The sequence below is a fragment of the Phoenix dactylifera genome, chromosome 14 (assembly GCF_051530095.1).
Source record: "Phoenix dactylifera cultivar Ajwa chromosome 14, Ajwa_hap1_PhDact_Kaust_v1.1, whole genome shotgun sequence".
In the NCBI taxonomy this organism is placed as follows: Eukaryota; Viridiplantae; Streptophyta; class Magnoliopsida; order Arecales; family Arecaceae; genus Phoenix; species Phoenix dactylifera.
Genome location: NC_143203.1, coordinates 860,163 through 932,251, shown reverse-complemented (window position 1 = coordinate 932,251; position 72,089 = coordinate 860,163). Strand labels below are relative to the sequence as shown.

General features: G+C 38.3%; 1 protein-coding gene across 2 annotated transcripts; it reads right to left on the bottom strand.

Annotated features, from left to right (window-relative positions):
• Positions 1-12,970: 12,970 nt before the first annotated feature.
• On the bottom strand, positions 12,971-19,954 carry LOC103697803 (ADP-ribosylation factor). 2 transcript variants are annotated; one of them, XM_008779735.6, is made up of 7 exons: positions 19,815-19,954; positions 18,574-18,729; positions 17,254-17,324; positions 14,758-14,877; positions 13,511-13,629; positions 13,288-13,369; positions 12,971-13,184 (listed from the first exon to the last, which is right to left on the bottom strand). In XM_008779735.6, the coding sequence occupies exons 2-7, from the start codon at positions 18,719-18,721 to the stop codon at positions 13,179-13,181; spliced, it is 546 nt and encodes a 181-aa protein (XP_008777957.1). In that variant the 5' UTR covers positions 18,722-18,729; positions 19,815-19,954; the 3' UTR covers positions 12,971-13,178. The 2 variants fall into 2 exon arrangements, with proteins under 2 accessions (XP_008777957.1, XP_088566671.1); XM_088710545.2 differs by lacking the exons at positions 12,971-13,184; positions 13,288-13,369 and having other exon boundaries at positions 13,507-13,629.
• Positions 19,955-72,089: the final 52,135 nt, after the last annotated feature.

The window sequence follows — 72,089 nt, the reverse complement described above, 5'->3', positions numbered from 1 at the left end:
AATTCAAGAATTAATCACCAATGACACATGCCTCAAATTCTCAACTCTTGAGAATATGTATAGGGAGAAGGCTCACAACTACCTTTGGCAGAGTGTATCACTACACAAGGGTTTCTTTCCTTTTCATCCTAAAACGGGGGTACTCCTCAAGAAAAGATGAAGAAAGAAAAGAGTGAGATTGGATCGATCCAAGTTCATTCGAACTGAGCCCACTCAGTCATTGATTGCAAAGTGGCGGCTTGGCTGAATCTAGGCACACCCACCTATGGAATAAGAAAAGATATATTGACTGACTCTATTGACTATATTCTATTCTATTTCCATCATCTTATTAATTCCTTGGACGATTTATGGACACATAAGAACATGAATGAAAAGAATGCCCATCCTAATAAATTCATTATTAGGTCAAGTATAAATTTATATCCCAGAACAAAATAATGTGTCAGCCAAATTGGCTTCTAAGGCATACTTCTAACAGAAGGCCTGTTTCGACCATAAATACTTCAAGCCTCTAAGATCCAACCCCTCAAGGACCGTAGTCTATCATGTCAGCCTAACAACACTAATAGTGGTAGCGGGCAAAGGACCATAGTCCACCCCCTCAACCTTAAGAAGCCAACCTCAACATCAACTAGACAACCACAAATACTTGAGCCTATTTCTAAATGTGCTACAATTTAACTTAGCCAACCTCAACATCCCCAGTCAGACAACACAAGAAATAAGGTATAAACAAAAATAGTTCATGTCATTAATATTCAAAATGCTTAATTACAAAGTAGGTCAACTTAGAAATTAAACAAATTTCATTACAAAAGAACAAGATCAAACATGTCGAGCAAAAAAAGTCTATTATAAAAGAAGAAGGCCAAACTCATTGAGCTAAAAGGCCTCATTACAAAAGGAGGTCAAACTTACTATTCTAATGGCTGAGCAAAAAAGAAGACCTACACCAAGCCAAAAAAGATCAAGCACAGGAAGAAAAATTACACAGGCCCGAAGGCCCACTTCTTTACTTTTGGATGAGGAAGCTCGATGATGTGCCCTTTCTCCGATGCCTTCCCCTTGCTCCTCGATGATGCCTTCGTCATATCCTCTAGAAATGCTAAAATAGCTGAGATCAACCTTGGAAGAGCTAGTTATGACCATGGTGTGAGCAAGCTCGGCATGATATTCTACTGAAGCCTTACACTCCTCCACGAGGACTTTCCCCTCAACCTTGGTAAAGCACTACTCAACCGCCCATAGCTCTTCCTTGGCTTCAGCAGCTTGGAGATCAGTCATCTCAGCTTGGCTTTCTATGGCCTCTAGCTCGCCTTCCACAGCTTTCAGCTTGGCCTCTATCTCGGCCGCCTTTATGCTGGCCTTGTGCAGCACCAGCTTGAGCTCCCCAACTCAGCACCTAAGAGCTTGATGACTCTCATGCACCAGAGCCACTATATCAGCATTGTGCAAACAAAGACAAGGTTAGCAAAAAAGCCAAACTACCAAAAAAACTTTAGAGGCCATCACAATTACCTAAACAACTAATCCAAACGCCCTGTCAAACAAGACACCTGCTACGTTGCTCGATAGTTTGGCCCTATCATTGGGTTGGAGGATCCCAAAAGAAAACTCTTGGGCAACTTGGGAGTTTGACAACCCAATGTTGATGACCTTCACCAACCAACTAGGGTTATGGACCCAACTATCGGTGTGATGGAGAAGAAGAAGCCTAAGCGAGCCTCTGAGGGAAATTTGAAACAAAGCAACCTAAAAAGACTTTCCAGATGAGGCAAAGATGTTGAGGCTTGTCTCCCTTATATAAAGCCCTAAACAGCTCAGATCAATAGGACCAATCGACTTCCTGCCTAACGAGCTGACACATGTCGCACCAACATTCTTCATCGGACAGTTAACATTGACTTAGGAAATTGAAACGAGGCATTTTGTCCTTCTACAAATTTCTGCCAAAAATTTAATGTTTGTTTCAAAATAGCACAGAATCGCATAATGCAACTACTTCCTTCATCCGAACCAAGAAAAATGGCACAGACTTGAAGTGGGGGGCAAGTGATGTGGTAGAAAAAAAGGCTGATGATGTGGCACAACACTACAGGAAAAAGGACCTTTCCCGACGCTTGTGTGGAGCTTTGCCGACGCTAATTAGCGTCGGCTAAAATACCCCCGACGCAATGCCAAGCGTTGGCAAAGCGTCGGATATACCAGAGTGGCAAAAGTTTTTGCCGACGCTTGAGTAAAGCGTCGGCAAAAACATGGCTTTACCGACGCTTATATAGCGTCGAACGGAGCGGTTTCCCCGACGCTTTTAAGCGTCGGAAATTCTTCGTGCCACGACGTTTTTTACCGACGCTTGTTTGCGTCGGCCATTGCGGATGTACCGACGCTTTTAAGCGTCGGCAATTCCTGATTTTCCCCAGCGTTTTCCCACATTAATTTTCCCCGGGAAATTGCTCAATTGCCGACGCTTTCAAAGCGTCGGCACAAGCATCAGGGACTTCTTTATAAAGCGTCGGCACAAGCATCATGGACCTCTTTAATCCGTGTACAGAGAGCAATTAGAAATTAGTTTCTTTTGGGTGGTATTTAATTGGTACATGAGGCTTTGCTGTAACCAGATCTGTTACTATTCCTTTCTTCTGTACATGTTCAGAAATTAATAATAAATAGAGTTTCATTCCATTCTTCTGTACATGCTCACGCGGTAATGAAGTTGCACAATCAGAAACCTTCACATTTCTCAAAAGTTAAGAGCACATTTATGTTGGTTATTTGTTTTTTGCTGGATGGCAAAGCTGAAGAATATAGAAGGTAAAAACAAGAATAATACAGTCTGCATGGATGACAATCTGAATTTGCTATAAAAGACTTCCAGTTCCCAAGGAAAAGCTATTGAAAACTGTTGGCTATTCGATCTATAATGAGGAGCAGCAGCCATTACAACAAGAAGCCAGAATGAACAATGTAAACTGCGCTGCTTTCATATCTGTGATGAAACTGATAATTCTACATAAAATATCTGAAGAATTATGAAAGCTGAACAGTACTCCAACTATCTTACAACGAGTCAATTTAAAAAAGCACCAAGGGAAAAAAAACTTCAAATGATTCCATCACAACATGACATCTTTGTTAGCCATCTAATCTATAATGCTGTAGCCTGTTTACAAGGTAGAAAAAGAGGAGCTAAACAAAAAATGATCCAGTGAAAACAACCTGCAGGTACGGTGTCATCCGAGACTTTGCCACTCATATGGATTCATATGGCAGAATCCGAATCAACGAGGTAAGGCCTACTGTTTGTTTTGACACTCATATGTGAAAAGCAGCAAAGTAACCTTTCACCAGCAGTAAATGCAAACCTAACAATTTTAAGAGGAACAAATTCGTTAGTTTTAACTAGTATTATTGTCATGAGAACATGCTAGAATGCAGCATAAACAATTCTTGTAGTCATCAGGGAATTGAAGAATAACAGCAGTGGTATGTCCTCAGCTTGTAAAGATAAATGACAGGAGGCTCAAACATTCCACAACAATTTGAAGGACATCAGGTTCATTGCTTACCATTACAACAGATTTTCTGGCGCATGCAAAGCACTCAACTCCTCCAGCATCAAGAAGCACATAAGCAGAGGTTGATACTATACATCCGCAATGTGCTCTCTGCAACATGACATCCCAATGAGTACACAGATCGCTTAAATAGCTACATTATTCGTTTCATATTCACTACATGAGCAATTCCATGCATCCGCATGCTAGATTGATAGGAAGCCGTTGATTTATTAAAAGAGTCACGGGAGATTTCTCCTCTAACCTTTCCACAGGTCTCGCAATTCCTCCAACCAGCAGCATCTGAGTGAAACGTTTCACAGAAGCTTCCTTGCTCATACGCGGAACTAAAGGCAGTTGCGAAGGAATCATCGATCGAGTAAAACAGCAGCACAAGAATATGAACCAATTCACGTCCGCGTTTCATAATACGCGATTCTCCAACACACTAACACATCACGACAGAATCAAGAAAACTAACCAAGAAGAACTCAAAAGGATATCTAATCAACACACCAACACATCACAATAGAATCAAGAAAACTAACCAGTTCACGGAAGGCCACCCTTTTTGGTGATCCAAAACTACATAAAGCCTCAGCAAATAGCTAACTCGTTTTGGATATGATGAGAGGCCATCCTGTCAAAAGGGGACGCAGAAGGGCGTGATAGAGAGGTTAGAGGAGCTTAATTACCAGTACTAGTAGGCACATACATATCAAACTATAATGTACTCATGTATCAGAAAAGCTGCCATACAAATTATAATGTACTCTGAAAAAGCAAATTACAATGTACTCTGAAAAATAAGAAACATATACATATCAAACTCATAAAAGATAATCTAGAATGCATCAAGGATGGGATTCAGCTCCATCATCATCATGTCTAGTAGCGTTTGAAGAATCAGGAATCTACAACAAAAAAGAAAGAGAAAACATAAAAGTTAGGAATAATGTGATACATCAACTCATATATCATAATTGATAATATGTAAAGTATTGATATATAATAAAGTTAATTACCTGAGAAGGTAGAAATCGTTGTAACATGGATGTAATATTCGTAAGCTGAGACTGCAAATTTGCTTGGTTTTGCTTCAGCTCTTCAATAGTTGCTTGAAGATGGCGAACTTCTGCAGTGTTACTACCTTCTCTGGCATTTCTTATATATGTGCCCACTGAAGACAACTGAGTGGGGGTAACTCCAACGCCGTAACCCCGCACTCGACCATAACGCTCTGGGCCCATCAATTCAGTAAGCACTTGAGCTTCAATATGATTGTTCGCGTCGGATGATGATGACCCCCCGACGCGCTCTGAAATAAGATTTGTTGCCCTATCCTATATCTCTCAAAAAAAAAATCAAATTAATATATGCGAATAATAGAACCAAAAAAAAAAAATACAGCACAAGTCAAAGATGAATACATACAACTAAATCTCTTGACTCCTCCCGGACAAAGCTTCCATCTCGGTGGGTGTGAGTCATCCTATAAAACTCCACCCTACCAGGCTCCCTCCCATGATCATCCACCTACAACAAAAAGTATATTTCACGAGTATACATGCTATATGATAGAAAAATTTAAGATAAATTTAAAGAGTTTCATAAAAACTTACGAATTCAGCTCTACGCCTCGCATAACTCATGGAGCCTGAAGTGTGAGGAACAGTCTGCGACGCTCGAGCAGCTCTACCAATATTGGAATATGTCTTCTCCGAAAAACAATAAACAATGTAATTTATACAATGTATAAATTTCTAATCTATAATAATATTAAATACAATCTAAGGTATTGAAAAAATATACACAACCTGAGCTCTCTCGGAAAACCAGTAGTGGACAAGCTCCCTCCACTGATGAGAGATTACATCTGGAGGACAAACACGGGCCACCTCCTCTTCAGTCATGCCCTCGTGCTTCCAATCCGCCTCTTCTAATGATCAGTGCTGTAGAGCTTCATGTTTAAATTGTCAGAAGGGACATTGTAACTGATTAGAACAACTACTCTAAGATGTTTCAGCCATCAAAATAATCAGCAGTCGTCACTCCATTTTGCAAACTTGTCATCACTGTTGCAATGTTAGATACTATGTTTAAGCTTGACACAGTCATCAAGCTTCCATGCATCAACATAGTTTCCCATAGTCACTGTAATTGAATGTTAAAAAAGCAACAGAGCATAATATGAAATGGGTTTGTTGATCCCCCATCAACCAGTAAGTTACATCAATGGCCAGTTATAACCATGCAAATAATAATCGATGCTCCATTGCAGCCCTCCTGTGTTCATTCTCTTACACTCCAAAGGCAAAAAATCATCACCCCCGTGGTGTTCTGTAGCTCTATAGGTGTAGTTAACAGACCAGTCAGCCTATGACAGACTAAAGCTGTCTCACTTACCAAGTTAGCCTTTAATTTTGGCATGTTCAAGTTAGACCACCCTGCGTGAATGAGTATTACTTCCCAAGTTTTCTTATCTAATTCAACCTTGGCGGAACATGCATCGATGAGTGGCAAATTGATCTTCTAAATGTCTGGATGAAATACTTTCCAGTTCTATGAAATTACTGATGACAAGCAATCTATTATTTCTAAAATCATGATCCAATAAACCTATTTCAAATCTTTGCCAAATCTGCAAATGTTAAAAATGTTTATGAAAAATCTTTGCCAATCTTCAAGACTAATTTGTCGAGAAATATAAACAACAATAATGACGCAAATCAGACTGTCAATGAAATAATTAGATAAAATAGACCACCTGACGCTAAGGAATGAAATAGCTCTATAGGTGTAGTTAACAGACCAGTCAGCCTATGACAGACTAAAGCTGTCTCACTTACCAAGTTAGCCTTTAATTTTGGCATGTTCAAGTTAGACCACCCTGCGTGAATGAGTATTACTTCCCAAGTTTTCTTATCTAATTCAACCTTGGCGGAACATGCATCGATGAGTGGCAAATTGATCTTCTAAATGTCTGGATGAAATACTTTCCAGTTCTATGAAATTACTGATGACAAGCAATCTATTATTTCTAAAATCATGATCCAATAAACCTATTTCAAATCTTTGCCAAATCTGCAAATGTTAAAAATGTTTATGAAAAATCTTTGCCAATCTTCAAGACTAATTTGTCGAGAAATATAAACAACAATAATGACGCAAATCAGACTGTCAATGAAATAATTAGATAAAATAGACCACCTGACGCTAAGGAATGAAATAGACTCCATTATTATGACAGAATCATCAGAAATACCATACAAATAGCAATGAATTTCTGCTAGTAACATGAAAACTGGAATTATTTACCCGAAAATTTGCATAGAGAACCAAACATCATTAGTAAAAATGAATCCCTTAAAAATGCACGTTCGATGTTTCGATAGAAAATTGCAATTATAAAACAAACAAGATATTAAGCAACATACACATCAACAATAATAAATTGTGTGCAAGTTATAAACTCATTTTGTACACAAGTCTCTAACCAAACTAATCAACCAAAATGCTTAAGATCATGGACCAAAACCTTGCAGTATTATATTTAGGAAAGAGGACAACCATCCTAGTAATGTATCCGTTACTATCATGATAGCAAACCAAAAAGTGACAGATCAACCAACCCCAAAACTAAAGAACGAAGACTACATAAATTGGGATACTCACAAGAAAGAAGTCCTGAGACTCGTGAAAGATTTGAAGAATCTGCTCACGCTTCTCCTCCAAAGAGAGGCCTCTTTTCTTTGACTAAGAAGCACATATAGAATAATAGGTTAGACTTCTAAATCACAAATGAGAATGCAAAAGATACATATGCATTGCCAAGGGCTGCTGTTCTAAATGGATAATAGGGCATTGAAAGCAGACATTTGTGCAGAGAAAATTACAGAACATATACACATCGTTCTATGCATGCAAATCTAGAATATAAATACAGGCCAACTTAATCTAGCAAACAATCTAGTTCTCATCCTCTGCTCGCATATTAAATTCTTACCCAAAAAGAACTTCAACAGATTATATAATAACAAACACAATCAGACGAGGCAGAGGATGAGGAGATGTCGACGGCGATGTCGACGGCGGCGGAGTAGCTACGGCTCGCTCGGGATGGAGGTGAGATGTCGGCGCTAGGGCATCGACCGGCAGAGGATGAGGAGACGGGGCCGGGCGAGAGTTAAAGACAATAAGAAAACAAAGAGGAGGAGGAGGAGGAGGAGGAGAAGGAAGAGAAGGAGGAGTAGGAGGCTTACCTCAGACGACGGCGGCGGCGGAGTAGCGGAGTCTTCGTTCGCCGATCGGGGCTAGGGATGGAGGTGAGATTAGGGCTCAGAAGGAGAGGGGGCCGATCGAGCTAGGGCTTACCTCAGAAGGAGAGGTCGACGGCAGCGGGGAAGTCGGCGCGCTCGCAGATAGGAAATGAGGAGAGGGGCTAGGGTTCGCAGATAGGAAATGAGGAGAGGGGGCCGATCGGGTTCGCAGATAGGAAATGAGGAGAGGGGGCCGATCGCGCGAGGTGGGGGGTTTTAAGTTTTCTAACGACGCTTATAAGCGTCGTTGTTTCTTGAACTTATAACGACGCATCAGAGCGTCGTTGCAGATACGAAATCAGGAGAGGGGGCCGATCGAGCGAGGTGTTAGGGTTTTTAAGGTTTCTAACGACGCTTTTAAGCGTCGTTGTTTCTTAAACTTATAACGACGCTTTATAGCGTCGTTGTTTGTTTGGCTTTTCCAACACTAACCCAAAGCGTCGGGAAAGGTTGGCTGTGAGCCAACCTTTGCCGACGCTTTCCGCTAGCGTCGGGAAAAGTAAGTCGGCAAAACCCAAATTTGTTGTAGTGCAACCATATTAGTCCAGCTCAAAGCTGATACACTCTGCAACTCCTTGATCTAGTCCGGCTAGGTTGACTCCGACTAAGATAAAAGCCAGGCTAAGCAGACTAAAAGTGGCCAACCTTCGAGGTCACGCATCATCCGATGTACCAAATGTAGTCCTGCAACTCGGCCAAACAACTATTTAGCTCGACAGCAATCTCAAGCCGACCAAAGCCCTCTTACCTCGAGCAATGGCCGTACCACTTCACACAAAAGCAGACTCCTTCTATTACGAGTTAAAGCTTGTAATACTAGATAGTTAGAACACGTATCGGACGGCTACAACACAATTCTAAATGGTTACAGTATGTCTTAGGTAATTACAACATGAGCCTGGATGGTTATAGCATATCGCTCAATAGTTATTATATGACCCAGATTCATTACAACATAAATTTAGCTAGCTGGCACATGACTCTTAGGAGATTCCAAATTTCATGACTATATATAGACCCAAAATTCTTGCATGAAAGGTACGATAACAACGAAACTCATAAAGTTCTCACCCCTCCTTTTCTGCTCCTTATCTTCTGTCACATTATTACAAAGCCTTCTCTGACTTAAGAATCCGAGGGCCAGGCTGGAGCCAACTCTGATAATTTCTCTAACTTGTTATTTTGTAGATCGATAGAGGTGATTAACATCAACAAGCTGAAGATCGGCAGTAATAAGGTCCATATACTCTTTAATCCTAGCTCTGTTTAACACTAAAGATAGTCCTTTTCATAGGCCATTACGGTCCCTTTCTCAATCTTAATGTTTTGTATCCAGTGAAAATAGTGCCGCAAGCTGACTTGAAATAGTAGGAAAGGATCAAAATCATGTCAGACATCAAAGTGACCAGGCTTTTATACTTTTTGTACTGAGTCATATCAAATATGAGAATCTATGCGGGCGTATATTTAGTCCCATATTAGTTATTTGCTAGGTAGATCTTGGGTACTTATACAGGATCAACGAACCCAAATAATACCTTCTAACTAGCCATTTTAGATGGGAATATCCTATATTATTACAAATGGTATCAGAGCGGATTTGGCCCATAATCTATGTGGACTAGGGGACATTGCAGCATGTATCCATTGGAGTTGACCATGGGCCGATCGTGGTGTTTGTGATCAGATTTTAATAGATTTGAACTCTTAGCCTGACGAGGATGTCAGAGATTGAACGGAAGAAGTATGTGAGGACTCGTGCGGGCGTGTGTTTAGTCCCACATCGGTTATTTGCTAGGTAGATCTTGGGTACTTATACAGGATCAAGAAATCTAAATAATACCTTCCAGTTAGTAATTTTGGATGAGATCCTAGATTGTTACATCAAATTCGACAAGACATTTGAATACCTTATTTCCCCTTTAGTTCCATGTCCAATACTCTTGTCTTGTTGGAACCAATTAATAACGTATCTTATGAACCAATGGTCCTACAGCGGAGAAGTATTTTAATGCTAAGTATCAAGTGTTTTTTGTTGTATCTCGGGTGGATGTTCTATGATGCTATATTTTTTAACATTAATCTATAGTGTGGTCCATTTATGTATCCATCTATTGAACTATGGTTCATGGCTTTAGTAGTTTTTCAGTGCTTACCATAACTGAACATAAATTATCTACACTCCAGATATTACATAGCATCTGAAGTTGTTGTTTCTTGTCTTATATAATAGAGTTTATTTGTCACTACTGTAGGAATGGATAGTGAATTTGTATAATGGAGCTGCACCATGGTGGGAAGATAGTGTTTGAGCCAAGAATGCACTATCTAGATAGTTGGGTGGATCTCTATGACAATTATGACCCTAAGAAAATGAACATCCTTGAGCTAGTAGTGTGGTGGATAAGGATGTGAGGAGGTTGATCCAACTATCCATGGTAGATGTTACAGATAAACTGGTTGGTGATGCTAGCTTGGCGGGCAAGGAGCTAGAATCTGAAGATGGTAGTGAGCTGAGGAGTCTTCCTAGTGATTATGACAAAGGATAGAGGGGAGAAGACAAGATATCCAGAGTTTAATGAGAGGGTGGACTTTAAAAGGCCCATTGAACTTGAGCTTGGGATGAAGTTTAGGGATCACAAGGTGTTTAGGAGAGCCCTGAGAGAATATTCAATAGGGTTCTGACTTTAGGTGTGTGAAGAATGATAGATGGAGAATCATTGCTCAGTGTGCAAAGAAGTGTGGATGGAGAATTCATGCATCTCCACTGCAGAGGGAGGAAACATTCCAAATCAAGATCTATGATCCTACACATTGATGTGGCAGGCATTTCTAGAACCGTAATATCAACTCTAGATAGCTAGTTAAGAAATATCTGGAGGATATTAGGTCAAACACCAAATGGAAGCTAGGTGTATACAAGACTAGGGTACAAAGGGATCACAAGTACTTTATGTCCACTAACCAATGCTACAAGGCAAAAAGAAGAGCATCGAAGATAATAGAGGGGTCGCACAGGAAGCACTATAGCAAGCTGTGGAAATATTGTATGGTGTTTAAGGGGACATCCTGGGAACACACTCTTGATGGATGTAGAAGCTCCAATACTTGGCATTCACCCCATCTTCAAAAGCTGTACATCTGCCTTGATGCATGGAAGTGGGGTTCTTAATGGTTGCTGGCCTATCATTGAAATTGATGAATGCCACCTAAAAGGGGTAGTGGAAGGAGAGCTTTTAGCTGATTGATGGATGCCACCTAAAAGGAGCATTGGAAAGAAAGCTTTTAGCTGCAACGAGCAGGGATGGGAATGACAACTGTTCCGCATTGCTTGGACAATTGTGGAGGCTGAGACCAAAGAAGTTTGGACATGGACAAATATATTGGCCGATAATTGGTCCCCTAAAGAAGCATGGGTGGACCTTTGTGTCAGATAGATAAAGGTATCATTTTCATCTATTTTAATTTATCATATCTTTGCTCGAACATCTGCCTAATATTATTAGCTTATGCACTAACTTATATACCCGTCTTTTTCCCCGGGTCAAGTAGAGACATTTGAAAATTTGATGCCTACTGTTGATCATTAGCACTATGGAAGGCATCTACATGCAAATTTCAATGAAAAGTATGAGGGGAAGACATAGAAGGTTGTATTGTCGGCATGTGCAAGAGCTACAATAAAGCATGATTTTGAGCAAACCCCGAGAGAAATGGCTAAGTGGAATGAAGGCATGGCTCGGTGGCTAAAGAATGTGCCCTATGAAATATGGACAAGGCATGTTTTTCCCGAAGGTGCAAGTCAGAAACCTCGCTAAACAATATAAACGAAACTTTCAACAAGTACATCTTGGATGGCAGAGATAGCCCATCATCATACTGCTGGAGACTCTTAGAAGGTATTGATGTAGAAATTCCAAAGCAGGAGGAATGGGATGTCATAGTTTGATGGACTTGTATGCACAAAGATTAAAAAAAAAAAAAAATTGAGTTGGCCAGGATACATGTTATGGATTGCCATTGGGCATAGGAAGGAGTCAAAAGTTTGAGATTGACCACCAAAGCAGTGGATATGTAGTTGACCTGCATGAAAGACTTGTGGATGTAGGTGGGTCTTAGTGGCATTCCTTCCTGCCATGTTGTGGCAGTGTATGTTCAACCGCAAGGACGCTGAAGATTGTGTGCATCCCTACTACTTGAAGCCAACATATCTGAAGGCTTATGAGACCTGTATTCAGCTTGTACTTGGAATGCAATTCTGGACTTCCTCAACACTGCAACTAGTTGCTCCACCATCTCAGAAGACTTCCTGCAAACCCAATAAAGCTAGAAGAAAGGAAGCTGATGAGCTACAACATAGCAATAGATTTAGGAGACATGGTACTTCATTGAGGTGTGGTAATTATTTGAAGTGGGGGCATAACTAAAGGGTGATGGTTGAGACTTGAGAATGTTGTTCCACCTAAAAAAGGAGGACGAGGAAGGAGGTGCAGCAAGCAGCAGCTAGCGGAATATAGACGCAAGAGGCAGCCAAGCTCCCCAACAACCACCTTGGCATGTCATTGCGCCTGCTACCAATTAAGTTTTGCCAATTCTCAGTTTACCATTTTTGTTACCAATTTGGAGATGCAGGAGATAGTAGGAAGGGGATGGGGGATGCAGGATGGTCAAGTAGCAGCATAGAGAGGGAACATGTCTTGGGAAGATGATATTGAAATGGAATGCATCAAATCTTACACCCTTCAAATCCCTGGTAATACAGTTTTTCTTGATTGCTTGACATCGGCAAACATCAATTAGAAGCATGCTTAAGATAGCATGTCACCTGATAGTCAAAACAATTAAAACAGCCTGTTTCTTCCCTGACCTTACATAGTTAGGACTGGCGAGATTGAGCACGATTTAAGTTTGTAAATCACTCTTTTTAAAAAGGAGTTAAGTAGTCTAAAGCATCGAATAGTACCCAAACTATCGGTGCAGAAATACTGGATATGGCATGTAGGTCATATAAGAATCAAGTTCTTTAAGAAATAAAACTATTATATCACCCAAGCAAGGTATTCAAATGACACAATTAGCAGGTAAAGAAAAAAATAAAAAGAAAAGGCAAATATTTAACATCTAGGTAAGGAGAACAAATTTCCAGATCATTGTTGGTCTAGATGAGATGACAAATGCTAAAAGTCCGCGAAGGTAGAAACATATAAGCAAATTGATTCACAGCTCAAGCAAATACAACATTTAGTTAACAGAACATCTTAACAATGGTTTAAGCTCCAGTGAGGTATCCAACCAGAAATGTTTATGCCTGCAGAAAAATGGGGGAGGAATGATCACAAAGTCACAAAGAGCTCCACTTTCAACAGAAATCAAATAAAAAAGCACTTGGCTCATGCATTCATGAGACAGACCTTGTTAGCAATGTTGTTTGAGAGCCAGTCCAGTCCCTCGTAAAGACCCTCCCCAGATGTGGCACATGTGCTCTGGATGTACCTGGAGAAAGACAAATTATAACAAAGTATTACAAAGCAGATAGATTCAGGTACTTATGACTAACCATTGAAATTGTATTTACTAAGAAATGACTTGAAATGTTAAGAACCATGTGAAAAGCATGAAATATTAAATATTTACCAGTGACGTTGGCGGAGGGAATGCAAGCCAAGCTTATCAGTGATCTCTGCAGCATTCATGGCATTAGGAAGATCTTGCTTGTTCGCAAAGACAAGCAGCACCGCATCTCTCAATTCATCCTGCACAGCAAAGAAAAATCTCAGTTTTCCATTTTGCAATAGGTGGTACTGCTAGAGCTCACGGCTTCTTAGGTCTGTGACCCTAGTAGGCCTTGGTTGGCAAACCAATGTTGAAGCCAAGATGAAAACATTATGGGGAAACTAATTTCAAGCCCTTTGTTTGACTGCCATCTAAAGATCAAGGCTTGGCCATGTTTTCGTTTGAATGTGCCATACTTAACACACAACTACGCTTGTTCTACACACACTTAGATCTTGCTTTATAAACAGGGTGTGGCATAAAAATTACCCGGCAATTGAAACTAGAGTCCGGGAATGAAATTTATGGCCAGCATTCCCCAAGTATCAAATGGCAGGCAAACCAGGGATCAGAAGTTGCCAAACATAAATCACTTCTGGTGTTATTATAAGGTTACATCTACTTTTTTGTAGACTGCCATTTGACATGTTTCTTGCAACTGCGCGATCAATTTTTTTCACATTGGTGTCTAATTAGTTTTGAAACAGCATTCCTTATAATAACAATTGTAACAACAACAATGACAATGTTCCTCCTGGTGGCGATGATAATAGAGATAACTATCATCATCATCAATAGGATATTTTTCTGTGCTATTTCAAAGCGCAGTTCTAAAATAAAGATACAGGAGAAATAAAAAGTGACTCAGGCAACCTACAGAAGCAGACTTGTCAAACAAGATGAATGAAACAAAACACATTGTTGACAGAAATTGGCTTTCTTATGAGTGCTTGGAGCAATGCTGTATGGAAATACTGTAGATTTCAGAAAAGTGGGGGGAAAAAGGAACACTACTCCACCAGTGCGGATAGAGTACCCTGACAGCAAGGACACAGCATCATGGAAACAAGGTTGTGAAATAAAATGAAAAATTTAGTTCTTTTGATTGTACAGGCAGCCAAACTTATCCTATTACTTTATTCTATTCAAGAATTGCCAATTAAATAGTATAGGAATCATATATCAAACATTTTTTCTTAAAAAAAGTCGTAACATACAACCTCCCAATTAAAAACTAATAGAGCCTCCATAAAAACACAAAGAAATTTCAATTTTCTGCACAAAATAATCAAATTGAAACTAAAGTGAAAATAATTTATTAAGTCTACCTCATTAAGCATCCTGTGCAATTCATCTCTAGCCTCAACAATACGATCTCTGTCATTACTGTCAACAACGAAGATAAGGCCCTGAGTATTCTGGAAGTAATGTCTCCACAGAGGTCTGATCTGATAATACCACACACACAAAATTATTACCATCACGTATACACAAGCCACTAGAATGTATATAAGATCTTGAAACTCAACTTGCTCAAGCTGTAGAGGATTAAAAGGAAACAAAAGTGACAGACTATACAGAAGCTTTGAACTCTCTCTCTCTCTTTCTCTGAGGTAATACCATCAGATAAAAGATTATTACCATCAAGCATACAAGATATTTTACTTAAGATCCCAAAACACACACTCTCTCTCTCTCTCTCTCTGTGTGTGTGCGCGCGCGCGCATGCACATGTGTGTAGATATATGTATAAAGTATAAACCATTATCTAGAAGTTGTCGAAAATATTTCAACTATGCAGTAAGCATTGGTATATTTTTCCCGCAAACATATATCACATTGTGATGACTAAATGATTCATGTGATCAGGAGGTCTTTATGTACTAACTTTCAATTTATGGATAATACCATTATCGAACAATTTGTTGCCTAGGAAATGACAATGGAAAAGCACAAATGCATATACCATTTATGAAATTTTTGATTAAACTATGGAACATGAATGATCTGTGGCACTGAAGCTTAAACTTAGTTTGTAATTCAAATACTAACAATCTCGGCTGGAAAATACAGAGAAGCTTCTCAGCTTCCATAAGGATTTCCCCAAACTTGGACAGGAAATTAGAGATTGTTGAAAGTCTAGCTAGTCTGCCCTATAACCATCCTGGTTAAGGCCCAAGCTTTCTACAACACCTAGGCATTTTAGGTAAAGTAGATTGGGTTCATAATGTTTTGGTATTAGAACCAGTCCCACATACAGTTTTCAAGTCACAAAAAGATTGGCTTGTGCAAAGGACGAGGTGTAAAAAGAAAAGAATAACAAAGAGCCTAAAGTGAAAGCCACCTGTAGAATGGTTGCATAGCAACCAAACTGCACCCGCAACAAGGTTACATGACTGTCCTAGAGTGAAAGTTGTTATATTGAAAGGACTACCCAGGACAGAGTGAGAGCCATCATAGAGGAGGCAGAGGAGGAGGGCTGCTGAGCGTGGTGGTGTGTTACAAACTTACAATCCTGGTTAAGGCCCCAACACTCCACACCTTTAATGCCTTGGCATTCCAGGCATAAAGGCTTGGATCTTAACATGTCCAAGCATTGCAAATAATCTCAGAACTATGCCATTGGGTAACAATAATTAACACTCTTTTTTTTTTTGAAAAAGGTCGACGCACGGGTCCAGGTAGTATCAAGTCACACTACCTCAAGAGAAATAACACCCAATGTGGCTTTTAGAAGCTGCACACACCGTAAATCTAATATGTAACTGCTTATGCAGATCTGTATCTGAAAAGATATTATAATACAGGCACCCCTACAGACTTTGCTAGAAAATTAATGTGATGATGTTACCAATATGGTGACAGCACCCATTTGAACCTACTCTTGATATACATTCATGGACTTCCCTAGTACTCAATCTCAAAAAAAAAGGTGCGGTGGTAAGTCAGATAAGCAGGAAGAGATTGTATCAATTCCTAGAATGATCTTATGGGTTACACAAAGGAAAGCACATTGAAGATACCAAGCATAACTAGAAATATTGGAGAAACTACTTCAAGGAACTATATTTGTTGTATCTATCCAACATTTCAATTCACATAATGGCAAATATTTATATTATAACAAATCAAACTCTCCCAAATGCATATAAATCCTTCTCAAAAAGGTCCATTTGAAATTAAACTGAAATTGAAACCCTTGGTGAAACTAGGCCAACTTATGGTACAACACCTCTGTAAAAACTAGGTGTTGGTAAAATAGTACGGACATGTCCAAAATGCCTGATTAAACCTCATCATTATTTCCATCCAGGTAATGTGTATCACTAGAATAGTTCTCATAATTATTATCATTAAAATAATATAGTACACCTGTATAAAAACTAGGTCGACCTCGAAATATCAGGGAATCTTGGAAATGGACATCACATTCATTCATGAACTTGATATATCCATCTGTCAGTTAATAAATTGGTTAGACATTGAATGTGGAGTGATGGTACAATATATCTTGGTATTTTTCTAATCTTCCAGTGTATAACTTTTTTATAGGAACAACAAGACAGGTAAACTTCTTCTTTCAGTGTATTTGCTATGCACTCAGTATGCAGTAAAATATACAATCCACATATGTTATCCAACCATCACAGATCCCCTACATTGATGACAAGTTAGATATAGCAAGATATCCATCACTTATTGGAATGCCATTATTTTAATCATTTGTAAAACTCCAAATAGAGATATAACGGACACACAATATCAGAGCTTACCGATTTTACACATATTACTCAATGAACATTATATAGAGAGATAGCACAAACCTTGTCCTGACCACCAACATCCCACACAGTGAAGCTGATGTTCTTGTATTCCACTGTCTCCACATTAAATCCTGATAAACATGCCATCACAAGTCAAAAAATAAAAACAATAAAATAAAGTTGCAGTTAAAAAAAATTGACATAGTAGATTGGGAAAATATGATGAACTCCAAATATACAAGAAGAAAAGAGTGTTCACCATATTCTACGTGCATAAAATACAATTTTGGTGGAAATAGAAGAAAAATGAAGGCTCCAATTGAAATCAATGGTGAGGAGATAGCCCACCATGATAACCACAAAGCAATGACGAGCCATGAAGATAAATTAGCCTCAAACTGAGATGATCAGATGAGGTAGAAAGGTGACTTAGAGACAGTATGTTAGTGACACAGGGCTTTATGAAGCATCAGAAGGAAGGGAGGTTATGGAAGTTATGAGAGAGCAAATAGACCAAGTTCTAGTAAATCTGAGAACACCGGGTCGACAACTGAGTGCATAGAGACATATGCAAGCTGTCAGCAAAAAAGAACCAAGTGATGGATAATCAATTAATAACATACATGCACTGCAAAAAAGATATGAGAAAATCTTAATAGAAGAGAGGCTCAAATTTTCCCCAAATAATCAGATAAATGGAAGGGGAAATGAAGCATATGGAAAGAACATGGGAGAGCAATGCGTCAGTCACTTGATATGACTTCTCACCAAGAATAGATGAGAAAAACATAATATGGTACCACGAATGTTTAATAAGCTCCTGAATCATGTTACAAAATAGTAGTTTGACACCATATCAAAGAAAATAACAAAAACAGTCACAAATAAAGGAAAACATAATCAATCTAGACTAAAAAATCAAATCCATGCTAAATTACTGTTTCTAAGAAACCCAAAGACTGGTTTTAACAAATTTGAGTTCCTATCATTTATTTAAATTAGTTATTCTTAATGGAAACAGAATCTCTTCTTCCCAACAGAAAATGGCATCTGTTTCGTGAAATCAATCAATTGTAATGGTACTTCTATGTTGGAGAACATCATTGTAGGGCCATTTAAACTGCAGCAACTCCCAAGAGGTTGAACCTAATCGTGGAAATAAATGAAATGAGCTAGGGATTTCATATTATCAGGCTTGATGCTCAACTTACTCACTAAACAAAGCTAAAACATTCCCAAAAATGGTAAATCAAAAATACGCTCTTGAACACCCAATCCTTAGCCCTGATTGAAAAATTCAATTTGAAGAAACAAGAGAACATGGCCACCATGAGTAAGTAAAGCACACCAGCTTCAAATTTATCTGTGTTTAGCACTTACCGATGGTAGGAATAGTGGTCACAATCTCTCCCAGCTTCAGCTTGTACAAGATGGTGGTCTTACCAGCAGCATCAAGGCCTACCATGAGAATACGCATCTCTTTCTTCGCAAAAAGCCGACTGAAGAGTTTGGTGAAAGACAGCCCCATCTTGATGTCTGATAGACAGATATAACGATACTTAATAACAAGATAAACAAATCATGCACTTATGACTTCTGGATAAACAATCATGCACTTATGGCTTCGGATAATAACAGATAAACACTTCCATGATGATTTTAAATCAAAAATGAACAAATGATTAAAGCTATAAACTTCTCTTTGGTCAAAATCTATCAATCAACTCTACTCAGATAAATTGGCTTGTAATTAACTACTGATACACATAATTTGACTAGTCAACAGGACCGATCAACAGCAATCAAGTGAATGCATCTGACTCTCATGAGTGAGATCCAAGATCAAAACAAATTGTGTTTTAATTTTTTTTGTTTTCCAATGGAAAAAATTTGACTAACAGATGAAAAAATAAGAGAGAAAAGGAAAGAGTAAACAAAACACTAAGCAACGGCGATCACTAAAACTATATTAAGTGCTAAAGCTTCGATATTATCAGCTGATTCTGCATTCAAAGGACAAAATTTTCGGACAAATGAATAAAAAACACAACCTTTAGTTGACCTTAAAAAAACACTGAAAATCAATTCTCACACAAAGGGAATATGAGTAGATCTATGCATGATTGTGAACGAACATCCAAGAAATAATTCTGCAGAAATCATTGACAGCAAGAAGAATCAAGCAAAATCCAATTTTAATTCTAACACCACAAAAGAGGCATTTGGATCCATCAACAAGATCCCAAAACAAGAGAAAGGCAAAAATAAAAAAGATCGGACGATAGAAATACAAAACAAGGAGAAATCCACGTAACAACGACAAAAATTAAAAATTAATCAAGCAAACCCTAAACATCGTATCAAATAACGAAGTCTGACACCAAGAAGCCTAATTCTACCATATCAATAAATAAAGAAACAGATCCTATTCAAAAATTCCCAACTTCTACACCAATTTTTCACATTCAAATGAAAGAATTCTTCAAAAAATTGAACTGGATCGCCAACAAAATGAGAAAAAAACCATCAGATCTACGCGCGAGACCCGATTAAGAGTTCCAAAAAAGCCTAAAAGATTTGAAAAAATAACGGAGCAAGAAGGAGAGGATCGAATCGCTTACGAGGGGGAAGAGAGGGAAAGGAACGAGAGGGAAATCTCAGGAGGAGCTGTCCACCACCTGATCCCAAAGAGACGAAGGCCCCCTATTTATATGGGACGCTGCATAACGGACGCCTCCTCGCGGTCACGCTGCGGCCTCGCCGGACGCACCCCGATTGGCCGTTTCGTAGTTGCCGTTTACTCGGCCGTTATTTAATTAGATCACCTGCTAACGGTCCATTAGGTGGGGCAAAGATATGATTCTCTGCTGGGGTCCAGTGGACAAAGCTAAGGTACATGTCACCGGGCCGGGTTTTAGTTTAGGTGCAGGAGGGAACTGGTTCCTTGGCTTAGGCCACAAAATTAAATACAATGGGTCATTGATTTAGTGGATGTTATGAAGAGATAGGTGGATGCTTGAATTAGGGCTGCAATCCGGCCATCTCCTCTATCTATATCTATATATCTCGGGAAGAAGAAAGAAAATTTAACCACTCTTCGAAATTTAGAAAAATTAGAAGAATAATCATTAAAAAAATCTGAAATATCTAAAAAAAATTAAAAATGTTAGCTGGATAGATTAAAATTATGTAAGTTTGTTGCTTAAATTATCTAGATGTATTAAAAATATACTTAGAAATATATAAAATTATTTTAGAAGAACGTAATAATAGAAAGGCATCCATTTATAGTCTACCACATAGAAATTATTTTAGAAAAAACTTATTTGACCGTATGTATAAATTATTTTAGGGATGCACAAAAATTTTAGGTCATATTTGGAGCCATCGATTTAGAGTCCTCATGCAAAGTTCTCACATATCGAAAGCAATTGGAAATATCAACATGCACTAGAATCTTCTTAATTTATAAGAAAAAAATTATTTGAAGCCATCAATTTAGAAATTTATTAGAGGAAAAGAATTATTTTAGGAAGCCGCCTTCTTAATTATTTCAAAAATACGTTCCTCGAAATAGAAAATTCTTTATTCTTTTGGAAAATGCAAAATCTCTTACTAATTTGTTACCCAGCTATATAGCCCAAGAGGAGGGATAAATTGATTTTTTCAAACATTTAAATTAAAATATAGCAGAATAAAGATTTAATGTATATGATTAGAAATATGAGCTATAAGCAAGTAAAAATGCAAGAGAATAAAGTATACAAATCAATCACCACAAACGCACAAGAATTTATAGTGGTTCGGTGCCAATTCTGCACCTACATCCACTCTCCAAGATACCATTCTTGAGAATTTTTACTATAATCTCTCTAAGATTACAACACGATTATTTTGATTGAGCTTACAACCAACCTAGTTGATTTTTACAGAAAATCAACCAAAACTACCACCAAGCATTTTCTAGGTTTAATACAATCTAATTCCAGATTTGGATGGATCTTTGCCCCAAGTTTTAATCCTTGAAACTTGTTACAACAGAGTATGAGAAGGATAAGTAACAAAACAAATTATAGCTCCTCAAAGACAAATAGACAAAGAATTAATGGAGCTTTGATAACAGTCGGTTAGCCTTGAATAAACTTGAATACTCTTCACCAGCTCTCTCTAATAGTAAAAGATGTGCTTGTTTGGCTCTCACACAATGCACTTGAAGTTTTCTCTTTCTTTTCTTATCTTTTTTTTTCAAATGCTCAAAAACTTTTCTTGTTTATGTTGTTGTCTTTCTTCTATCGATCCCATTTATATCAACAAAAAGTGGTTGGAGGATGTTTCTAACTATTAAAAGAGCTGAAAGAGCTGTTGGAAGGCAAAAACGACCATTTTGACTTACAGAAAAACTATCTATTACTATTGTCAAGTGCAGACGAGTCAACTCGACTTCTTCAGGGGTCGATTTGTGAAAGCATGTTAAAGTGCTAGATTCGACTCGTGTATTTTCTAGGGCCGACTCTTGAAACTGCCTAAGGTTGTAGTCTTCTATCTTTGCTTGTGGACATTCAGGGGCCGGCTCATAGTCTAATTGAAGTTGACTCCTCTTGTGCAGAACTTCATAACTTTGAGTTTCATTCTTCTACATTGAAAATTATTGTGGAGTGATTGATCATAACCCTATTTGATTTTGATGAGCTCAAAGCATTTGAGTATATCTTTTGCTTACTAATGAATTCAATTGAGTGTTTTAGTGAAAATCTTGTCTAAGTGGTTCTAGACTTGGTTCATAATATTTTGGATAAGTTAAGAAGTCAGTTTGAACCAAAGTCTGAGACTCGAGTCGACTCCAGTATATTACGAGTCGACTCCAAGCGTATCAGGATCACTGGCACAGGCTCGAGTCGACTCCTGATCATTACGAGTCGACTCCGACTAAGAACAGACAGACGAACAGAAGAACACATCTCAAAACCTGTCAGCGAGTCGACTCCTGAAGTGCGCGAGTCGACTCCGATGCTTACCGAGTCGACTCCGGTGTAGTATGAGTCGACTCCAAGGAGTTACACAAAGAAAAAGTCAGAGAGGAGTTTTCGGACTCTGAGATTCGAATCGACTCCCGCAATACACGAGTCGACTCCGAGACAGCGCGACCCCAAAAAGGCAGAAGGCCATATTTCGGAAACTGAGAGCCGAGTCGACTCCCAGACAGCTCGAGTCGACTCCAAGGCAGCGCTACACCAAAAAGGCAGAAGGCTATGTTTCGGAAACTGAGAGCCGAGTCGACTCCAGAACAGTCAGAGTCGACTCCAAGACTGGACGAGCCAAAAGACAGAAGATCGGGAGTTCGGGCTCTGAGCGCCGAGTGGACTCCCGGGATTGTCGAGTCGACTCAAGTGGGCCAAGTTGAAAATTGGCTCCGTGGACTTCATGGGATGAGCCGACTCCGAAAATGCCAAGTCAGCTCCAGAAGTTGGCGAGTCGACTCCGGGTCAAGTCGAGTCGACTCCCAGTCGAAGAGGCGACTTTAATTCAAATCCGGAACAGTTGCCGAGTCGACTCCAGAAAAGCATGAGTCGACTCCCGCTACAGCCGAGTCGACTCCTGATCGCGCGAGTCGACTCCGACCCCCAACGGACATATTGTCAGGTTGTGCAGAGTGTGCAGAACGGGCAGAAAAAGGTGTCTAACGGCTAGTTTCCGTGGGGGATGGCTTAAATAGCCACAGAGGACTGTAGCAAGGCAGAGAACTACCATTCCATTCAAAAAGATTAAGCATTCATTTTCTGCGTGTGGGCTTTCAACGAAAAGAGGAAAGAGCGCCATTAACTCCATCCAACTTTCTCTTCCCAGCATTTAAAGAAGCCTCCTCCTGCATTCAAGTCGACCAGACATTCCATAGGAGACTCAAAGTTCAAGAAGCCCTACTCTACTCCAACTCAAAAGTGTTTCAGGGCTCTTAACTTCTCTCTAGTTTATATTGTAGCAAATCTGCTTTTTAAGAAGCTCAGTTTTTCTGTTTATTTCTTATTCTTTCCATATTGTCTTTGCTTGGTTCAATCGGGGGATTGAATCAAGGGTGTAGAGGTTGGTTGGTGAGCCGAGTGTAAAACCAACGTGTAAGGGTTCGATTGTGATCCCAGAAAAACAATCGGGGTGGTTCTAGTCGGTGAGCCAGGGAAAACCGATCGAGTTCGTTGTGAGCTCGTAAAACAATAAGTTTGATTGTGAGTTTGTAAAACAACCGGCTGTAATCCAAGGGGTTATAGTGAATTCCCAAGTGAGACTTGGGGAGTGGACGTAGAAGCAAGGGTTAGCTCCGAACCACTATAAAAACTTTGTGTTTGTGGTGTCTTGTGTTTCTTACTCTTACTCTCATCTCACTCACAGCACATAGCAACGAATTATTTATCTTGCTAAAGTTTGAATTAGTCATCCACAAATATTTTAATTACAAATTATTTTAAAATCCCAATTCACCCCCCCTCTTGGGTTGTCTATCTGGGCAACAAGTGGTATCAGAGCCTAAACTCTTCTACCCTAAGAGTCAAAGATCAAAATGACAACCCCATTTGGATCTTCCCACATCGAGGGTCAGTCCACCCAAAGACCCCCTTTCTTTAATGGATCCGACTACTCATATTGGAAGGCTAGGATGAGAATATTTATCCAAGCCCAAGATTATGAGATGTGGACCATTATAGTGAATGGACCATACATCCCATCCATCTATGTAGAGGATGTCAATGTACCCAAACTAGAAAAGGATTGGGATGACCATGACTTTAGGAAGGCACAACTCAATGCAAAAGCAATGAGTGTGCTTTATTGTTCACTAGATAGGAATGAATTCAATTGGGTCTCTACTTGCAATTCTGCAAAAGAGATTTGGGATAGACTTGAAGTGACCCATGAGGGCACGAATCAAGTCAAAGAATCCAAAATAAATATATTGGTTCACAAGTATGAACTATTTAAAATGGATTCTAATGAAACAATCACTTGCATGTTCACTAGATTCACTGGCATTGTCAATGGCCTAAAAAGCCTTGGCAAAAACTATACTAACAGTGATCTTGTCAGGAAAATTCTTCGCTGTCTACCAAGGTCATAGGAAGGCAAAGTGACGGCAATCCAAGAAGCCAAGGACTTGAACAAGCTACCACTTGAGGAGCATCTTGGATCCCTAATGACGCATGAGCTAACAATGAAGCAGCACAGCGAAGAAGAGTCCTCCCATAAAAAAAAGGTAATAGCTCTTAAATCTACATCATCTAACAAAGATTTGTCTTGCAGTAGCAGCAGTGAAGAAGAAGATCATAAGGGAGATGATGATGAGGCTCTCCTCGTGCGCAAGTTCAGAAAATTCATCAACAACAAGAAGTCCTATCATCAAAGGAGAGGCCCCTCAAATTCCTATCGCAAGGATAAAGGTAAGGAAAGGAAAAATGAGGGGATTGGGTGTTATGAGTGCAAGAAGCCGGGGCACATCAGAGCTGAGTGTCCCGTACTGAAGAAGGGGAGCAAGTACAAGAAGAAGAAAGCACTTGTCACCACCCTATCGGACTCCGACACGTCATCATCTTCATCGGATGAGGAACAAGAAGAAAAGGCCAACTTCTGCTTCATGGCCAATGAAAATGAGGTAACATCTGCACCACATTTAGATTTTACTTTCGATGAATTATATGATGCTTTCAATGAATTAATGGATGAATACAAAACAATAAATGTTAAAAACAAAGAACTAAAAGTAGCTAACCAAACTTATCTCCGTAAGTATGACTCATTAGTTAAGGATAAAGATGTTCTTATCAAAGAAAATGCAGAACTTAAAACAAGCAACAAAATCTTGATACAAAAGAATAATACCTTAACTAAAGAAAATGAAAGGCTGAACAAAGAAACATTGGAACCCAAAAATAATAAACATATAAATGAGAGTCTCACAAAAGAACTAAATAATCTAAAAGCAGAAAAACAAACACTAACTAAAGAACTTGAAAAATACAAACCTTTGGTTGAAAAATTTACATATAGTTCGGAAAAACTGAATATGATACTTAATAGTCAACGAGCAGTATTCAATAGAGCTGGTTTAGGATACAAACCTAAAAACAAGCAAAAACTTCTTAGTAACTTCTTTGTTAAAGCAGGAGAAAGTAAAATTAAGAAAATAACCTGTTTTTGTTGTGGAACTGTAGGACATAAAGCAAATGTATGTGACTATAGGAAAGAAAAAACTAAAAGAAAAATCAAAAGGGTATGGGTTCCAAAAGGAACCAACATGACTAACCATGAAGGACCCAAGAAAACTTGGGTACCTAAAATTATATGATCTGCTTGTGTAGGAGTGTCTTGCAGCCAAGGTCAACAAAAATTGCTGGTACTTGGATAGTGGCTGCTCAAGACACATGATGGATGACAAGGATCAATTCTTCACCCTTGAAGCTAAGAAGGGAGGTGCTGTGACTTTTGGAGACAACAACCAAGGTCACATCATTGGTATAGGTAAAGTACAAATTACCCCTTCTACTTTTATTGATAATGTTAGATATGTTGACGGTCTTAAGCATAATTTATTAAGCATTAGTCAATTATGTGATAAAGGTTATGATGTTATGTTTAAACCATCACTATGCATCGTAACAAACCCAAATGACAATAGTTTAGTTTTTAAAGGAATGAGACGTGAGAATGTGTATGTTGTAGACCTTGAGAATCTTGCCAAACACAACCCATGCTTAGTTGTTAATAAAACTAAGGACAATGATGCTAGTTGGTTATGGCACCGTAAGTTAGGTCATGCAAGCATGGACACAATATCTAAACTAGTTAAAAGAGATTCTGTGATAGGTTTGCCAAAATTAAAGTTTGAAAAGAATAAAATATGTGAAGCATGTCAATTTAGCAAACAATCAAGGAACTCCTTTAAATCTATAAATTGTGTCTCAACCTCTAGACCTCTAGAACTACTACACATGGACCTATTTGGAGAACAACAAGCCTAGGTGGAAATAAATATGGTCTAGTTATTGTAGATGATTATTCTAGATACACTTGGGTCATGTTCTTAGCTCATAAGGATCAAGCTTTTTCAGTTTTCAAGAAATTTTATAAAGAAGTAACCAATACTAGAGATACTTCAGTAATAGCTATTAGAAGTGACCATGGTACCGAATTTGAAAATCATTTATTTGATGAGTTTTGTAGTAAAAAGGGGATAACACACAATTTTTCTGCACCTAGGACACCACAACAAAATGGAGTTGTGGAGAGGAAAAATAGAACTCTAGAGAAAATGGCTAGAACTATGTTGTGTGAAAGCAACCTCCCTAAGTACTTTTGGGGAGAAGCCATCAATACTTCATGTCATATATTGAATAGAGTTCTATTGAGACCCATTATAAAGAAAACACCTTATGAACTTTGGAAAAACAGAAAACCAAAGGTTAATTACTTTCATGTTTTTGGATGTATGTGTTTTGTTCATAATAATGGGAAAGATAATCTAGAAAAATTTGACTCTAAATCTGATGAAGCTATATTCTTGGGATACTCTACAACTAGCAAAGCCTATAGAGTCTTTAATAAAAGAACCCTAGTTATAGAAGAATCCATACATGTTGTTTTTGATGATTCTAGTGATATCTCTTCTAGTAAGAGAGTTAATTTTGATGATGATACGGAAATTCTTGAAGAAAAGATTGATGAGATGACATTACAAGATAATAATTAAAAATTAATTGAAGATGCATCATCAAGCCAAGAGACTATTGTGGATCATGGGCTAACTAAAGCTTGGAGGTATGCTCACGGGCATCCTAAGGAATTAATTCTAGATGATCCATCTCAACCTGTTAGGACTAGAGCATCCCTTAGGAACTTAAATAATCATCTAGCCTTCGTTTCACATTTTGAGCCTAAACGCATAGAAAAAGCTGAAAAAGATGTAAATTGGATAAATGCAATGCAAGAAGAATTAAACCAATTTACTAGAAACAAAGTATGGAATCTAGTTGAAAGACCTTCTGAATATCCAATTATAGGTACTAAATGGATTTATAAAAACAAACTTGATGAAAATGGAATTGTCATAAGGAATAAGGCTAGACTAGTAGCAAAGGGCTATAATCAAGAAGAAGGTATAGATTTTGATGAAACCTTTGCTCCTATAGCTAGACTTGAGGCTATTAGATTATTATTAGCATATGCATGCTCTAAGGACTTCAAACTATTTCAAATGGATGTAAAAAGTACATTTTTAAATGGGTATATTAATGAGGAGGTATATGTAGAACAACCTCCTGGTTTTGAAAATCATCAATACCCTAATCATGTATATAAATTGAACAAAGCACTTTATGGTTTGAAACAAGCACCTAGAGCATGGTATGAGAGGCTTAGCAAATTCCTATTAGAACATGAGTTCTCTAGGAGTAATGTAGATACAACACTATTTCTGAAAAAGCAAAACAAAGATATGTTATTAGTGCAGATTTACGTTGATGATATTATTTTCGGTGCTACTAACAATCGCCTCTGCGAAGAATTTGCTGATTTGATGCAGAGTGAATTTGAGATGAGCATGATGGGAGAGCTGAATTACTTCCTCGGGCTTCAAATCAAACAGTCTGAAGGAGGCATCTTCATCAATCAAACCAAATATATCAAAGAGATGCTTAAGAAGTTTGATATGGAGGGAAACAAGGCAATCAGCACCCCCATGAGCTCATCATGCAAATTGGACCAAGATGAATCAGGTAAATCTGTAGATCAGAAACTATATAGAGGTATGATAGGATCTTTATTGTATCTTACTGCAAGTAGACCTGATATCATGTTTAGTGTTTGCATGTGTGCTAGATATCAGTCTAATCCTAAGGAATCACATCTAATTGCAGTTAAGAGAATCTTTAAATACCTAATAGGAACTAAGAATATAGGTTTATGGTATTCTAAGGAATCTAGCCTGAACTTAATAGGATATACGGATTCAGACTTTGCTGGATGTAAACTTGTTAGAAAAAGCACCAGCGGGTCATGTCAATTCCTAGGAGAAAACTTAATATCATGGTTTAGCAAGAAACAAAACTCGGTTGCATTATCTACTGCTGAAGCTGAATATGTTGCCGCCGGAAGTTGTTGTGCTCAAATCATGTGGATCAAACAACAATTAGAAGATTATGGCATTAAACAAGATAAAATACCCATTAATTGTGATAATACAGTGCCATTAATCTAACTAAAAATCCAATTCAGCATTCAAGAACTAAACATATTGAGATAAGACATCACTTCATAAGAGATCATGTACTGAATGGTGATGTGACACTACAATTTGTTTGCACTGATGATCAATTAGCTGACATTTTTACAAAACCCCTAAGTAAAGAGAGATTTAGTGTGCTTAGGAGGGGATTAGGAGTGATTGATCCATCCTAGTGGTATTTTCCACTAGTTCATTGATTTTGATGATTAGATTGTGGTAAATTTAGAGTTTCTTTACAATGATCATCAAATCAGATCATAACTTAGTGATTTTCCCTCATTCGGCACGAACATAGCATGATTTTTAGGTGCGTGCCAGAGTTCGAGACGACTCGAGCAAGTTTCAGAGTCGGCTCGTAAGGGGGAGTCGACTCGCACATTTACGGGAGTCGACTCGGGCACGATGGCAGCAAAGAGGGAGTCGACTCGCATGCAGCCGGACTCGACTCGAGGTCAACAGGCGCATAAGGAGAGTCGACTCGCGCATATTTTGGAGTCGACTCGAGGTCGAGTCGACTCGTGACTCAGTGGAGTCGACTCGCAGTCGGGATCCGACTTTTTAACCCTAAACTCATCGTTTTGAAAACACTTATTTTCTCCGCCGCCACTGTTCAAAACCCTAGAGCCGACTCCTAGATCGACTCCGGCCGCCCCTAGGTCCTTTTCCCGTCGATCTTTCATCGTCCATTAGGTTTTCATCTCAGTCTAGGTCAACCATGCCTCGCAAAACCGTTGTCCCAAGTCGGAAGAGGCCCCATTCCGCGACCGGTGCCGAGCGGCGTTCTAAGGCTCGGAACGACCCCGTGAGGTCACAACCTCCGGCTCGTTCCCCGCCGAGGGCGGTTCCCGCGAGGCCGTGCGCCGGGAAGGCGGTCTCCACCGGGAGATACGTCGATTTCGACAATCTCTCCCGGGAGGGCTTTACTATAGGAGAGAGGTTGCGAGTCCAGGGTTTAGAGTATTTCCTTACCCTAGATCTCCCCACATACCCTGGACTAGTTAGAGAGTTTTATGGTACCGTCCATAGGAGAGATGGGGGTATAGAGGGCACGGTAGCCGGTGTCCCTTTGTTCATCTCGGAGGATATCATTGCCCAAATCCTCCACCTTCCACAAGTAGGGGTGGCTCCCACACACCCCGAGGATAGGACTGAGGCCCTTACGGCCATCCTAGGTTATCCACCACAGTCCCCATTAGATGAGGTGTCCGCTAGCTCACTTCCAGTTGAGGTGCGGATCCTCCTGAGCATCCTGTCTAGGTCCCTCTTCTCGAAGACTGGCCGCTTCGATTTTGTTTCTGAGAGGAACCTCGCCCTTATGTTCTATATTCTCCAGGACACCCCAATCAACTTCCCAAAACTTATCTATAGATATCTGTGTGAGCCACTAGATAGACCTAGGCTCACCCTCCCCTACGGCATGATGTTCACCCTTTTGTTTAGGGAGGCCGAGATTCCTATTCCTGAGGGGGAACCCTCTCGTGCTTTGCGATGGACAGATCGCACGCGAGCAGGAACCCTGCACAGGATGGGGTTTCGGAAGGTAGAGGGGACATGGGTTAGGAAGTCTTCTTCCTCCACACATACCACCAGACACTCTCCTAGTCCAGACCCAGATTCTGACTATCCCACTCAGCCTTCCACTCCAGTACCCTCCACCTCAGCCGGACCCTCCTCCTCAGCTCCACCACCCATGGAGGTCCGGATTGCTCCTGAGCAGCTCCTGGAGTTGCGGCAGGAGATTGTCCGAGACCTGCGGGACGACCTGCTTCGGGAGCTCTGGGGTTCAGTGCCTGCTCCCTCTCCCACACCTTCTTCGGCGTTGGTCCCTTCCTTGACAGCCGTGACTGACATGACGGCCCATGTACGTGAAGAGATCTACAACATCAGGAGCTTGATCCAGGCCTAGTTCTCCGGTATGAGCGAGGTCACACGCACCACACGGCTGATGCGCGATGACATTCGGAAGGACATGAGCACCACTACTCAGGGGGCCGAGCGCTTGGCGAATGTACTGATCGCCAAGCTGGACACACTGCAGGAGACCCTGACTGAGCTCTCCACTACACATAGCAGGGCCACCTCATCCATTATCTCTCAGCTCGGGCATGTTACAGATGCGGTCACTCTCCTCATGGAGCAGAACCGATTGAGAGGAGGAGCCACATCCTCGAGAGGAGGAGCCACATCCTCGAGGAGACCCTAGCTGCTTTTTGCTTTATTTTGACATGTATTCACTTTTTGCTTTACTTATTGTATTCTCAAGTGTATTTACATACAAATCAATACAATGAGTAGACATATTCTCTTCAATTATGTGCCAATTGATCTCTGTTTGATTGTGTGTTCTGCTTACCTCCTTTTTGATACGATGACAAAAAGGGGGAGAAATACTTAATAGATATGTAAATGGAAATAGATATGTAAATGGAATCAACATAAAAGGAATCAAATGAAAATTAAAACATAATCTGTTCTTAGTGGATTTGGTACCTCGAGGCTCATTATCTCTCTGTTGGGGCTCCTAATGGAGTAATCTCCAGAATCTATTCAAGGGATATTCGGAGATTAGCTGAATCCAACTCAAGAACAAATTGACAGATTTTCCCTCTAAAAACCAAAAAAAAATTTAGTTCAAAAACTTTAATGCATTAAAAGAAAATTCAGAGAATCAAAACAAAGTAGAATGCATATGTTGAGGGGGAGAATCTGAATTTTTAAGAAAGCTAAATCATTAAATATATATAAGCCAAACAATTGATTGCATGATATGAAGGCTTATATAATTCCAAATGAAAGGGGGAGCTTTAATTCCAAAATTTATTGTTTCACACCTTTCAAACTTGGATAAATTAAATAACCAGACATTTGAATTCATTTATAGATTTTATTTCCTTGGTTATTGAGCAATTCACTTTACATATACTCAATGTTTTGTCATCATCAAAAAGGGGGAGATTGTGGAGTGATTGATCATAACCCTATTTGATTTTGATGAGCTCAAAGCATTTGAGTATATCTTTTGCTTACTAATGAATTCAATTGAGTGTTTCAGTAAAAATCTTGTCTAAGTGGTTCTAGACTTGGTTCATAATATTTTGGATAAGTTAAGAAGTCAGTTTGAACCAAAGTCTGAGACTCGAGTCGACTCCAGTATATTACGAGTCGACTCCAAGCGTATCAGGGTCACTGGCACAGGCTCGAGTCGACTCCTGATCATTACGAGTCGACTCCGACTGAGAACAGACAGACGAACAGAAGAACACATCTCAAAACCTGTCAGCGAGTCGACTCCTGAAGTGCGCGAGTCGACTCCGATGCTTACCGAGTCGACTCCGGTGTAGTATGAGTCGACTCCAAGGAGTTACACAAAGAAAAAGTCAGAGAGGAGTTTTCGGACTCTGAGATTCGAGTCGACTCCCGCAATACACGAGTCGACTCCGAGACAGCGCGACCCCAAAAAGGCAGAAGGCCATATTTTGGAAACTGAGAGCCGAGTCGACTCCCAGACAGCTCGAGTCGACTCCAGGGCAGCGCTACACCAAAAAGGCAGAAGGCTATGTTTCGGAAACTGAGAGCCGAGTCGACCCCAGAACAGTCAGAGTCGACTCCAAGACTGGATGAGCCAAAAGACAGAAGATCGGGAGTTCGGGCTCTGAGCGCCGAGTCGACTCCCGGGATTGTCGAGTCGACTCAAGTGGGCCAAGTTGAAAATTGGCTCCGTGGACTTCATGGGATGAGCCGACTCCGAAAATGCCAAGTCAGCTCCAGAAGTTGGCGAGTCGACTCCGGGTCAAGTCGAGTCGACTCCCAGTCGAAGAGGCGACTTTAATTTAAATCCGGAACAGTTGCCGAGTCGACTCCAGAAAAGCATGAGTCGACTCCCGCTACAGCCGAGTCGACTCCTGATCGCGCGAGTCGACTCCGACCCCCAACGGACATATTGTCAGGTTGTGCAGAGTGTGCAGAACGGGCAGAAAAAGGTGTCTAACGGCTAGTTTCCGTGGGGGATGGCTTAAATAGCCACAGAGGACTGTAGCAAGGCAGAGAACTACCATTCCATTCAAAAAGATTAAGCATTATGTGGAGTGATTGATTAAAATCCTATTTGATTTTGATGAGCTCAAAGCATTTGAGTATATCTCTTGTTTACTAATGAATTCAATTAAGTATTTCAGTGAAAATATTGTCTAAGTGTCTCTAGACTTGGTTCAAAACATTTTGGATAAGTTAAGAGTCAGTCTGAACCAAAGTCTGAGACTCGAGTCGACTCCAGTATATTACGAGTCGACTCCAAGCGTATCAGGATCACTGGCACGGGCTCGAGTCGACTCCGGATCAGTACGAGTCGACTCCGACTGAGTACAGACAGACGAACAGAAAGCATCAACTTAAAATCTGTCAGCGAGTCGACTCCCGAAGTGCGCGAGTCGACTCCGATGTTCACCGAGTCGACTCCAGGGTAGTATGAGTCGACTCCAAGGAGTCACAGGCAGAAAAGTCAGAGAGCAGTTTTCGGGTCTGAGATTCGAGTCGACTCCAGTGGAACGCGAGTCGACTCCGATGGTTGGCAAGTCGACTCCAAAGAAAGTGAGAGTCGACTCTCAGAGGAACACAAGGAAAAAGTCAGAGAGCGTTTTTCGGACTCTGAGATTCGAGTCGACTCCTGCAATACGCGAGTCGACTCTGAGACGCCGCGACCCCAAAGAAGACAGAAGACCAATCTACTGTGTCTGAGAGCCGAGTCGACTCCAAGAAAGCTCGAGTCGACTCCAAGGCAGCGGTTCACCAAAAGGGCAGAAGACTAAGTTTCGGAAACTGAGAGCCGAGTCGACTCTGGGGAAGTTCGAGTCGACTCCAAGACTAGACGAGCCAAAAGACAGAAGAACGGGAGTTCGGGCTCTGAGCGGCGAGTCGACTCCCAGGATTGTCGAGTCGACTCGAGTGGACCAAATTCAAAAATAGATCCACGGACTTCATGGGATGAGCCGACTCCGAAAAAGCCAGGTCAGCACCAGAAGTTGGCGAGTCGACTCCGGGTCAAGTCGAGTCGACTCCCAGTCGAAGAGGCGACTTTAATTCAAATCTGAAATAGTTGCCGAGTCGACTCCAGAAAAGCATGAGTCGACTCCCGCTACAGCCGAGTCGACTCCTGATCGCGCGAGTCGACTCCAGCCCACCAACGGACACATTGTCAGGCTGTGCAGAGTGTGCAGAACGGGCAGAAAAAGGTCTCTAACGGCTAGTTTCCGTGGGGGTTGGTTTAAATAGCCACAGAGGACTGTAGCAAGGCAGAGAACAACCATTCCACTCAAAGAAATCAAGCTTTCAATCTCTGCAACCTGTTCTTCAACGAAAAAGAGGGAAGAGCGGCATTAACTGCATCCACCTACTTCTTCCCAACATTGAAAGAGCCTCCTCCTGCATTCAAGTCGACCATACATTCAAGAGGAGACCCGAAGTTCGAGAAGCCCTACTCAACTCCAACTCAAACGTGTTTGAGGGCTTCTAACTTTTCCTCTGTTTATATTGCTATTTATCTGCTTCTTGAGAAGCTGTGTTTTCTGTTTGTACCTTTCATTTACAACTTGTCTTTGCTTGGTTCAATCAGGAGATTGAATCAAGGGTGTAGTGGTTTGTTGGTGAGCCGAGTGTAAAACCAACGTGTAAGGGTTCGATTGTGATCCCGGAAAAACAATCAGGGCGGTTCTAGTCGGTGAGCCAGGAAAAACCGACCGAGTTCGTTGTGAGCTCGTAAAACAACAAGTTTGGTTGTGAGCTTGTAAAACAACCGGCTGTAATCCTAGGAGTTATAGTGAATTCCCAAGTGAGACTTGGGGAGTGGACGTAGGAGCAAGGGTTAGCTCCGAACCACTATAAAAGCCTTGTGTTTGTGATTGTTTGTCTCTTTCTTTACTCTCATTTCATTCACAGCACATAGCAATTAATTAATCATCTTGGTAAAGCATTAATTAGTCATCCACAATATTTTAAATAGCTAAATTAATTTAAAACCCAATTCACCCCTTCTCTTGGGTTGTCTATCTGGGCAACACATTCATTCTCTACGTGTGGGTTTTCAACGAAAAGAGGAAAGAGCGCCATTAACTCCATCCAACTTCCTCTTCCCAGCATTTAAAGAAGCCTCCTCCTGCATTCAAGTCGACCAGACATTCCAGAGGAGACTCAAAGTTCAAGAAGCCCTACTCTACTCCAACTCAAAAGTGTTTCAGGGCTCTTAACTTCTCTCTAGTTTATATTGTAGCAAATCTGCTTTTTAAGAAGCTCAGTTTTTCTGTTTGTTTCTTATTCTTTCCATATTGTCTTTGCTTGGTTCAATCGGGGGATTGAATCAAGGGTGTAGAGGTTGGTTGGTGAGCCGAGTGTAAAACCAACGTGTAAGGGTTCGATTGTGATCCCGGAAAAACAATCGGGGTGGTTCTAGTCGGTGAGCCAGGAAAAACCGACCGAGTTCGTTGTGAGCTCGTAAAACAACAAGTTTGGTTGTGAGCTTGTAAAACAACCGGCTGTAATCCAAGGGGTTATAGTGAATTCCCAAGTGAGACTTGGGGAGTGGACGTAGGAGCAAGGGTTAGCTCCGAACCACTATAAAAACTTTGTGTTTGTGGTGTCTTGTGTTTCTTACTCTTACTCTCATCTCACTCACAGCACATAGCAATGAATTATTTATCTTGCTAAAGTTTGAATTAGTCATCCACAAATATTTTAATTGCAAATTATTTTAAAATCCCAATTCACCCCCCCTCTTGGGTTGTCTATCTGGGCAACAATTATTGATTGATATCTTCTTGGCTTTCTGTGAGTATTCTAGTAAACTCTAAGAAATTGATTAGTAAACTTTTTACTCAAATATTTTGTATCATCAAAGTCAAATCTTTTAGGTCAACAATATCTCCCTTTTTGATGATGACAAAACCTTGCGTATCAAAAAAAAATAGTATTGACAAAAATAACATCCTTTTTGATACTTAGTTAATTTATGAATTTCACTATTACTCTTAACTGAATAGAGCTTGAATCATGCAGAAATCATGTGATTTTTTCTTAATTTTTGTTATCTTTTACTACGATAATTTTCTCTCTTTACCATGATTCTCCCCCTTTATGGTGCTATCATAGCAATTCTCTTGAGATTATCTCTTACTACAATAACAATAAGCAATTCTTATTCTCCTATAAAGGTTTAATTGGTTTCCTTTTATAAATTCTTCTTTACTACCTTCATTACTACCATCCTTAACCTTTTCTCCCTCTTTTTATAAATTCTTCTTTACTACCAAAATTTAATTCATACTTAATCTTTTCACCCCCTTTTTGTCATAATCAAAAAGTTATAACAATGGAAGGTAGGCAAGAAAGCATATGCAACATAGATAACTTCATTGCATTGCATAGAATGTCATAGCACAGCACAAAGGCATAAACTTGATAAAGTCATACATTAATTTCTTCATGAGTTGAAAATACATAAACATAGGAGCACAAGTACTTTAAGACAACATATGGCAATACATAGTGAGAATACCTAACATAGGTAAAGAACTTAAAACAAGAAATGAAATATCATTATGCAAGGAGGCATAAACGAAAAGGATAATTTCATTGTATTGTATTTTTTGGAAGTATATATAATAAGATGCAATTCTGATAGCCCTAAGAATCTATACAAAACAAGAAGATGAAGGTTCCTAGGTGACTAGTTAGGAGATGATGATGAAGATGAGCTATGGTGAGGATAGTAAATGGTGGATCGCCTAGACCTATGGGTTGGTAGTCTAGAGGAACCATGCTGAAAGGGTCGACTGGCTCTCAACTCCTATATGAAGTGACCAATCATCTCAACGAGAGTAGATACAGATGTAGTAAGAGACTTAGTCAGTCGACTTGAGTTATCTCGAACTTTCTTGAGCATCCCTAGATCTGTTCCCCTATATTTTGAGCATCTGAAGCAATTTGTTTGATCTCTTTCTTCATAGAAGTTTGCAAGTTTCTTGTCTCCCCCTTAATGTTTGTTGTTCTCCTAAGTTGACTGGTCACCAAGAAGTGGATGTTCGAGACATCGTGCCTCAACTCGGCTACCATCTGGGTCAGTGAAAATACATGAGACTACGACTTCTGATCTGTAGACAATGAACCATGTGGTAACTCAGGAGCACTCTACCCTCCCTCCCAGCCAACTAATAGCTCTGGATGCAATTAGCCCAACAATCACCTACTCAACTATGGATCTCATCTGCTCCTCATCCAATCTGACGGTGTGACTCATGCTGCTTTTTGGATATGGAGGATGAAAGTCAAATGATGCCATGAAGTCCTCGGCTCCATGCAGAAAATTCTAGCTCTTTTGAAGGCATCTCTATGGGGGCAGGTGGCTCGGTACCCTCATCAGTAGGAATAGTAGGCTCACCGGGTCCAAGCTCTAGCTAATAATGCTCATCTCCTCTAGGCTCTTCATGCCTATTGAAAGAATAGATGCCCTACAAGCCAATCGCAATATGTATTGCGAAGGATTTTCTTTTAATTTTTCAAATCATGTACATGATATTTAATTATGAATAAAGGCATTGTGTTTCATCATACGCTATTTATCATATTTGTGATGAACCCCTTAGATTAGGACAATGGTTTTAGGACTATGATAAGATCATACTAGTGAGACTTAAAATTCTAAAATCCTAATCTTAAGTATTCTCAGTCATTGGTACATTGAGTCGGGGATCAATGCTACCGGCAAGACTGGCACATCTTATTTATACTGATGCAGAGGGTGATTGATCTCACAATCACTTATGTAGAGACACTAATACAAAGATGTGGGTGCTCATTAGAGGAATGAGTTCACTGAATTGACCTGTCTAAGAGAATATCTTATGGAGTCTTACTTACATGTCTAAAGATGATTCTCTTAGTGAGAGTTGTGCAACTGATCCTTTGACTGAGATCACCATGGTATCTTGTGCACATGAATCCATATTTTGGTTTACTCTTATTCATGATAATATGTTGTGCACAGGGTCTTCCGGATATGGTGAATTATGTACGAAGGTTATGAATAGGTCGACAAGGAATCAATCACTTTTAGTAAGAGAAGATCGTGTCTTATTTATTCTAATCATATGATAATTCAGAAAATCTTTGATCAAAGTAGAATAAAAATTAGAAAGAGTTTCTAATATTTCATTATTCGAATTATCATTAAAAGATTGAGAGAAACATGAATATGTAATTGAGTTTGACATAGATCCATACTCATATACATATTCGGCATGCAGTTTGATTGAAAGATTGAATTACACGGTAATTTACCACTGAAGGATATTTTTAGTATTTCTACCAAATTTCATATTTTTTAGGTAGACATGATACGTTGCTAGACGTCAATCTTGTCTTGTAGGTTTGATCGAATTAAAGAGTTTAATTCGATCACCAATTAGAAAGAATTCTAATTGTTAAGTTTGGGTTTGCGCAGTTTGGACCTAAATCGATCAAAAGAGTTCTAATCAAGTTAAGTCAACTCAAACCCATACCTACTGTTGGCTAAGTATGGAACCCAATGGGTTACACACAAGAAAACTGATCAAGAATCTAATTAGATTAGATCATATTTGCAAGATGAACATGCTAGCACGTGTTGCAAACCTTAGCTCCTGATTCGAATTAGATTCGAATCTGATTTTTGATTGATCTAATTTGATTAGATCATATCCTAATATGGGTTAGCCAAGAGTTGGCACCTAATTGGCTTGTTTTGAGTATGATTAGATTAGATTTGATAAATCATTTATTTTTGACCGTTGGATCATCATTAGATGATGAGATGGATAAAGATGATGGCGCAGGCATTCCTAGCCATTAGATCACATAATCTTGTGATGAAAGGTTGCATGGCGTGATCAAGGGGCTTTATTGGGGCGTGAGATATGAAGGGAGAGAGAATACTTGAAGATTATAAATGAATAAGGATGAAACATCTTTTTGATCTTATCCACTTAAATCTCTCTCTCATCCTCACGCCTAAGGGGATTATGGCGCCACTAATTATGGCCTTTGGATCATCATCAAGCATTGACGAATGGATGAGGTTGGCTCCTACTTTTCATGCGTGAGAAGAAAAAAAAATAGAGAGGAGTACGGCGCATGAATGAAGAGACGTATCATGAAAGCATCTCTTAGTTGGATAAGGATGAAACAATACTAACTCCTTATCACAACCCTTCATGTGATATGTCCCTTGATTCATGATTGGATGGCACCCCTTGATGAGGCGCCTCTTGCCTTATGAAGCGCCAAGCCCTCACATCCATACGCCACCTATAAAAGGGAGTCGCTCTTGGTGTTTTCATCCATCCCAAATCCAATTCCAACTCTCTCTCTCTTATCCCTTCTTTCTTACATAGCTTCTTCTCTTTCCTACATTGCTTCTAGTGTGTCCTAGGCTAAGACAAGGTGGTCTTCTTTAGGACAAAAGGATTAGAAGTGATTTTAGAGAGTGGAAGAAAATTAGAAAGGAAGAAAAGCAAGCTATTAGAGTTCTTTGGAAGAATTCTGCATTGAAGATTAAAGTCTTTGGAGCTAAAGTCTTGAATCAATTTTTCCGTGTGGATCAATGTTGGAGGGTGAACATTTAGGCACCTAGTGGAAATTCTGCACATTGGATTAGCGTTAGAGGTATTCTTCTATTTCTGCATTTATATTATATTATTTAATTGCTACCATTAAGGTAATCTTGGCCTAATAGGGTTTTATGTAAAGGAACTTTATTAAGAAATTTTTAAAAACCCTAGCTTCCGCTGCGCCTTATTACATGTTTGAACCCTACAATGATATTAGAGCCAACCTTAATTGGTTCAATCAAATAATTATGCATGATGTATGATTATTATTTACTATGAGATAGTAATGTCATATATTTATAGAAATGCTGAGATAGCAATATTATATGATTCATATATGCTATGATATGTGATAAAATGTCATGATATGAATTTTTCATATAGAGATATGTTGAAGCATGTTAATTGATTCAATTAATTGGTTATGATTTATATATGATGAGATAGATATATAGTTTATAGTAGCATTTACATAGACATGTTAAATATGTTGCAATTAAAGAATGTGCATGAGACCAGTAAGCCCTCAATAAAAATTATATTAAGTTATAGTGTTGAAAAACTTTGAGCTGACCCATTCTAGAATAATTAATCTAATTGGTGTCTAGGAAAACACTAAAGGTGGTTACTTAATTAGGACCTTACTCTCTGAGTAAGGGGAGCCTCCCACCTACTTATCTAGTCAATTGTTTGATTGTCTATTATGGATAAGCTTAATGTTGATAAAACACTAATCTTATCCTTCCTTCATGCCTCGACATTATTATGTCCAGATCCATGCTAGCTTGTTGTGCAACCATAAGGCTTGCAATGGGGACTGATGTTATACTGTCTTGGTGCATAAAGATGCTTATGGCATTTTTTAATATGTTGCTTTGTTGTGCAACCACAAGAGTAATATTATTGGAATATAACTGTATGGAAATGAAGGATTTGACTTAACTAAAACATTGTAATTTGTTGTGCAACCACAAGGCTATAAATATTTTAGAGGACAAGATAAAGTTGAGAATTGCATGAGATGCAATTGGAAAGAATTTTTTTCCTATAAACTCATAAAAGTTTGTTGTGTAAACACAAGGCTTTTATGTGGAATTAGGATCTCAAGCTCACTAAAGAAAAATAGATTTTCTTGTTTATCATAGGAGAGGGCTATGATATTCGATAAAAATAGTGGTAGTAACAATTAGATAAAGTCCTTGTCTAATTGTATATATGTCATCATGATTGGTTTGCTTATGTTAGTTTTGTTCTTTGCTTATGTAGAATTAATTCTGAATTAAATAACATTTTCACTATTGTTCGTCCGATTTCTGTCTACGTAAAAATATGCTAGACAGATCGTTGTTAGAACCGACGAACAAAAGTTAAATTTAATTCTACTCTTACCTTTCCGACTCGAAGAATAGCGGTTGTAAGAGGTCGATCCATAGGAAGGCGATTGGAGTTGCATAAAAATTAGAACGTTCACTCGGATTTGAAATCGATTTTTGACTGATTAAAGAAAAACATTTTTTTTGAGGATGTTGATGGATTCTCTAGTCTACTGGAGAATAATTTTTTATTTAAAAATAATAAAAAGACAAGTACTTGAAATCAAAGAGTATTTATGAATTCATGAAATGTTTAACTATTCAAAGAAAAATTTTTTGCATAAATTAAAATGGATGAAGACAAGTGCTAAGAAGATCAAAAGCCTAGAACATAATTTGCATCAAAGAAAATTTAATGTATTGCATCAAAGAAGAATTAAAAGATTGCATTAAAAAAAAACAGAAATTAACTTGAACCTAGAACAGGGATTGCATGAAAGAAATTTTGCTTGATTTCATAAAAAGAAAATTGATTACAAATAAAAGTGGAGATTAGAGGCCTAATACTCCTCCTATTTTGCAAATAAAATAAAGAAAAGGAAACAAAGAAAAAAAATCACTTCTCTTTCCTCCCTCTCTCTCCCACGGTGGACTTATAAAATATATTTTTTTTATCTTTTCTTCTTCCCAAGAACAGAGTAATACTCTGTTTCTTCTTCTCCCTTAGACCAGCCGAGCCCTCTCCTCTCTTGGCCTCCACCGAGCACACCCTCTTCCTCTTCTTCTTCCCTCCTTCTTATAGCTCTTGGAGACGCGTTGGGGGCGAGCTGGCAGCGACGGTGATTGCGGAGTGCTGGGAGTTTAGCCGTGTGAAGAATGCGGTCGCTGGGATTCCGGGAGACAGCTGGGAACGTTGATCACGAAGCTCGGACGCGGCTCCGGACGCTGGGAGGAGGCGATCGCACGCGGATAAGGCGGAGGGAGCTGATCTGGATGGTGATCCGTGGCTGGGGGTGGTGATTCATGGATAACGAGATGAGCTTGGATCACGGCTGGATCACAGGGTCGTTGGGAGCTGAAGCGGAAGGGAGGGACACGGCTTCCTTCTTCGGGTGCTGCTGGGATCGCGCATGATCCGTGGGGGAAACGGCTGGATCCGGATGAAGAGCGCAGCGGGATCGATGGGAGGAAGCTGGGACGGATGCCACGACTGTGAAGGAAGGTGGGCTGCTGAGATCTTCCTTGCTGGGAGGCGAATCGTCCGGGATTGCACGCGGAAGAGGAAGGATGTTGGGGCTTCTTTCACGGACGCGAGATTGCTGGGAGGAGCCGACCACAGCCGCGGTGGAGACTGGGATCACGGGAAGGATTGGCTGAAGATCATGGTTTGGATGCGGCTGGAGGAGAAACGGACGCGTGATCCTCTCTTCTCCCCTGTTTCCGCACGGGATGGGATTTGATCTGGAAGATGGACGGCCTGGCACGGTGGCTGTTGATGGTTGGGTGTGTTCTCAACGTATGGAGATGAACCTGATGAAACAGGTTTGGGAAGTGGGATGCTTGGTTTGATTGCGTTGATGGCGTGGACGGCCGGGATTTCATGCATGCATGGCAGCTGGGGAATTTGTTGAGCTCGGGCTGCCGGGCATTGGGCTCAAACCCAATGTTATTGGGTCTCTTGGATTCCTTGCACTCAAACACAAATACAACGTTAATTAATTAATTTTGTCATTAAAGATTAACTATAATACTAATTAAAATGGTATAACGATTGCACTTTTGTGCTCTCATCACATCACTAAGAGGCATTTTGGATGCCAACAAGTTGGCCGGTCCAAACTATGTGGACTGGTTGAGAAATCTAAAAATTGTACTCACTCAGGAGAAAATTTTCTATATACTTGAAACCCCTGATCTTGGAGATATAGGGGATAATGCTACTGAAGAGGAGATAGCCACACATAAGATGTGGAATAATGACAGTTTGACTGTCACATGTATCATTCTTGCTTCCATGAGCAATGAGCTACAAAGGCAACATGAGAGCATGGACACTCAATCCATACTTCTAAATTTAAAGGAGCTGTATGGAGAGCAAAGCAGGACTGTTAGATATGAGATATCCAAGCAGTTATTCCATGCTAGGATGAGTGAAGGAACTCCAGTGCAAAACCATGTTCTTATGGTTATAGACTTTATCACCAGATTAAGTCAATTAGGTTTTGCTATGGACAGTGAGCTCAGTCAAGATTTGATCCTGCAATTACTACCTGAATCATTCTCTTAGTTTGTTATGAATTTTCATATGAACAAGCTGAACGCCTTCCTGCCTGAGCTGTTAAACATGTTAAAGATAGCTGAGACCTATATCAAGAAGGAAAAGGTCCGATCTTTCTTGTTGATAGGGGCTTAAGGAAGAAATCAGGCAATAAGGGTTCTAAGAAAAGGTTGAACCCTAAGAGTAGCATCAAGAAGAAGAAAGGAAAGACAATCTCCGGATCAACTACCTGTTTTCATTGTGGCAAGGAAGGCTACTGAAAAAGGAATTGCAAGAGTTTTCTTGCAACTGTAAAGCCAGATGCAAGAGTTGCATCAAAAGGTTTGCATCAAAAGGTATGTTTACGTTACATGCCAATTTATCATTAAGTTCTTCAAATTCAAATTCATGGATATTGGATACCGGCTGTGGTTCTCATATTTGCAAATCTTTACATGGACTACAGAAAATTAGAAGTTTGAAGAAAGGTGACTTCGAGCTTTATGGCGCTAGACGAGAGTTCACCCAAGCTGAAGCTGTTGGAACCTACCATTTGGAGTTGCCTTCGGGAGAGCTCCTGGAATTAGAAATTGTTATTATATACCGAAAATTATTAGAAATGTAATTTCCATTCCTTTGTGGTTAAAGAAAGGTTTTGAGATTAATGGAAAAAGGCAATGGTTGCTCTATTTCTTTTTCTAATAAGCATCTTTGCAATGACATTATGAAAAATGATCTTCTAGTTCTATCTCTTAATGACAATATTTATCATATTGATAAAAGAAATAAAAGAAAGAGAGAGGAAGTGAATAACACCCTTCTTTGGCATTGCCGACTAGGTCATATTAGTGAGTCAAGAATACACAAGTATCAACTCATGCTAGTATGTACTTAATCTCAAAAGATCTTATCATTGGCTTACATAGATTAATTTCTGTAAGATCAAAGTTTGCTATGCATGTCATCTAAGGAAACAAACTAGAATCATTTCTAAATCTAAAAATATTGTTTCCACCTCTTAGTCTTTGAAAATTCTCCACAGGAACCTATTTGGATCTCTGGGATAGTGAACCTAGGAGATAAGCTTCTTGATTTTATAATTGTGGATGATTTCTAAAAGCTAACGTTGGTTTTATTCTTGGCACTTAAATTGAAATATTTTCTGCCTTGGCACAAACTTACGAAAGGTTTCAAATAAAAAGATTTGCAAACTGTGAAAATAAAGAAGTATCATGGCACAGTTTTGAAAATCAATTTGTTGATAAGATTTGTACAGAAAATAGTATTGAATACAATTGTTCTTGCACCAAGAACACCATTGCATATAGGGATTATAAAAACATAAAAATAGAACCCTTGAAAAATTTGTGTAATAACAATGCTTTGTGATAGTAACTTGGTTAATTAATTTTTGATTAATGCTATCATCACAGATTGTCATATTATAAGGTTTTCTATAACATCTATTTTTGAAGAAAAATCCTTATGAACTCAAAAAAATAGAAAATCAAATGTTGCATACTTTTATATTTTACAGTTGTACATGTTATGTTGTCAACAATGAAAGATATGCTAAATCCATTCAAACAAATGTTTCTTTGGATATTATACTTCAAGCAATGCATATAGAATACTCAATGAAAAGATACTAGTTGTACAAATATCAATTCATAATTATTCTTATTAAAACTAGATCTTTTATTGAGAATATAGTTTATCATTTTGCTTCTATGTAACAATCTGAATTTTGATAGAAACAACTGCTTAAGATAACTCGATTAAAACTTAGCTAGCATGTCTTATTGATAATTATCTTAAGCAGATAGAATCTATGCTAAATTGATTCTGAAAATAAGAAATTGATTTGACCTTGATGAATCTTCCTATTGCCTCACATGCTTATCCTTGAACCATCTTGCTTAATGAAACTATCTCTTTAGTTCAAGTGACATGTGCATGCTTATATTTAGGCAATCTCTTGAGTAAAATGACTCAATATTCAATTATTGTCATATCTTATGTTGAGTCATCTAGTTAAGAAATACGTTGTATGAATGTTTTCTATCTTGAAGAAACTAATGACTTTCCTTCAAGAAAGAAAAAGATTTTGTTAATAATGCAGGATCCTTGAGCAAGAAAATGAGAGATTTCAACTTGAAGGACACCTCCACGTAAGATACAATAAACATTCACATGCAAACAAGAGAGAGGACCTTAATCCTAAAGAATTGCTATGCATCAGAAAATGATCATGGAGAGAATTAATTTCAACAAAGTAAATATCTCGAATGTAAGCAATTTAACATCCTAAAGGTATAATCATTTAATGATCACTCTCAAGATACTAAAATCAGCAATCTTATGATAAATATATAGTTAATCTTTTTGTTTGCATATAATAATCTGAATCTAAAAGATATTAAGAAGAATGAACAAGATGATAATTGGTTAAGTTAAACTAAATCATTTTGAAAAGGATAAAATTTTGAAATCTTGTTGAAAAATATGAAAACTTGTTTATAATTGGAACAAAAGTTGAGTTTCTCATAAATGTACTTAATGAAGAAAAATTGGTGATTATTAAAAGATTCAATCAAGAAAATATAAAATAGATCTTGATGAAATCTTTGCATTATTAGAAGCAAAAAGGATCACCATTATCATTTGCTTGCTTTATGAGCTTTATATTCTGTCAAATGAATGTATAGAATGTACTTCTATGTGGTTATTTCATCTATGTAAAATAACCACCTTGCTTGAAAAATACTCATTACAAATATGATAAAGCAATATGTGATTTGGAACAAGCACCAAAAGCATGATATAAAAGCTTGAGTAACTTTTTGATAGAAAGTAATGGTGATAAATCTATGCATCAAAAAGAAGAATTTGTGATAACTTCTTTGCTCAAGGTATACATTGATGACATCATTTTTGGTTCTACAAATGAAGCTCTATATAAAGGTTTGACTAAGCTCATGCAAAGTGAGTTTGAAATATATATGATGAATGAGTTAACATTTTCTCTCGAACTCCAAATTAAGACAAAACAAAAAAGGAGATCTTCATTGGACAAAGTAAGTCCACAAGAAAACTCTTATAAGAGAGTAACATCAAGAAGGTATGAATATGTTTCATTTTATCTTATTATTCATTCCTTGAGCATATCCTTCAATTGTAAATTTATATGCTCGGTTTGATGCTTTAATTGTATGTTTTTTTTTACCCCTTAAGCTAAAATGAATTCATGCTAAAACCTTTGAACAAAAATTGCCATTATAATCATAACCTTAAACAATTCATAATGTACTTGAGTACATAATCAAAACAAAAAAAAATTTGAATACTCTGAGAAAATTTTGTCAATCCTAAGCCACAGAGTAAATCCCCCAAACATTGCTTAAGATGATAAATCAATTAAGATTTAAGAAAAAATCCTGATTCAAATGTGCTCTATTCTGACTAACCCCTTCTTTGGAGTCGACTCCAGGAATGAAGGAGTCGACCCCTGACTGATGGAAGTCGTCTCGAGTCGATTGGAACATCGATTCAAGAACCTGAGATGGAAGAGTCGACCCCTCAAAGTGAGGAGTCGACCCCTGCATCCAGGAGTCGACTCGTATAGATATCGAGTCGACCCCTGACTCGGAAAGATGGAATAAATCCCCAAATCGATTCGACTTCTTCCTCATCCCTTCTTTTGAGAGTTGACCTGCGAGCATTATCTCCGAGCTCCAACATCCTTAAACTCCCTTCGAATCCTTGCTTCTCTCCTCTGTTCCACTCCTTCCTCTCTTCGAAATGCCGAGGAAGCAAGTTGTCCGCCGAGCGGTGAAGAGAACCTCAGCCCCTAAAGCATCTGAGAGACGTTCAAAGGCTCGGAATGATGAATCTTCTCCCCCAGTCATATCGTCTCCTCATAGGCAAGTACCACTGGCCTCCCAACCTGTGTCCTTAGGAAGAAAAATAGATTTTAGGTTCTTAGAAACCGAGGGCTTTACCATAGGGCTTAAGATAAAAGCCATGGGATGGGAAACCCTATGTTCTCTGGACATTCCTACCTACCCAAATCTTGTTCGTGAGTTTTACGCCAATGTGAAGGCTGGGATAGGTAGCTTAGAAACAGTAGTCAAGGGTACCCGTATCATTCTTAACTTAGAAACCCTGGGAAGAATCTTAGGTATGCCAACCATCGGTTCTACCCAAGACATCCTAGAAGACAGAGAAATGGGTATCCAATGTATCCTAGATACCGAAAACTTAAGCCAGTTTAAAGATATTTCAGCCAACCTACTCAATGTGGAAAATAGATTACTTCACCATATAGTAGGCCGAATTTGCTTCCCAAGACAGGTAGGTTTGATTTTATTTCAGAAAGGGAGATCCTAGTGATGTTTCATATTCTAACCTCTCGTCCCCTGAACCTTCCTTATCTTATGTTTAGGCATATGTTAGATTCAGCCACTAGACCTAAGGCATCCCTTCCTTATGGAATGCTTCTGACCCTAGTTTTTAAGGAGTTCGGAGTGGATATTGAGGGAGAATCATCAAAGAGCCTATCTTGTTGGGACACCTATAATGACCGATCACTACACGGAATGATATTCATAAAGAAAGACGGTCATTGGATCAGAAAAGATGAAGAAAGATCATCTGCACCTACACCTGCGGATCCTAGTGAAATGGAGCCACCAGCACCAAATGTAGAATCTTTTGATGCTCCAACTGAAGAGACAATTCCACCATCTCAGCAGCCCCTTGAGGTTAGGCTTAATGGTGAGCAGCTCAGAGCACCGAGGGATGATATTTTAAGAGAACTAAGGAGTACAACTAGTACACCCTCTACTGATCTGACCTCCTCAACTGCAGCAGTTTCACTAATGATTGCTGAAGTAAAGGAGGAATTATCTAGTCTGAGATGTCTTATTCAGGATCAATACATAAGATTCTCATATATTAAGGAAGATACAAAGAAGATGCAAGATTCAGTAAAATCAGAGTTGCTAAAGCTAAATGAAGGAGCTGAAAGAGTAACAAACGTTGTTTTAAATAAGCTTGACGCGAACATCGACAATGTAACCCAGCTGATCCAAACTTACAATAGGACTACCTCAGAAATTATTCAGCAATTGGAAAATATCTCTGAGACAGTTCGTTTGCCTATGGAGTGTCAACGATGAACCTTGGGAGCCTCCTCTTCTTCTAGGCATCCATCTCCCTAAATTTGTATTTTCTTGAAAATCATTTGCAATCCTTTTGGACTTTCAATCATTGTACTCAATTTTGTAATACTTACAATGAATTGAAAAGTCTTGTTTTTATCTAAGAACTTGTGTATCTCTGTCACTCTCTCTCGTGCCATGATTGAAGGAGAAAACCAATATCAAAAATTGTAATGCAAACTTTAATAATGCACATATTCAAAATGTAAGGGGGAGAAATAAATTAAGAAACAAGAAGAAAACAGATTTTCGCCAATGTTCAGGGGGACCCTTGCTAGAAAATTCATAATCACATTTGGCACATAACATCCTTGATGCATTTTGTCTTGATCTGAAATGTAACTGATACATAAAAAAATTTATCATTGAACCACTTGCAAATGCATATTAATGTTTTTCTATCTTGAGTTTGTCATGTTACATCATTCTAAACTCACACTAATGAACATTCCTCCTACTCAAGGGGAAAATTTCTTAAAACTATTTGTGTGAACCATTTCAATAGTCTTCTCGGCTTGATACATTTTCTTTTAAAACTCTTCAAATATTTTCTTAACACTGATACATCTTTAATACATGAAAAATCTTTATGATGCATCATGAGGCTTGCTATTTGGTTAGTATATCTTGCATATCAAGCATGAACCAAATTGCAATTCAAATAATTGATCTTAAGTGCCTCTAATTTAATACAAAAGGGGGAGAAAAATAAAAGTAAAAAATCAGTTTAGAACGTAATATTTTATGTTTGATTCATGATCATTATTATCGATATCTGAAAAATATGAATAAATCTCGAGAGGCTTACATAAATGAATGTTCTTAAAAGCTAAATCATTAAAGGCTACTCTATGTAAATTTGGCAAAGGATTTTCAGTATGATTTTACACTTCTTGAATTAACTTGAACAAGGTTCCACCTACACTTGATTTGAAAACTATCTTTGAAATTACATTCGATGTGCTCTCATTATAATTTGCTTTGAAATCATCTTAATTAGCTCTGATCTATGCTCATTAATCTTATCCTGACACTATTGCCTTGAATGACATGATTCATATTCCTGCAATAATTTGACATGCATTGAATGAAAATTAGAGTACAATAAGGGAGAGAAAGCAATAATTTGTTTCATGTTTCATTATCCTGTTACCATTTTGATGTAACAAAAAGGGGGAGAATTATTTGAGTATATGCTTTGCTGTGTTATTTCATAAGATAGCTAGTTTACGCTAATATACACAATGTTTTTATTTACACAATCTTTTTATTGTTGCATATACTCATAGTTTTGTCATCATCAAAAAGGGGGAGATTGCTGATCCTAGGTTTGATTTTGATGATCACAAAACCATGAATTATATTTACTAATGATTGTGCCTTTGGTTGAAAGAAAGAACTAGCATTTTATAGGATTTCTTGATAAAGAAAGAACATCAAAGCATAAAAGAAGAGTCGACCTCTTCTATCCAAAAGTCGACCCCGAGAAGTCAAAATAAAAGAAAAGAAGAGTAAAGCACTGCACTAGAGTCGACCCCAGCACCTCAAGAGTTGACCCCAGCGAAGCTCGAGTCGACCTTAGCAAAAGATGAGTCGACACTAGACAACCCGCAGAAAAGAAACAGAAAGAGGTTTCTATCAGACTGAGACCGAGCCGACTCGGAGGACTCTCGAGTCGACTCAAGTCGATCACGAGTCGACCCCATAAAGACAGGAGTCAACCCTAGATACGTCTCAAGGCAAAGACAGAAAGCAACCGAAAATAGCCAAGCTCTAGAGTTGACCCAAAGTAGATCCGAGTCGACCTCTGAACATCTTGAGTCGACTCCAATATTAAAGGAGTGGACTCCTTAAGAGTCTCAGAAAAATTCCAGAGAGCAGCAAAAACTAGCCAAGCCTGAGTGTCGACCCCACCCAAATTCAAGTCGACCTCTAGACAACATGAGTTGACCCCAGAACAAGTGGAGTCGACCCCTTAAGTTGCACAGAGCAAATCCAGAGAGCAGCTAAAGTCGCAGGCAAGCAAGAGCCGACTCTAAGACCTACTGAGTCCACTCGAGAGGAACACGAGTCGACCCCTGAAATCAGGAGTCGACCCCAGGCGATGGGATGAAGCTGCAACAACTATTTTTCCACAGCAACAGCTAGTTTGTTTTCATCTCCAACAGCTCTATTTCGTCTCCAACGGCTCTAAAACAATTTTCAAGAGTCTCTAAGGTATAAATACAAGGGAACCAAGTGGATTAAAAGAGAGCTTAATGACCATACTTCAAGACATCAATTTGAGAGCCCAAAATCCAGAGTATTGAAGTGAGCAAACTATTGGAAGCATTAAGTTCAATTATTCTACATCAATTCTCATCTCTGAAAGTTGGTGAAGCATTCAAGACATCCTTCTACACCGATGACTTCTATATTGCTCCTATCACTGTTTGTATCTATTCCTTTTCTATCTAAGCAATAGTGTGTTTAAATTCTTCCTATCTTATTTGTTCTAGTTTCAGAGGGTTCTGAAACTTAGGGGAAGGTCTTGTCCATACCTTAATTGGATTGTGTAAAGGTTTTGGTTGGTAAGCCTTGGAAAAACCGACTGGATTTGATTGTAAGCTCAGAAAAATAATCAGATTGGTTCTAGTCGGTGAGCCTATGAAAACCGACCGAGTTCGTTGTGATCTCGTGAAAACAACAAGTTAGGTTGTGAGCTTGTAAAACAACCGAACTGTAATCGAGGTGATTATAGTGAAATTCCCACGAAGTCTTGGGGAGTGGACGTAGGTGCAAGATTGGCACCGAACCACTATAAAATTTCTGTCTTTGTGTTGTTTTTGTTCTAATTTCTTTCTCATCTAGACTCTATTACTGTATATAATTAAAATCAAGAAAGCTTTCCTAATCAACACTAGATAACTTATAAACATCCAACGAACAACTGCCTAATATCTTATTGTTGGAATTAACTCTAAATGTGTTAAAGCTTAAATCTCAAATAGGGTAAATTTCTTGAAAACCCAATTTACCCCCCTCTTAGGTTGTCACCTTGGGCAACAGAAAAGAACCTCACCACTCCCTCACGTGTTTCACTCAAATATATTTCACTCAATCACTCGTGTTTGCACACAATGATTTGGCTTTTTCCCTCTGATGATCTCACACACTCTTGCCTTTTACCACTCGATTTTCTCTTAAAAGTTCTTGAAAAAACTAAGGTAAATTTCAAAGCAAAGCAAATGAAAAACCAACACACTTAAAAATACATATTTTTGAGTGGAGTCAATATGGAAGCAACAAGTGTGAAGAGTTTAGGAACATAAAGGATGAGAAGAAACGAATATGAAAAGAAAAGCAAAGAATATGGAAGAAAGCAAATGGATATGAAAAGTTGAATGATGGATATATAGAGATGAAAATCAATTCCCAGATCGTCCAAAAAAAGGTTAAAAGGAAAGGAATATAGATCCCGTTGCTATAAAGAGCAAAAAACCTATATTATCAAAGAATTAGGAATATTGACCCCGTGACTATAGAGAGTCAGAAACCAATATTATCAAGGATTGGAGGTTCAAGTGGTTGTACTTGAAACTACCGTAAGTTCTACTCAAGAACAATAGAGAAAAAATTCTCACAAGAAGATTATATCTCGAAATTGCTTCATTACAAGTGAAAACACCAAGTATTTATAGGCAAAACAAGCCTTGGGTACATTGAAACCTCTAGACAAACATTAAATAGAAGTTGGTAAAGATGAAAGGAATTAATACTAATTAAAGTCTTAGCAGCAATTAATTAACCTTGGAAAGTTGCAGCAATACTCCCAACTATTTTGACTAGGTTCATCCTTCATTTGCAAGCCTCAAAAATGTCCTTTAGCCTTCCAAAAGCCTATGATAAACGCATCATAAAGAGGAGTCCGAATTTGAAAGGTTTAGACTCTTCTTTTCCATGTTAAATAATTAATTGGGCTGGATATTATCGAAATGGACTTGCCACATATTAACCATCTTCAAGTCCAAATCTTCATGTGGACTAGAACCTTCTCCTTGGGCTTGAGTTAATAAAGTTTGGACAGCTTCTTGAAGTTTCTTAGCCCGAGCTCTTGTGATTGGCCCAATTGGAATCTCCACATCATCTTGAGCATCTTCTTTGTCCTTGTCAAAGTCCTTGAGCTGGATTATATCGACAACCCTTAACCCCTTGATTCAATCCCTTGATTGAATCAAGTTAAAAGATATCAGAATAAAAGTTTAAAACAAGTACAAGCTTCTCAAATAAGCAGATATAACAATATAAATAAATAGAGTAAAGAGAAGAAGCCCTCAAACAAGATTTGCAGATGAAAGAACTCGGCTTCTCCTTTACTTAACCCTCTTCTGATTTCGCAAGAGTTAGAGGATCACTGAGGCAACACACAGTTGGAAAGGAAGCTTTGGGATTCACTTAGATGCTCTTCTTCTATCTCTTTTGCTTTTAATAGCCCGTTTATGCTTTTAGGAGGTTTCTCTTAAAATTCCTTTGAAATCTCTTTCCTATGTGTTCTCTCCCCCTTCTCTACTTCTCCCCTTGCTCTCTTCTTAATTTTATAGCTTTGGATGGCGTGGGAACAAAGATCTAGCCGTTAGAGACAAAAATAGAGTCGTTGGAGTTGAGAAAAACTAACTGTTATACATCCCAGTCGTAGTGGAGTCGTCTCGCTCGTCCAGGAGTCGGCTCGGCTGAAGTGGGAGACGTCTCGCATGATTCTGGAGTCGGCTCCGGCTCGGGATCCCTCTGACAGATTATCAGTCGATTATCGCTGGAGTCGGCTCGCGCGGTTCGGAAGTCATCTCGCGTCTTGGTCCGTCGAAAACGAGTTCTCTGCCTTGTCAGAGAGAGTCGACTCGTAATAGTTGGGAGTCGACTCGCGCTTCGTCCGAAGGATGGGAGACGCCTCGCACTTGACTTGAGTCAACTCGCGCTTTGCAACCCGAAATACCACTTTCTGTCTCTCTGAGAGAGTCTTCTCAAAGCAATTGGGAGTCGTCTCGTGCTTTGTGGAGACGGCTCGAAGGTGTGCCAAAATGCCTTGCTTATGCCGGAGTCGACTCGTACTTCCTGGAAGTCGACTCAAGGACTGTTCTTTTAAATTTTTCTTTGAATTTGCTCCTCCAACTTGAATCCTTTGAACTTGAACCTTGGGCCAATGAAGTGCGGCTTTCTTCCAACTTTTCTTGAAAGCTTTTGAGGCCTTCTTGTATTTTTCCAACTTGCTATGTTTCTTGCAAAACAAATTACCTTCTTCTTGCAACACAAACATTAGTAATTATACTTCAAGATTTTGTGATCATCAAAATCAATCTTTGGGTCAGCAATCTCCCCCTTTTTGATGATGACAAAATTTGGAGTCTATGCAATATAAAATAGATTGTGTTCTAGAACTAATGCATAGCTAAGTTGCATGAAGTAGAAAACATGCATCTTTAAAACATACTTCATGATAATGCTTTAAATTTAATCAACTTAACATAATCAACATATAAAGCATTATGAGTATATACTCAGATATTTCTTCCCCTTTTTGACAACATCAAAAAGGTTGCAAGATAATGAAACATTAAGCACAAAGCAACAAATGATACTCAAATATTTCTCTTCCTTATTGTACCCTGATTTTCATTCAACGTATGTTAAGGCAAGAATATGAATCATGGAGCTCAAGACAATAATATCAGAGCAAGTTAATGAGCATAGATCAGAGCTAATTAAGATAATTTCGAAGCAAATCAGGGAAAGTCTCGAATTTGATGATTTTAACATTCTGTTTAAAGGTTCTTTTACCCTTCTTTCAAAAAGAGTAAATCAGAAATAATTTTAGAGGTTAACACATATCATCAAAATCAAGGATGAAAAGTGTGGCTTTAAGAATGAGACGTTTGATATACGAGCTAAAAGAGATTTCTAGATAGAGATTCTAAAGATAGTTTTCAAATCAAGTATAGAGGGAATCCTTTTTTAAGTTATTTCAAAGAGTATCAAGACTGATATTAAAAAAAATGTGAATGAAAATCCAACCTCTTTTTTTTTGTTTTTTGAAAGAGCTTTAATAATAAGTATGAATGCTTGTTTATTTAAGATCTTTGGCCCAATATATTAAGTATATAACAACATGAGAACAATCTAATTAATTTTTAGAGTATAATATCGAAACATAACATTATGTTGAATCATTAATTCAAAGTTCTTTCATGATATAAAGGCATTAGGGCACAGATACCAAAATATGAATTCATGCAATTTATGATACATCTTGGAGAATACATAAAATTCAAAGCTTTGAAAGTTCTTTTTAGAGCTTTTTTAAAGACTTTCTTCTATTCCTTTAAAGAGAAACATAATTTGATACTTATAAAAATAAATTGGCATATGATGGAGACTCTAAAGAGCAAGTCAATAAGAACTCATTAGTGAATTCCAAAATAGATTTTTTGATAGAGACAGATAAAATTCGTTTTCAAATAATTTTCAAAGCAGCTGATTTACCGATTAGGCGCATTTTAAAATCTATAAATCTATCACATGTAGCAGCTACTTTAAATTTATGTTCACAAGAGATACTTAAGAAAATTTAGCTCAACACATTATTCTTTCCCTTTTTCATTCTTAAGATCAATTATTTGAATTGCAATTTAGTTCATGATTGATGCATAAGATATATTAACCAAATAGCAAGCCTTAAGGTGTATTACAGAGATTTTCAGATGTAAATTTCATATATTTATAATACATATTGGAGAGTATTAGGATCACTTCTCATTCAGTATTCTTTCTTTCTTCTTTAGTTATTGATTTATGCGATTAAGTTCCATATGATCTCTCCTAAAAATTTTCTTTCTTCCCCTTAATTAAACATTCAATTTAAGAGTTTAGAATTTGAAGATAATTTTCAATAAAATATTCAAATTGTCAATCTCGAAAATATATTTTCTATAAGTTTCAAGCACAGCTTACACTAATGAAGCATATTTTTAAGTATTAAATTATATTCATTTGAGATAAGAAAAGCTCTATAGAACTAAACTCAAGATATAAGCTATTATATAACTAAGACAAGCAGTGGCAACATTCAAAGTGCCTCTTCACAAAAAGGTTCATCAAAATCAAACCATAAAACATTCTTCTTTAATCATTCTTTTCTTTTTGTTGAATTTCAGATTTTAATGATAAGTGTGAATAAAACTGAAATTCTATGATATCAAGAATGTAGAGTGATCTAAAATTATTCAAAATTTATATCAATCACTCTTTTTAATCTTTCAAGAACAAGTTATGCTTCCTCCTAATCTTTGAGAATGTATTGAAATATTAATCAGAAAATGATTCTTTTGAAGCTCAAATTTCTTTCAAAAGTAATTACATCATCTTTCCTTTAAGAATTATTTGACTGAGTTGACATGTTTCTAGCTCTAAGATCAATCACTTTTCTAAAAAAAAAGTTTTTTCCTTTAATGATAGAGGCCCTTAATTATGCAGGAGAGAAAACATATAGTTGATCGTTGAAGTGTATATTTATAGAACTCAATTTCTTAATCATAGTGTCACAACAAAGTATACATGAAACACAATGAATCTTTTTAATATCAAAATAAAATCATATATTTAGAAACATTTGTTCGCAATCAAGATCATTGAAAGATACATCATTTAGACTAATTTTAGTACACTTATAAAATACAAAATGATATGTTTCGGATGTGTATCAGAGCAATCAACCAAGACATCAAAATTAATTCTATTTTTCTTAAGTTATAATTTTCATCTAGGAATCATATTGAGTTATTTTTCTGAATAATGCGATCATTGAAGCATATAACTAAAGTTACAAAAATGTAACGAAATAAGCATTTTTAATTAAGTTTAAGCTTTTATACAAAATTAGATTCTGAATTTCATAAAGATTTTCAAGGAAGCTTTCGAAGTTATAATTTGATATATATATATCTTTTACATTATAGATCATATTAAATCACTAAGATTGAAAACACATATTTCAATAACATTAGAATACATTCAGAATCTTTGTAATTAACATGAATTTTGGTACAGATTGGAGCATTTTAATATGTATCAGGACATTATGTACCAAAGTTTAGGCAAGATGGAAGATAATTTAAAATCAATTTATTTTGCCTAAATTGCAAATTCAGTCTATTCTTTTCTTTTATTTTTAAGAAGATATTCATTAAAATTAGAAAAGTACAAGGAGAATCAATGAATCCAGAAAATACATATCATTGAGGAGTATGTTTTGCAAGTAAAAACCATTTTCATTAGCTTTGGAACACAAGTTATTTTGAAGACAAAGGTGAAGTGAAAACTTGTGTGTAGAGTTAAAACACGTTTCAAATTATGAATGTCACATGTTACATGCAAAACATAATATGCATTAAGTCATAACATAATGTATTGAAGTATTATGAATAAGCATGTCAAGGATCAAAATCAATTCTTTTGAAATAAACTCTCCCTATTTAAATATAATCTTGTATTGATTTTATCCTTAAGGTATGGTTTAAAGTGATTGAAACTACATTTGTTTTTCACAACTTTATTTCTTTAAGCAATTAATGACTATGTTAATTGTCTTCATATGTTTTCGATTTTACATTTACTTAGTTTTTACTCTTCCTAAACAATGTTCATTTTTTTTTCTTTTCGTTCTTTCTTTTATTATTTTTAAGTAATTTTCATGAAAGAACAGAATAAAGAGATAATCTAATATGCTGCATAACACATAAATTTATATCATGCAAACAAAATTCATATTATGCTCAAAAGATCACAAATTAAGTTTTAATTTGATTATCAGTTATTTCTATCAAAATTCTGATTATGATTCATTTGTTATCAATAAAATATGATTCATTAGAGTTAGACTGAAGTCTTGCACAAGAGCACATAATGAGCATACAATCTGGTTCACTAGCTGCATGATAAAATAATTATTCTATTATGCTTTAATACAGCTTCAAAATAATAGATCTACCTTGCTCATCCTTTTCAAATTCTACAAGATGGGGTCATAGATATACCTTCTTCATGCCAATCTTCTATAAGAGTTTTCTTGTGGACTTACTTTGGCCAATGAAGATACCCTTTCTTGTTTGTCTTAATTTGGAGTTCGAGAAAAAATGTTAACTCATTCATCATACATGTTTCGAACTCACCCTGCATGAGCTTAGTAAAACCTTCATATAAAGCTTCATTAGTAGAACCAAAAATGATGTCATTAATGTATACTTTAAGCAGATAAGATATCATAAATTTTTCTTTTTGATGCATAGATTCATCAATATTGCTTTCTATCAAAAAGTTTCTCAAGCTTTCATATCATGCTTTTGGTGCTTGTTCCAAATCATATATTACTTTATCATATTTGTTGTGAGTGTTTTCAAATAAGGTAGTTATTTTACATCGATCTTCTTTAATGAAATAACCACATAGGAGTGCATTCTACACATTCATTTGACAGAGTATAAAGCTCATAAAGCAAGCAAATGATAATGGTGATTTTTACTTTTAATCATGCAAGAATTTTATCAAGATCTATTTCATCTTTTCTTGATTGAATCTTTTAGTAGTCACCAATTTTTCTTCATTAAGTGCATTTTTAAAAAACTCAATTTGGTTCTAATTATTACCAAGTTTTCAGATTTTATCAGCAAGATTTCAGATTCTATCTCTTTCAAAAATGATTTAGTTTAACTTGACCAATTATAATCTTGTTCATTCTTCTTAAGGTGTTTTAGTTTCAGATTGTTATATGTAAGCAAAAAGATTAATCATATACATATCATATAATTTGATTTTAGTGTCTTGATGAAAGATCATTAGTCTCATAAAGAATAAAATGAATTGATATTTCTACAACTAGGATATTTTCATTGAATATTTTATATGCATTGCTTGATGAATGATACCCAAAGACAGAAATATCTTTATCAGATTTGGCATTATTTTCATAAGAACATATCAAGCATAACATGTATAACTGAAAAACATGAAAGATATGCAATAGTTCATTTTCTATTTTTCAGAAGATCAAGAGGAGTTTTCATCAAAAATAGATCTAATAGAAACCATATGTGTGACAAGCAGTGATGATAGCTTTTAATAAAAATCATTTAAGCAGATGACTATCATACAACATTGTCTTTTTCATTTCTTCAAATATTCTATTAACCCTATTTTACTTATGGTGTTCTTGGTGTAAAAAAAATATTATGTTCAATTTAATTTTCTGTGTCAACTTTATCAGAATTTTGGTTTTTAATATTGTGCCATGATACTCTTTATCTTCATAGTTTGGAGACCTTTTTCATTTGAAATACTTTTACAAGATTTAACAAATGCAAAAAATACTTCAATTTTATTTGCCAAGAACAAATCCAATGTAAGTTTTTGAAAACTTAGTGATGGAAACAAATTGATTTTTGTTTGTTTCCTTAGTTAACATGCATAGCAAACTTTGACCTTGCAGAAAATAATCTAAGTAAACCAATGACAAGATCTTTTGAAATTAGGTCCATACTAGCATGGGTTAATTTTATATGCCAAAAAAAATTTCTTAAATCTTGGTGTTTATAATGCGTATTTTTCAAGAACATATCAAGTACACATGTTTATGCTTATATTTAGTAAAAAATGATGCCATGGATATTAAAACTCTCAATCAAGCATATAGAGAACTCAAAAAGATATTCAATGAAAATTGATTAAACATTAGTAAAATTATCCATTAATAAGTAAAGTATAACATAGAGAGATGGAGTATTTTGAATATTTTTCTTCCATTTTAATTGCTTTTCTTAATCACATTTTAAGTTCCATTCTTTAACATATATCTAGAACACCCATTTGTGTGAAAGTTCCATTTGTTCCATGGGTATCTTGGCACATCTACATCTCCACCCTCATATTTTCATTTTAGGTACCCAAACTTGCTTGGGTCCTAGAGGGTTAGTGCATATGGTTCTTTTTGAAATCCAAATTTGTTTAATAGTAATAACTTTACTATTTAATTTAATTGAATTAGAACTAGAGGTAGAGTTGTTATGTCCATTCTTTTCATGTTTGGCATAAGTTATCTAATTTGATGGTTTGTGTGGAGTGATTGATTATAACCCTATTTGATTTTGATGAGCTCAAAGCATTTGAGTATATCTTATGTTATACTAATGAATTCAATCTAGTGTTTCAGCCAAATATTTGCAAATTTATGTTTAATTATCTCTAGCCTTGGTTCAATACATTTTGGCTAAGTATGGAACTCAGTTTGAACCAAAGTCTGGAATGCGAGTCGACTCCGAAAGAGTTCGAGTCGACTCCAAGTGTTTCAGACGCTCTGGCACAGACTCGAGTCGACTCCAGCACATTACGAGTCGACTCCAACTGAGAACAGACAGCAGGACAGAAAGATGAATCTCAGATCCTGTCACCGAGTCGACTCCTGAAGAATTAGAGTCGACTCCGATGCTTGCTGAGTCGACTCCAGCAAAGTGCGAGTCGACTCCATGGAGAACAGACAAAAAGACAGAGAAGGTGTTTTGGACTCTGAGAGCCGAGTCGACTCCAGAAGAACTCGAGTCGACTCTGACGGTTAGCGAGTCGACTCCTAATAGAAGCTAGAGTCGACTCTCAGAGGAATGCAAGACTAAAAGTCAGAGAGCCAACTTCAATGTCTGAGAGCCGAGTCGACTCTAGCAAAGTCCGAGTCGACTCCGAGATAGTTCAACTCCAAAGACAGAAGATCTGTTTTTTCGGCTCTGAGAGCCGAGTCGACTCCAAGAGAATCCGAGTCGACTCGAGGAAGTAAAACTGAAACAAAGATTGTTGGAATCCTGAAGAACGAGTCATCTCCAGAAGGGAGAGTCCTCTCCGGACATTGGCGAGTCGACTCCAGGTTTAGCCGAGTCGACTCCAGAATGGGACGGCACTTTATTTCAAATTTTGAACTATGGGCGAGTCGTCTCTAGTAAAGCATGAGTTGACTCCAGCAACAGCCGAGTCGACTCCAGATCGAGCGAGTCGACTCCGATCCCAACGGACACTTTGTCAAGAGTTGCAGATTGTGCAGAACGGCTCCAAAAGTATGTCTAACGGCTAGTTTTCGATGGGGATTGCTTAAATAGCCAGAGTGAACAGTAATAGAGCAAGAAAGAAAGACTCCATTCAAAGCAAAAGGGATTTTCACCTACCAAAGCCTTTCAAGAGTTAATACAAGAGAAAGAAGGAAGAAGAGCATTAAAGTCTACTCTCCAAACGTCTTCCTCGCATTCAAGGCTCTCCTCTGACATCAGATCATCAGTACATTCAACGAGAAGACTCAGAGTTCGAGAAGCCCCTTCTTTCTCTTCCAAAATCTGTTTGAGGGCTTCTAACTCTTCATCTTTTTTATATTGCTCATATTTGCTTGTTAAGAAGCTTTTTCTGTATTCTTTACAAACTGTTTTCTTGTTAGTTGATTCAATCAGAGGATTGAATCAAGGTTGTAGAGGTTTGTTGGTGAGTCGAGGTTAAAACCAACGGTGTAAGGGTTTGATTGTGATCCCGAAAAAATAATCGGGTGGTTCTAGTCGGTGAGCCTGTGAAAACCGACCGAGTTTGTTGTGATCTCGTAAAACAACAAGTTGGGTTGTGAGCTTGTAAAACAACCGGCTGTAATCCGAGGGATTATAGTGAACTCCCAAGTGAAGCTTGGAGAGTGGACGTAGGAGCAAGGGTTAGCTCCGAACCACTATAAAATCTCTTGTGTTTGTGATTGTTTAATTGTCTCTTCCATTCCCCTCATCCACTGCATATAGTAAACTAATTAATCCACCTGCAACTAAGTTTAATTAGATACTCATTAAGTTTTTAAATTGCAATTATTATTTAAAACCCAATTCACCCCCCCTCTTGGGTTGTCTTCTTGGGCAACAAGTGGTATCAGAGCAGGAACTCTTCTACCAAAAGAGTAAAAGATCAAAATGACAACCCCATTTCAATCTTCTCATATTGAGGAGTAGTCCACCCATAGACCTCCATTCTTCAATGGAACCGACTACTCATATTGGAAGGCTAGGATGAGGATATTTATCCAAGCACAAGACTATGAGATGTGGACCACCATACTTAATGGACCATACATCCCATCAATTTTTGTAGAGGGTGTTACTATACCCAAACTTGAAAAAGATTGGGATGACAATGATATTAGGAAGGCACAACTAAATGCCAAAGCAATGAATGTGCTTTATTGTGCTTTAGACCGAAATGAATTCAATAGAGTCTCTACTTGCAATTCTGCAAAAGAGATATGTGATAGACTTGAAGTGACCCACGAGGGCACGAATCAAGTAAAAGAATCTAAAATAAATATACTAGTTCATAAGTATGAATTATTTAAGATGGAATCCAATGAAACTATCACTTGCATGTTTACTAGATTTACTGATATGGTCAATGGCCTAAAAAGCCTTGGCAAAAATTATACTAACAGTGACCTTGTCAGAAAAATTCTTCGATGTTTGCCAAGGTCATGGGAGGCTAAGGTAACGGCAATCCAAGAAGCCAAGGACTTGAACAAGCTTCCACTTGAGGAGCTTCTTGGATCCCTAATGACGCACGAGCTCACAATGAAACAACACAGTGAAGAAGAATCCTCTCATAAGAAAAAGGTAATAGCCCTCAAATCTACTTCTTCTAACAAGGATTTATCTTGCAGTAGCTGCAGCGAAGAAGAAGATAATGAGGGAGATGATGACGAGGCTCTTCTCGTGCAAAAGTTCAGAAAGTTCATCAACCGGAAGAAGTCCCTTCATCAAAGGAGAGGTCCCTCAAGTTCCTACAACAAGGATAAAGGTAAGGAACGGAAAAATGAAGGAATCAGATGCTATGAATGCAAGAAGACGGAATATTTCAGAGTTGACTGTCCCTTGCTGAAGAAGGGCAGCAAATATAAGAAAAAGAAAGTCCTTGTCTCCACTCTGTCAGACTCCGATTCATCATCATCATCATCGGATGAGGAACAAGAGAAAAAGGCCAACATCTGCTTCATGGTGAATGAAAATGAGGTAACATCTGAAACGCATTTAGATTTTACCTTTGATGAATTGTATGATGCGTTTAATGAACTAATGGATGAATATAAGACAATAAATCTTAAGAATAAAGAACTAAAACTAACTAATCAATCTCACTTTCATAAGTATGATAAATTAATGAAGGACAAGGATTCTATCATTAAAGAAAATTTAGAACTTAAAACAAACAACCAAAAATTAATTCAAAATACTAATACCTTAATTAAAGATAACGAAAAACTAACCAAGGAAATTTCAGAACTTAAAAACAGTAAACAAACTTTAAAAGATAATCTCACAAAAGACTTAAACATACTAAAAACTGAAAAACAAAAGCTTACACAAGAGCTTGAAAAATACAAACCCATTGTTGAAAAGTTTACATATAGTTCTGAAAAATTGGAAATGATACTTAACAATCAACGAGTTGTGTTTAATAGAGCTGGTTTAGGATACAAACCTAAAAATAAGCAAAAGCTCCTTAGTAACTTTTTTGTGAAAGCGGGAGAAAGTAAAGTTAAGAATATAACCTGTTTTTGCTGTGGAAAGGTAGGACATAAAGCTAATGTGTGTGACCATAGGAAGGTAGGAGCTAAAAGAAAAAATAAAAAGGATTGGGTTTCAAAAGGAACCAACTTTACTAATCTTAAAGGACCCAAGAAAACTTGGGTACCTAAAATTATATGATTTCCTTTTGTAGGAGTGTCTTGCAGCCAAAGTCGACAAAAACTATTGGTACTTGGATAGTGGCTGCTCAAGATACATGACGGGTGACAAGGAGCAATTCTTCACCCTAGAGCCTAAAAAGGGAGATGCAGTGACATTTGGAGACAATAATCAAGGTCACATCATTGGTATAGGTAAAATACAAATCACCTCCTCAACCTTTGTTGATAATGTACGATTGGTAGTTGGTCTTAAACATAACTTACTTAGCATAAGTCAATTATATGATAAGGGTTTTGATGTTCTGTTTAAACCATCCCTATGCATCATAACCAACTCAATTGATAATAGCTTAGTATTCAAAGGAATAAGACGTGGAAATGTCTATGTAGTAGATCTAGAAGATCTTGCTAAAAACAGTCCTTGCTTAGTAGCTAGTGATACTAAGGTTGATGATGCAAGTTGGTTATGGCACCGTAAATTAGGACATGCAAGTATGGATACAATATCTAAGTTAGTTAAAAGAGATTCTGTAATAGGTTTGCCAAAACTAAAATTTGAGAAAATTAAAATTTGTGAAGCATGTCAATATGGCAAACAATCGAGGAGATCTTTTAAATCCATAAATTGTGTCTCTACCTCTAGACCTCTTGAACTACTATACATGGATCTATTTGGACCAACTAGAACCACAAGTCTTGGTGGAAACAAATATGGTCTTGTTATTGTAGATGATTTTTCTTAATATACTTGGGTCATGTTCTTAGCTCATAAAGATCAAGTATTTTTTGTATTTAAGAAATTTCATAAGAAAGTAACTAATGCAAGAGATGCTTCAGTCATAGCTATTAGAAGTGATCATGGAACGGAATTTGAAAATCATCTATTTGATGAATTTTGTAGTAAAAAGGGGATAACTCATAATTTCTCTGCACCTAGGACACCACAACAAAATGGAGTTGTTGAAAGAAAGAATATAACCCTAGAGGAAATGACTAGAACCATGTTGTGTGAAAGTAACCTCCCTAAGTACTTTTGGGGAGAAGCCATTAATACATAATGTCATATACTAAATAGAGTTTTATTGAGACCCATTATAAAGAAAACACCTTATGAACTTTGGAGAAATAGAAAGTCCAAAGTAAACTATTTTCATGTTTTTGGATGTAGGTGTTTCATTCATAATAATAGCAAGGATAACTTAGGTAAATTTGATTCTAAATCTGATGAAGGTATCTTTTTGGGATATTCTACATCAAGTAAAGCTTATAGAGTATTTAACAAAAGAAACTTTGTTATTGAAGAGTCTATACATGTTGTTTTTGATGATACTAATGATATTTCTTCTAGCAAGAAAGTAGCTCTTGATGATGATGCAGAAATTCTTGAAGAAAAGACTCATGAGATGACTTTACAAGAAGATGAACCAAAGCTAATTGGAGATGCATCAACAAGCCAAGAGGCAATTATGGATCATGGGCTGACTAAGGCTTGGAGGTATGCTCATGGGCATCCTAAGAAATTAATTTTAGATGATCCATCACAACCTGTTAGGACTAGAGCATCTCTTAGGAACTTAAATAATCATCTAGCATTTGTCTCACATTTTGAACCTAAAAACATAGAAGAAGCTGAAAATGATGTAAATTGGATAAATGCAATGCAAGAAGAGCTAAACCAATTCACTAGAAACAAAGTATGGAACCTAGTTGAACGACTCACTGAATACTCAATAATAGGAACTAAATGGATATATAAAAATAAACTTGATGAAAATGGAATCGTGATTAGGAACAAGGCTAGACTAGTAGCAAAGGGCTATAATCAAGAAGAAGGTATAGACTTTGATAAAACTTTTGCTCCTGTTGCTAGACTTGAGGCAATTAGATTGTTACTAGCATTTGCATGCTCTAAAGATTTCAAATTATTTTAAATGGATGTAAAAAGTGCCTTTTTGAATGGGTATATTAATGAGGAGGTATATGTAGAACAACCTCCTGGTTTTGAAAATCATCAATACCCCAATCATGTGTATAAATTAAACAAAGCACTTTATGGTTTGAAACAAGCTTCTAGAGCATGGTATGAAAGACTTAGCAAATTTCTGTTAGACCATGAATTCACTAGAGGGAACGTTGATACAATATTGTTTTTAAAAAGGAAAAATAAAGATATGTTAGTAGTTCAGATTTATGTAGATGATATTATTTTCGGTGCTACTAACAATCACCTCTGCAAAGAATTTGCTGACCTAATGCAGAGTGAATTTGAAATGAGCATGATGGGAGAGCTGAACTATTTTCTCGGGCTCCAAATCAAACAATCTGAAGAAGGGATCTTCATCAATCAAGCTAAATACATCAAGGAGATGCTTAAGAAGTTTGATATGGAAGGAAACAAGTCAATCAGCACACCCATGAGTTCATCATGCAAACTAGACCAAGATGAATCAGGTAAATCAGTAGATCAAAAGATGTATAGAGGTATGATAGGATCTTTATTATATCTTACTGCAAGTAGACCTGATATCATGTTTAGTGTATGCATGTGTGCTAGATATCAATCTAATCCTAAGGAATCACACTTAATTGCTGTTAAGAGAATCTTTAAATACCTAATAGGAACAAGAACCATAGGGTTATGGTACTCTAAAGATTCGAGCATAAACTTAATAGGGTACACTGATTCAGACTTCGCTGGTTGCAAACTTGATAGAAAAAGCACCAGCGGGTCATGTCAATTCTTAGGAGAAAACTTAATTTCTTGGTTTAGCAAGAAACAAAACTCGGTTGTACTATCTACGGCTGAAGCCGAATATGTTGCTGCCGGAAGTTGTTGTGCTCAAATCTTGTGGATTAAACAACAACTTGAAGATTATGGCATTAAACAAGATAAAATTCCCATTAACTGTGATAATACAAGTGCCATTAATCTAACTAAAAATTCAATTCAGCATTCAAGAACTAAACACATTGAGATAAGACATCACTTCATAAGAGATCATGTACTGAATGGTGATGTGACGCTTCAATTTGTTTGTACTGATGATCAACTTGCTGATATCTTCACAAAACCTTTGAGTGAAGATCGATTTTGCATACTTAGAAGAGGGTTAGGAGTGATTGATCCATTCTAGTGATACTCTCCTTTAGTTCATAGATTTTGAGGATAAGTCTCTGTTGGACATAGGATTTCTTATCTATGATCATCAAATCAGTTCTTAAATCCGAGATAAGCTCATAACTCTCTCTCTTGGCACGAAAATAACAAGATTTTTGGTTGTGTGCCAGAGGCCGAGTCGACTCGGATGCATTTTGGAGTCGGCTCATGGGGGAGTCGACTCGCGCATATCCGGGAGTCGACTCGAGGTCGAGTCGACTCGCGACCTACCGGAGTCGACTCGAGGTCGGGAATCCGACTTTTAACCCTAATCAAAACGTTTATTCCTCACTTCTATTCACAGCCGACACTGTTCCAAAACCCTAGAGCCATCTCCGAACTCATCTCCGACCCAGTCTAGGTCTTCTCCGTCGAGTTTTCCTCCTAGTTTCCGTGTCCTTCCCCATCCTTAGGTCAAAATGCCTAGGAAGGTCGTTGTACCGAGCCGAAAGAGACCCATCTCCGCGAGCGAGGCCGAGCGACGGTCCAAGGCTCGGAACGAACCGGCGAGGCCACCACCTCCGGTTCCTTCCCCGCCTAGGCCGGTTCCCTCGCGCTCATGCACCGGGAAGGTTGTCTCTACCGGGAGGCAAGTCAACTTTGACTTCCTCTCCCGGGAAGGGTTCAACCTAGGGCATCACCTTAGAGCCCAAGGTTTAGAGTTTTTCTGCACTCTTGACTTCCCTACCTATCGAGGGCTTGTTAGGAAGTTTTATGGTACAGTTGCACGGGTTAGCGGGGGTATCCAGCGAACTGTTATGGGTGTCCCTGTCTTCATCTCGGAGGACTTCATTGCACGAGTCCTCCATCTCTCGAGTGAGGGGATTGTTCCCACACACCCCTCTGATAGGACAGAGGCCCTTACGGCCATCCTAGGGAGTCCACCCTTGTCCCCCATAGAGGAGGTGTTCGCAAATCAGCTTTCGGCTGAAATGCGACTTCTCCTTAGTATCATCTCTAGGACTCTCTTCCCAAAGACTGGTAGGTTTGACTTCATTTCGGAGAGAGACCTGGCCTTGATGTTCTACCTCCTCCAAGACACTCCCATCAACTTTCCAAAACTTATCTACAAGTACCTCTGTGAACCCCTAGATAAACCTAGACTCAGCCTCCCTTATGGCATGTTATTCACCCTTATATTCAGGGAGTTAGAGATCCCCATTCCTGAGGGGGAACCCTCTCACTCACTGCGGTTTACAGATCGCATGGGTGAGGGAACCTTTCATAGGATGGGATTCCACAAGTTAGGGGGAGTCTAGGTTAGGAAATCATCCACATCTTCTGACCCTACCACTCATCACTCACACAGTCCTGATCATGACCAGGACCACTATACAGATCCTTCCACCTATCCTTCCACCTCTGCCCATACCTATACTGAGCCTTCCACCTCCACTGTCCCACCTTCTCAGCAGCAGCCTCTGGAGGTCCGGATATCTTCTGAGCAGCTCCGAGAGTTGCGGCTAGAGATAGTGAGGGATCTGAGAGATGACTTGCTGAGGGAGCTCCAAGGTCCTTCGAGTGCTCCCTCCACCGAGATTGTTCCCACCCTGGCAGCAGTAGCCGAGATGACTGCGCACTTGAGGGAGGAGATATCAAATGTGCGCAGCCTGGTCCAAGCTCAATACTGGAACATGAGTGACGACAAGGACGACACGAAGAAGATGCGAGACGGCATCAGACATGAGCTAGGAAGCCAGAGCCAGGGTGCCGAGAGACTAGCCTATGCACTGCTCTCTAGGTTGGACACCCTTCAGGCGAGCGTGACTGAGCTTACCATGACACAGTCTAGGGCCACCTCGGAGATCATCAAGCAACTAGGGAACGTTTCGGAGGGGATAAGCTTAGTCTTGCAAGTGACTAGGCTTAGAGGAGAAGCTTCATCCTCCACTGCAAAGAAACCCTAGTGTAGCTTAGTTATCAATCTCTTGATGTATTTGTTTTCTATACTTGTATTTTTTTTACAATTGTACTCAATTCAGCATAAATACAATGAGTAGACATTTTTTTTATAAAGTGTGCAATTCTTTTCTATGTTCTGCACTTCTTTTTGCTATGATGACAAAAAGGGGGAGAAAATATATTGAATTGAAATGTAAAGGAAATCACTAAAAAGAAAATTCTTAAAGCAGAAATTAATTTGTTCTAAGTGGATTCGATATCTCGAGGCTCATTATCTCTCTGATTGGGGCTCCTAAAGGAGTAATCTCCAGAATCTATTCAAGGGATATTCGGAGATTAGTTGAATCATACTCAAGAACAAATTGTCAGATTTTCCCTCTAAAACAAAAAGTCAAGCTCAAAAGCTTCAAGACATTAAAAGAAAATTCAGAGAATCTAAACAAAATTGATTGCATATGTTGAGGGAGAGAATATGAAATTTTAAGAAAGCAAATTCATTAAACACATATAAGCCAAACAATTGATTGCATAACATAAAGGCTTATATAATTCCAAATGAAAGGAGGAGCTTTAACTTTAGGATTTACTGCTTCACACCTTTCAATTTTGGATAAATTAAATGACTAGACACTTGAATTTATTTCAAAACTTTATTATAAATCTCCTTTTTGGTTGAGCAATTCACTTTTCAAATACTCAATGTTTTGTCATCATCAAAAAGGAGGAGATGGTGGAGTGATTGATTATAACCCTATTTGATTTTGATGAGCTCAAAGCATTTGAGTATATCTTATGTTATACTAATGAATTCAATCTAGTGTTTCAATCAAATATTTATAAATTTATGTTTAATTGTCTCTAGCCTTGGTTCAATACATTTTGGCTAAGTATGGAACTCAGTTTGAACCAAAGTCTGGAATGCGAGTCAACTCCGGAAGAGTTTGAGTCGACTCCAAGTGTTTCAGACGTTCTGGCACAGACTCGAGTCGACTTCGGCACATTGCGAGTCGACTCCGACTGAGAACAGACAGCAGGACAGAAAGATGAATCTCATACCCTATCACTGAGTTGACTCCTGAAGAATTAGAGTCGACTCCGATGCTTGCCGAGTCGACTCCAGCAAAGTGCGAGTCGACTCCATGGAGTAACAGACAGAAAGACCGAGAAGGTGTTTTGGACTCTGAGAGCTGAGTCGACTCCAGAAGAACTCGAGTCGACTCCGACGGTTGGCGAGTCGACTCCTAATAGAAGCTAGAGTCGACTCTCAGAGGAATGCAAGACTAAAAGTCAGAGAGCCAACTTCGATGTCTGAGAGCCGAGTCGACTCCAGCAAAGTCCGAGTCAACTCCGAGACAGTTCAACTCCAAAGACAGAAGACCTATTTTTTCGGCTCTGAGAGCTGAGTCGACTCCAAGAGAATCCGAGTCGACTCGAGGAAGTAAAACTGAAACAAAGATTGTTGGAATCCTGAAGAACGAGTCGTCTCCATAAGGGAGAGTCATCTCCGGACATTGGCGAGTCGACTCCAGGTTTAGCCGAGTCGACTCCAGAACGGGACGGCACTTTATTTCAAATTTTGAACAGTGGACGAGTCGTCTCCAGTAAAGCATGAGTCGACTCCAGCAACAGCCGAGTCGACTCCAGATCGGGCGAGTCGACTTCGATCCCAACGGACACTTTGTCAGGAGTTGCAGATTGTGCAGAACGGCTCCAAAAGTGTGTCTAACGGCTAGTTTTCGATGGGGATTGCTTAAATAGCCAGAGTGAACAGTAATAGAGCAAGAAAGAAAGACTCCATTCAAAGCAAAAGGGATTTCCACCTACCAAAGCCTTTCAAGAGTTAATACAAGAGAAAGAAGGAAGAAGAGCATTAAAGTCTACTCTCCAAACGTCTTCCTCGCATTCAAGGCTCTCCTCTGACATCAGATCATCAGTACATTCAACGAGGAGACTCAGAGTTCGAGAAGCCCCTTCTTTCTCTTCCAAAATCTATTTGAGGGCTTCTAACTCTTCATCTTTTTTATATTTGTTGCCCAGATAGACAACCCAAGAGGGGGAGGGGGGGTGAATTGGGTTTTTAAAATAATTTGAATAATTAAAACGTTGTGGTTGACTAATTAAAACTATTGCTTGTTATTTAACCAAATGCTGTGTGCTGTGAGTAATAAGAGATGAGGAGAAAAGAGACAAGCAATCGCAAACACCGAGTTTTATAGTGGTTCGGAGCTAACCCTTGCTCCTACGTCCACTCCCCAAGTCTCACTTGGGTATTCACTATAACCCCCTTGGATTACAGCCGGTTGTTTTCCAAGCTCACAACCAAACTTGTTGTTTTACGAGCTCACAACGAACTCGGTCGATTTTCCCAGGCTCACCGACTAGAACCGCCCTGATTGTTTTCCCGGGATCACAATCGAACCCTTACACACGTTGGTTTTAACTCGGCTCACCAACCAACCTCAATCCCCTTGATTCAATCCCCCGATTGAACCAAGCAAATACAGTGTGTAGATGAAAAGAAGAAAATAGAAAAGTACAGCTTCTCAAAAGCAGATAAAAGACAATATGAACAATAAATAAAGTTAAGAAGCCTCAAACGCTTTTAGGTTGGAGAGGAGGAATGGCTTCTTAAACTTCTAGTCTCCTCTTGAAAGAGTAGTCGACTTGAATGCAGGAGGAGGAAGCTTTAATTGCTGGGAAGATGTAGGTGGATGCAGTAAATGCTGATCTTCCTTTTTTTCGTTGAAGAACACGTTGCAGAGCTTGAATGCTTGATTAGTTGGAGTGGAATGGTTGTTCTCTGCCTTGCTACAGTCCTCTGTGGCTATTTAAACCAACCCCCACGGAAACTAGCCGTTAGAGTGCTTTTTCTGCCCGTTCTGCACACTCTGCGCAGCCTGACAATATGTCCGTTGGTGGGTTGGAGTCGACTCGCGCGATCAGGAGTCGACTCGGCTGTAGCGGGAGTCGACTCAAGCTTTTCCGGAGTCGACTCGGCAACTGTTCCAAATTTGAATTAAAGTTGCCTTCACGACTGGGAGTCGACTCGTCTTGACCCGGAGTCGACTCGCCAACTTCTGGAGCTGACTTGGCAATTTTGGAGTCGGCTCATCCACTGAAGTCCGTGGATCCAATTTTGAATTTTGTCCACTCGAGTCGACTCGACTGTCCTAGGAGTCGACTCGAATCTCAGAGCCCGAACTCCCGATCTTCTGTCTTTTGGCTCGTCTAGTCTTGGAGTCGACTCGAACTTCCTCGGAGTCGACTCGGCTCTCAGTTTCCGAAACTTGGTCCTCTGCCTTTTTATGTGAAGCTGCCTTGGAGTCGACTCGAGCTGTCTGGGAGTCGACTCGAATCTCAGAGGCAGTAAAATGGTCTTCTGTCTGTCTGTGGTCGAGGAGTCTTGGAGTCGACTCGCGTGTTGCGGGAGTCGACTCGAATCTCAGAGTCCGAAAATTGCTTTCTGTCTTTTTCCTTGTGTTCCTCTGAGAGTCGACTCTTGCTTTCTTTGGAGTCGACTTCCCAACCATCGGAGTCGACTCGCGTTCCACTGGAGTCGACTCGAATCTCAGACCCGAAAACTGCTCTCTGACTTTTCTGTCTGTGACTGCTTGGAGTCGACTCTTACTTCCTTGGAGTCGACTCGATGAACATTGGAGTCGACTCGCGCACTTCAGGAGTCGACTCGTTGACAGGTTCTGAGTTGATCCTTTCTGTTCTTCTGTCTGTTCTCAGTCGGAGTCGACTCGTACTGATCCGGAGTCAACTCGAGCTCGTGCCAGTGAACTTGATACGCTTGGAGTCGACTCGTGATACTCTGGAGTCGACTCGAGTCTCAGACTTTGGTTCAGACTGACTTCTTAACTTATCCAAAAATTATGAACCAAGTCTTGGGACACTTAGACAGGATTTTCACTGAAACACTCAATTGAATTCATTAGTAATCAAAAGATATACTCAAATGCTTTGAGCTCATCAAAATCAAATGGGGTTTCAATCAATCACTCCACAATCTCCCCCTTTTTGATGATGACAAAACATTGAGTATATGTAAAGTGAATTGCTCAATAAACAATGAAATAAAATCCATAAATGAATTCAAATGTCTGGTAATTTAATTTATCCAAGCTTGAAAGGAGTGAAACAATAAATTTCGGAGTTAAAGCTCTCCCTTTCATTTGGAATTAGATAAGCCTTCATATTATGCAATCAATTGTTTGGCTTATATGTCATTAATGATTTAGCTTGATTAAAATTCAGATTCTCCCCCTCAACATATGCATCCTACTATGTTTTGATTCTCTGAATTTCCTTCTAATGCTTTGAAGTTTTTGAACTGAATTTTTTAGTTTTTAGAGGGAAAATCTGTCAATTTGTTCTTGAGTAGGAT

Coding starts and splice junctions, on each gene's coding strand:
- LOC103697803 (XM_008779735.6), bottom strand. CDS start 18,721: ATGGGGCTGTCTTTCACCAAACTCTTCAGTCGGCTTTTTGCGAAGAAA. Junction 13,630..14,757: donor TGCACAGGATGCTTAATGAG/GTAGACTTAATA, acceptor TTTGCTGTGCAG/GATGAATTGAGAGATGCGGT. Junction 13,370..13,510: donor TCCCTCCGCCAACGTCACTG/GTAAATATTTAA, acceptor GTCTTTCTCCAG/GTACATCCAGAGCACATGTG.